This window comes from Nicotiana tomentosiformis, chromosome 7 (genome assembly GCF_000390325.3).
Source record: "Nicotiana tomentosiformis chromosome 7, ASM39032v3, whole genome shotgun sequence".
NCBI lineage: Eukaryota > Viridiplantae > Streptophyta > Magnoliopsida > Solanales > Solanaceae > Nicotiana > Nicotiana tomentosiformis.
The window spans coordinates 117,289,854-117,361,942 of record NC_090818.1 but is presented as its reverse complement, the minus strand read 5'-3'; the positions used below and the strand labels follow the sequence as shown (position 1 = coordinate 117,361,942).

Genomic DNA, 72,089 nt, shown 5'->3' with positions numbered 1-72,089 from the left:
GAACGTGATTTGATAAGTTCCGGCGTCATTTGTAGAAATTTTAAATTCATTAGGCTTGAATTGGGGTATGATTCGTGGTTTTAGCGTTGTTTGATATGATTTGAAGACTCGACTAAGTTCGTATGATGTTTTGGGACTTGATGGTATGTTTGGTTAAGGTCCCGGGGCCTCGGGTAAGTTTCGGGTGGTTAACGGATCATTTTCGGACTTAGCATGTTGGCTAAAGACAACTGGTGTTTTTCTTCTGTTTTCTCTTACGCGTTCGCGAGAGGGGTCTCGCATTCGCGAAGGATGTCTGTGGGCTGAAGAATTTTGTTCTTCGCATTCGCGAAAGAGAGGACGCGAACACGAAGGTTTGGACTGAGAAAGCATCGCGAACGCGAGTAGGCAGACGCGTTCGCGAAGAAGAGAGAAGGCAGTTGGGGACCCCGTGCATTTGGCCTTCGCTTTCGCGTAGGGGTTGTCGCGTTCGCGAAGTGAGGGGACAACAAAACTTCGCGTTCACGAGACTCGCTTCGCGTTCGCGAAGGGTTAATTTTAGGGGTAGTCAGATTGTTCTACACGAACGCGAGGGTGAGGTCGCGTTCGCGATAAAGGCATATCTGGGCGGAATTAAAAGTTCCAAAATGGGGGTTTCGAGTTCATAACACAAAATCGAATTGGGAGCTCGGTAGAAGGCAATTTTTAGAGAGATTCTTGCGTGAGTGTTTGGGGTAAGTGATTCTTATCCAGTTTTGGTTAATTTTCATGATTATGCCTTTGAATCCATCATTAAATAGGTGAATTAAGTTGAAAAATTTAGAAAACCTTCTTGGTTTAATTTGGAGATTTGAGGATCGAGTTGATGTCGGAATTAAGTAAAATTGGTATGGTTAGACTCGTGGTTGAATGGGCTTTCGGATTTTGTAACTTTTGTCGGGTTCCGAGACATGGCCCCACAGGCGATTTTTGAGCTAAATTTCGGATTTTGCTGAAAAATTAGCATTTTCTTATGGAATTAATTCCAATAAATTTTATTGACTAAATTGAATTATTTGTGGCTAGATTCGAGGCGTTTGGAGGCCAATTCACAAGGCAAAGGCATAGCAAAATAAAGAATTACATTGTTCGAGATAAGTAACAGTATAAAACCCCGGATTATATGTTATGTGATTGGTTTGATGTAACGCACATGCTAGGTGACGGGCGTGTGGGCGTGCACGCCGCAGCATGTTTCGTTGTTATATGCCATGATTGGCTTGATATAGCGCTTGGACTGAAGGAGCCCCTCCGGAGTCTGTACACACCCCCATTGAGCGCAAGTACCTACTGAGTGTGAGTGCCGAGTGCCGAGTAGTGAGTGATTGTGAGGAATGAGTGACTGTGAGGAATGAGTGACTGTGAGGAAAGAGTGATTGTGAGGTTGGAGTGTATGTGAGGACTGGGTGACTGTTACTCTGAGAGGATGCATTGATTCCATTATTGATGCATTTCAGCTGTCATTATCACTGTTTTGGAAAAACTCTGAAAGACATTATTTATGTTTTAGTCAAATTTGATATGAAATTACCGTGGAGTTTTAAATGTTGAACTTGAAAGCATGCCTACCTTTTCATGTTGGAAATTACTGTATTTGGACTTAGCTGTGAAACTCATCACTACTTTCAGTTCTTTATTTGTTATTGTTACTTACTGAGTTGGTTGTACTCATACTACACCCTGCATTTCGTGTGTAGATCCAGTGATCCCGGACACCGCGGATGTTGATTCTTTCGCACAGTTGATTTTTCGAAGATTCCGAGGTAGCTGCCGTGTTTCGCAGACCTTGTCTCTCCTTCCCTATCTCTTTGTTTACTGTATTTGGTCTCAAACTATTATAGACTGTGTTTTCCAGACTTGTGATGTATAGATGCTCATGTACTTAGTGACACCGAGTTTAGGGAGTTATTTATATCCAGTATTTGTGGGATTTTCTCTTAAACTTAATTATTATGTTTTTCGTATTTACAAGAAATTATGGGTTATCGGTGTTGTCGGCTTGCCTAGTATTGAGATAGGTGCCATTACGACAGGTTAGGATTTTGGGTCGTGACAAGTTGATATCAGAGCCTAGGTTACATAGGTCTCACGAGTCATGAGTAGGTTTAGTAGAGTCTTGCGGATCGGTACGGAGACGTCTGTACTTATCTTCGAGAGGCTGACTAACCCTTAGGAAAATTACACTTTCTTGTATTCTGTCGTGCGAATTGTTGATTCCGGAAACTAAAAATTATCTTATTCTATTCTCTCACTGATGGTGAGAACACGTACTACCGAATCGGATGGTCAGCCACCACTGCCACCAGTTGGGTCCGCGAGGGGTCGGGACCGTGGTAGAGGCCGGGGCCGAGGTAGAGGTCGAGGTATCGCTCGTACAACAATTGGAGCAACACCTGTAGCACCACCAGTTGCTCCAGCTCAGGAGCAGATTCCAAATGTAGTTGAGCCGGCGGGACCCGCTCAGGCACCAGCTGTGCCCATTGAGATTCCAGGCCTATAGGAGGCTTTGGCTCAGATATTGACAGTTTGCACTGGCCTTGCTCAGGTGGTTTCGACTCAGACCGCACCTGCCACTTCTCAGGCTGGGGGAGGTACTCATAACCATGTTGTCCGTACTCCAGATCAGGTAGTATAGGGACTTCAGATACTGGGGGCACAACCAGCCCAGCCAGTTGTAGCTGCTCAGGCCCCAGTAGTCCCTGTTATGGCAAATGATGAGCAGAGAAGACTTGAGAGATTTGGGAGGCTTCGACCTCCATCATTTAGCTGTGCTGAGTCAGAGGATGCTCGGGGATTTCTGGATAAGTGCCAACGGATGCTGCAGACAGCGGTTATTCTGGAGACCAGTGGGGTCTCGTTTACTACTTTTCAGTTTTCTAGGGCTGCCTTCAGATGGTGGGAGGCTTATGAGAGGCGCAGGCCGGTAGGTGCAGTACCACTTACATGGCAGGAATTCTCCGTTTTCTTTTTGGAGAAGTTTATGCCGTAGTCTCGCAGGGAGGAGCTGCGCAGACAGTTTGAGCAGTTACGTCATGATGGCATATTTGTGACCCAGTACTAGATGAGATTTTCTGAGTTGGCTCGTCACGCAGTTTGGTTGGTTCCCACTGATAGGGAAAGGATTAGGAGATTCATTGATGGCCTCACATATCAGCTGCGGTTACTTATGACTCGGGAGAGAGTATCTTGTGCTACTTTTGATGAGGTAGTTGACATTGCTCGGCAGATAGAGATGGTCCGTAGTCAAGAGCGTGGAGAGAGGGAGGCCAAGAGGCCTCGGGGACCAGGTGATTTCAGACAGTTTTACTGCAGTAGGGGTCGTCCTTACAGACACGCTCAGACGGGTCGTCCAGTTCACTGTGGTGCATCATCCGGCGAGGGTTCATACAGTTCTCATCAGGGCCAGTCATCTCTCTGTGCCCTGTCAGCCCAGAGTTCGTCCCGTGCCCCTTCAGTTCAGGGTTCATTTGTACCGGGTGCTTCTAGTAGTTATTCTTGTTCTCGGGGTCCGATTCAGTCCGCACCATCACCAGTGCCGGAGAGCTGCTTTGAGTTTGTGGAATTTGGGCATATGTGGAGATAGTGTCCTCATCGCTTGGGAGGTCCAGTGCAGAAGAGGAGTCAGACTACGACTTCAGCACCAGTTACTTTGCCACCCGCCCAGCCAGCTTGGGGTAGGGCTTAGTAAGCTAGGGGTCGCCCAAGAGGGGAAGGCCGATCAGGTGGCGGTCATGCCCGATTCTATGATTTTCCTGCTAGGCCAGATGTTGTTGCTTCAGATGCAGTGATCACAGGTATTGTCTCAGTGTGCCACAGGGAAGCTTCTACATTATTTGACCCTGGTTCTACTTATTCGTATATATCATCGTATTTTACTCATTATCTGGATGTGCCTAGTGAGTCCTTAGTTTCACATGTTCATGTATCTACGCCGGTGGGCGATACTATTATTATGGACCGTGTGTATCGGTCGTGTGTGGTAACTATTGGGGGACTGGAGACTATAGTTGATCTTTTATTGCTCAATATGATCGATTTCGATGTAATTCTGGGTATGGATTGATTGTCTCCATGTCATGATATTCTGGACTATCATACAAAAACCGTGATGCTGACGATGCCGGGGTTGCCAAAGGTTGAATAGAGAGGTTATCTAGATTATGTTCCTAGCAGGGTAATTTCTTATTTGAAGGCCCAACATATGGTTGGGAAGGGATGTTTGTCATATTTAGCCTTTGTGAGAGATGTTGATGTAGGTACTCCTCCTATTGATTCAGTACCGGTAGTGCGAGACTTTTCAGATGTATTTCCTGCAGACCTGCCGGGTATGCTATCCGACAAGGATATTGATTTCGGTATTGACTTGGTGTCGGGCACACAAACCATTTCTATTCCTCCTATCGTATGGCACCAGCTGAATTGAAATAATTGAAAGAGCAACTTCATGAACTCCTTGATAAAGGGTTTATTAGGCCTAGTATATCACCTTGGGGTGCACCAGTTTTGTTTGTGAAAAAGAAAGATGGTACTATGCGGATGTGCATTGCTTACAGACAACTGAACAAAGTTACAATCAAGAATAAATATCCTTTGCCGCGTATCAATGATTTGTTTGACCAGCTTCAGGGAGTGAGGGTGTTCTCCAAAATTAAATTGAGATCTATGTATCACCTGTTAAAAATTTGGGATTCGGATAGTCTAAAAACGACATTCAGGACTCGTTAAGGCTACTATGAATTTCTCGTGATGTCTTTTGGGATGACCAACGCCCCAGCAGCATTCATGCACTTGATCAATAGTGTATTCCGTCCATATCTTGACTCATTTATCGTTGTATTTATTGATGATATCCTGGTGTACTCACGTAGCCAGGAGGAGCATACATGACACTTGAGTATTGTACTACAGAGGCTGAGAGAGGAGAAACTTTATGCCAAATTCTCTAAGTGTGAGTTCTGGCTTAGATCGGTGGCATCCTTAGGACACATAGTGTCTAGTGAATGGATTAAGGTGGATCCGAAGAAAATAGAGGCGGTTCAGGGCTAGCCCAGGCCATTTTCAGTTACCAAGATTCGGAGTTTTTTCGACTTGGCAGGTTATTATCATCGCTTCGTAGAGGGTTTCTCGTCTACTGCGGCGCCTATGACTAAATTGACCCAGAAATGTGCTTCGTTCAGGTAGTCAGATGAGTATGAAGAGAGCTTTCAGAAGCTCAAGACAACTTTAACTACAACCCTAGTATTGGTGTTGCCTACAGGTTCAGGGTCTTATACTGTGTATTGTGACATGTCGCGTATTGGTCTCGGCACAGTGTTGATGCAAGACGGTAGGGTGATTGCCTATACGTCCAGACAGTTAAAGGTATATGAGAAGAATTATCCGGTCCACGACCTTGAGTTAGCAGTTATTATTCATGCCTTGAAGATTTGGCGGTATTATTTGTACGGTGTCCATTGTGAGGTTTATACCGATCACCGGAATCTACAACATCTGTTTAAACAGAAGGATCTTAATTTGTGGCAGCGAAGGTGGTTGGAGTTGCTTAAGGATTATGATATCACCATTCTCTATCATCCCGGAAAGGCCAATGTGGTGGCCAATACCTTGAGTCGTAAGGCGGAGATTTGGGGCAGCTTAGCATATTTACTGGTAGCAGAGAGGCCTTTAGCCTTGGATGTTCAGGCCTTGGCCAACCAGTTTGTCAAATTGGATATTTTCAAGCCGAGTCGAGTTTTGGCTTATGTGATTTCTCGGTCTTCTTTATATGATCTCATCAGAGAGCGCCAGTATGATGATCCCCATCTGCTTGTCCTTAAGGACACGTTTTAGCACGGTAATGCCAAGGAAGTCACTATTGGAGATTACGGATGCAGGGAAGGCTATGTGTGCCTAATGTAGATGGTTTGCGTGAGTTGATTCTCCAGGAAGCTCACAGTTCGCGGTACTCCATTCATCCAGGTGCCGCTAAGATGTATCAGGATTTGAGGCAGCACTATTAGTGAAGGCGAATGGAGAACGATATAGTTGGGTTTGTAGCTCGGTGTTTAAATTGTCAACAGGTAAAGTACGAGTATCAGAGACATGGAGAATTGCTTCAGAGACTTAAAATTCCGAAGTGGAAATGGGAGCGTATTACCATGGATTTTGTAGTTGGGCTTCCATGGACTTTGAGGAAGTTTGATATTGTTTGGGTGATTATGGATCGGTTGACCAAATCCGCGTATTTTATTCCAGTTGGTACTAATTATTCTTCGGAGTGGTTAGCTGAGATTTATATCCGCGAGATTGTTCGCCTACACGGTGTGCCAGTGTCCATCATTTCAGATCGGGGCACGCAGTTTACATCACAGTTTTAGAGAGCAGTACAGCGAAAATTAGGTACACAGGTTCAGCTAAGTATATCATTTCACCCTCAGACGGACGGGCAGTCCGAGCGCACTATTAAGATATTGGAAAATATGCTACGTGCTTGTGTTATAGATTTTGGAGGTTCTTGGAATCAGTTTCTGCCACTCGCGGAGTTTGCTTACAATAACAGCTACCAATCGAGCATTCAGATGGCTCCGTATGAGGCTTTAAATGGGAGATGGTGTTGGTCTCCAGTGGGTAGGTTTGAGCTGGGTGAGGCTAGGCTATTGGGCACTAACTTAGTTCAGGATGCTTTGGAGAAGGTTAAATTGATTCAGGAACGGCTTCACACGACGCAGTCTAGGAAAAAGAGTTATGCCGATAGGAAGGTCCGTGATATTGCTTACATGGTCGGGGAGAAGGTTCTGCTTAAGATTTCACCCATGAAAGGTGTACTGAGGTTCAGGAAGAAGGGCAAGTTGAGCCCTCGGTATATTGGGCCTTTTGAGATACTTAAGAAAATTAGAGAGGTGGCTTATGAACTTGCTTTGCCACCTAGTCTATCAGGTGTTCATCCAGTATTCTATGTATCCATGCTCTGAAAGTATGTCGGGGATCCGTCTCATATTCTGAATTTCAGTACAGTGCAGTTGGACAGTAATTTGACTTATGATGTGGAGCCGGTGGCTATTTTAGACCGGCAGATTCGAAAGATGAGGTCAAAGAATATAACATCAGTGAAGGTACAGTGGAGAGGCCAATGAGTCGAAGAAGCTACTTGGGAGATTGAGCAGGAGTTGCGGAGCAAATATCTACACCTATGTGAGACTCCGAGTATAATTCTAAACCCGTTCGAGGATGAACGTTTGTTTAAGAGGGGGAAAATGTAATGACCCGGACTTCGTTTTGAGTATTATAACCCCGTTCCCCCATTTACTACTCAAGTTATACTTTACAGTTATTTTATGACTTACCGGGTTAGTTGGTCTGGGTCCGGAAGGATTTCGAAGTATAATGAGACACTTAGTCTCATAATTGAAAACTTAAGTTGGAAAAGTTTATCCGATATTGACTTATGTGTAAATGGCCTCGGATTTGAATTCTGATAATTCCAATAGCTCCGTATGGTATTTTTCGACTTAGGAGCGTGTCCGAAAAATTATTTGGAGGTCCGTAGTGGAATTAGATTTGAAATGGCGAAAGTCAAATTTTTAGGAAGTTTAACTATGGGTTGACTTTTTGATATCGCGGTCGGAATTTGATTCTGGAAATTTGAATAGGTCCGTTATGTTATTTATAATTTGTGTGCAAAATTTGAGGTCAATCGGACGTGATTTAATAGGTTCCTGTGTCATTTGTAGAAATTGGAAATTTTAAAGTTCATTAGGCTTGAATTGGGGTACGATTCGTGGTTTTAGCATTGTTTGATGTGATTTGAACACTCGACTAAGTTCGTATGATGTTTTGGGACTTGATGGTATGTTTGGTTGAGGTCTCGGGGACCTCGGGTGAGTTTCGGATGGTTAACAGATCATTTTCGGACTTAGCGTATTGGTAGAAGACTACTGGTGTGTTTCTTCTGGTTTCCTCTTACGCATTTGCGAGAGGGGTCTCGCATTCGCGAAGGGTGTCTGTGGGCTGAAGAATTTTGTTCTTCGCGTTCGCGAAGGAGAGGACGCGAACACAAACACAAAGGTTTGGACTGAGAAAGCATCGCGAACGCGAGTAGGCAGACGCGTTCGCGAAGAAGAGAGAAGGCAGCTTGGGACCCCGTGCATTTGGCCTTCGCATTTGCGAGGCTCGTATCGCGTTAGCGAAGGGTTAATTTGAGGGACAGTCAGATTGTTCTACGCAACGCGAGGGTGAGGTCGCGTTCGCGATAAAGGCATATCTGGGCGGAATTAATGGGCTTTCGAATTTTGTAACTTTTGTCTGATTCCGAGATGTGGGCCCCACGGGCAATTTTTGATCTAAATTTCGGATTTTGCTGGAAAATTAGCATTTTCTTATAGAATTAATTCCAATAAATTTTATTGACTGGATTAAATTATTTGTGGCTAGATTCGTACCGTTTGGAGGCCAATTCACGAGAAAAAAGGCATAGCAGAATAAAGAATTATATTGTTCAAGGTAAGTAACAGTTCTAAATTTGGTTCTGAAGGTATGAAACCCCAGATTATGTGTTATGTGATTAGTTTGAGGTGATATACATGCTAGGTGACGGGCGTGTAGGCGTGCACCGTAGGAATTGTGACTTGATCAATTCCATGGAACTGTGTAGTTGAAAAATCTGTTGATATCCGTACATTTTTCTACGTATTTAGAGAAATTGATCTATTAATCATGTTTAAATCATCTGTTTACACTGTTATGACTCACAGAGGTCGTGTACTTGTGGAATTATCTGCTAAATTATTATTTTGCACTTAGTCACAGTTCTATTTGCACATTTTTACCTCAATCTCTCTTATTCATTATTGATGCATCATATCATTGTTGTTGGGCTGCTTATCATGATTTCTGAGAGCCCGAGAGACTGGAGAGGTTGATGACTGAGTGAGGCCGAGGGCCTAATTGTGAGGATATTTATGGGATCGGGCTGCACGCCGCAGCATGTTTCATTGTTATATGCCATGATTGGCTTGATATAGCACTTGGGCTGAATGAGCCCCTCTGGAGTCTGTACATACCCCCAATGAGCGCATGTATCTACTGAGTATGAGTGCGAGTGCCGAGTGCTGAGTGATTGTGAGGAATGAATGACTGTGAGGAATGAGTGACTGTGAGAAAAGAGTGACTGTGAGGTTGGAGTGTATGGGAGGACTGGGTGACTGTTATTATGAGAGGATGCATTGATTCCATTATTGCTGCATTTCAGTCATTATCACTATTTTGGAAATACTCTGAAAGACATTATTTATGTTTTAGTCAAATTTGATATGAAATTACTGTGGAGTTTTAAATGTTAAACTTGAAAGCATGCCTACCTTTTCATGTTGTAAATTACTGTATTTGGACTTAGCTGTGAAGCTCGTCACTACTTTCAGTTCCTTATTTATTATTGTTACTTACCGTGTTGGTTGTACTCATACTACACCCTGCACTTCGTGTGCAGATCCAGGTGATCCTGGACACTGCAGATATTGATTCTTTCGCACAGTTGATTTTTCGGAGATTCCAAGGTAGCTGCCGTGTTTCACAGACTTTGTCTCTCCTTCCTTATCTCTTTGTTTACTGTATTTGGTCTCAGACTATTATAGATTGTATTTTTCAGACTTGTGATGTATAGATGCTCATGTACTCAGTGACACCGGGTTTTGGGAGTGTATTTATATCCAGTATTTGTAGGATTTTCTTTTAAACTTAATTATTATGTTTTCCGTATTTACAAGAATTTGTGGGTTATCGGTGTTGTCGGCTTGCCTAATATTGAGATAGGCACCATCACGACAGGTTAGGATTTTGGGTCGTGACATGTATTTTCTTTTTGCAAATAAACTCTGTTGAGCAAACCGATTAAAAAAAAAAAAAAAAAAAAACCTCCATTGAACTAACGGGGTCAGAATTTGACTAGTGGCTAAAAAGGCTATATGTGCAAATGCCTTATCCCTTATCCCTTTCTTTTTCTTCTTTTTCCTTTTTTTAATTAAGAGAATACCATATGCATGTTAACTTGACCGGACAGGTCACAGGATCAGGCTGGTCAGGATCCAAATGTTAAAAGGTTGGCAAAATCTCTAAGTTTATTCGAAAAAAGGAAGGTATGTAATGAGATTTTAAGCCTACACCTAAATGCTAGAAGGTAGAGTACTTTGTAACAAATATGTTATATAGCCTTTACACTCATCTTTCTCTTGCTCCCCTTAACAAACGAATAACGATATTCACAATATTTGACAAACAACTTACTAGACCAAAAAGAGATGCTCTTACATGCTTTAATCAGTGACTTTGTTATCTCATAGCAATCCATGTCTAGTCTTCATTACTTGAGTAAACACTTTTTAACCCAAGAAAAGGGAAAAGAAAAGAGTAAAGTGTGAACTAGGTTGAGCTTTAGTCCACAAATTGATTGAAACAAAATACTGGTCCGTAAAAAGGACAGCTCGGTGCACGAAGTATTCGGGAAGAGCTGTATCCCAAGGGGTGCGATATAGACAGCCTACCCTGATAAGTGACTGATTTCACGGCTCGAACTCATGACCTATAAGTCCTATTAATATACTTACCCTTTTAGTATAATGAAAGGCTACACATTATAGAAGTTTATTTGGACGAAACTCTACTCTTGTATAAATCCCATCCATCTGCCTTAGACGCTAATTTCTTATGCATATATTATGTTTTTGTTGTTCTTTACCAGCGTGAAGGAACAAAGAATCTTAATATATATATATATATATATATATATATATATATATATATATATATATATATATATATATATTTCCTCCTCATTCAATCCAAAAGTTGCATCCTTAGTAAATTTGCATTTACTATATATGGCTGACATGGTGTTGTTTATGTATTCTTACATTATCCAAGAGGATATATAATAAAGTCAAATTCCAGCAAACTTTAATAATAATTGATATGATATGAAGAGTATAGCCAATATGATTATTGAAAAATTAAGCCATGTGCAATTTTTTATTCCATGTATAAAACAATTACTATTCTTTGATTTTTTCGCTATTGCGTTTCTTTCTTTGTTCTGTTCTGAATGGTTATGCATGCTTGCTTTTAACCGAGTCTATCGGAAACAACCTCTTATTGGGAATAAACCCCCACAGAAATAATATTCACGATTATAACAACAGAATAATAACGTAGTATCAAGATACGGTAATCAACAACAAAAAGAACACAAAGATTTTAACGTGAAAAATTCTTCTGAATAAGGGAAAAAATTACAGGCCCGAGAGGAGCAAAGTAATTCACTATAATAAAAAATTTTATATTCCGTAGTCCCAAGTAAAGTACTCCATGGACCACTACACACTCAAAGAATAACCCTCTTTTGAGATTCTCACCTTAATATACAATATCATTCACACTCTCTATCTTCTCTCATAGACTACACCGCCTGCGAATACGTCAAACTGCTCTCTAACTCTTGGATAGGTTTCTCTCTGAGATTGTGTGTTCAAATGAGAAGCTGAAAGTTTTTATTTATAGGAAGAAGTGCCGTAACTCTTAACCAATAAGAAGTTGGTTTCCTACAACTTGCAACTTGCAATTTGCAAATTGAGAACCAAAATCAATTTTGGCCAAAATTGTTTTGGCATATGTTTCCTCCTTTTTGTTTTCTTGATGGGGATGGACCCACAATCTCCCCCTCCAGACTCGTTCACCGGAAGGAGATAATATCGAGGTTGCTAGCTTGAACGTGTCTCTCGGTACTACCTTGGTCAGCATATCTGCAGGATTCTCACTTGTGGAAATTCTTAAGACTTTCAGAGATTCACTCTCTACCTTTTTTCGAATCGAGTGATATCTCACATCGATGTGTTTGGTCCTTGCATAGTACATGGAGTTCTTGGTCAAGTCTATTACACTTTGACTGTCACAATAGACAATATACTCCTTCTGATGCAAGCCAAGCTCTTGAAGGAACCATTTCAGCCATATCATCTCCTTGCCAGCTTCAGTAGCGGCAATGTACTCCGCTTCAGTTGTAGACAGTTGTAGAGAGTGCGACACACTTCTACAACCTCGACTGCCATGATATAGCTCCCCCTGAAAATGTAAATAAATATCCAGTAGTGAATTTTCTGTTATCAATGTCACCTGTCATATCTGCATCTCTATAGTCCTTCAAGACTGGATCAAATCCTCCAAGACAAAAACAATCTCCTGTGGTACCTCTCAGGTACCTGGGTATAGGATTGTTTAAAACCGAACTGAAACCGTTATCCGAATCAAAGCGATGGCTTATTGGCTTATTGGTATCGGATTATCGGGTTAATGAATAGTGAACGGATTGAGATTTTATAATTAACGGCTTAACGGTTTGGGGGCGAATTACTCAATTTTCTTATCGGGTAAACCGTTAACCCGTTAAGATTTTTTATATTTATACTTTTACCCCTATGTACATAAAGTATTATTGAAACCCTAAATGGCTAAATCCCTAATTTTTGATTTTTAATTTTCAATTGTCTGTAGCCACCAGAGGCAAAGAAGTCGACAGTCTCGTCTCTCTCTTGAACTGAGAACTGAGAAGTCGAAAAATCAAAATCTCAATGATTAATACGTGTATGTCTGTATGAGTAGTCTTGATGGTATTAAAAATTTGGTGAATACGTGTATGACAGTATGAATAGTCTTGAATACCCTTTAATTAAAAAATATTATTTGGTTAGACATAGATGGTATTAAAAATTTGATATTGATTTGAAACTGTTTGGTATTGATTAAATGATTGTTCAAAATTTTTTTATTTGGTTTAGCCGATAAGCTGCCCGATAATTATTAATCTGATACCAATTCGCCCATTGTCTTATTGGTGACTGCTTTAACCCATAAAGATTCTTATTTAATTTGCACATCAGCTATATTAAATCCTTCTGGCTGCTCCATATAAATCTCTTATTCTAAATCTCCATGAAAAAATGCAGTTTTCACGTCCAACTGCTCCACTTCATAGATGCTAAGCTCAAAATTGTTCGAATAGAAGTCATTTTGACAACAGGTGAGAAAATTTCGTCAAAATCAATATCTTTCTTATGTTCGAAGCCTTTTACCATCAATCGAGCTTTGCATCTTACTAGCTTGCCATTTCCATCTTTCTTGAGTTTAAAGACCCATTTATATTTGAGTGGTCTTTTACCCTTTGGAAGTTCAACCAGCTTGTACGTGCCATTTTTCTGTAGAGATTCCATCTCTTCTTACATGGCTTTCATCCATTGGTTCTTTTCTAGATGGGACAACACCTCCTTAAGACTTTTTGTCTCCCCCTCATCACTGATGAGGACATACTCTGTGGTAGGGTACCTGCATGACTCTACCCTTGGCCTCTCTGATCTCCTCAGAGGTTGAGGTTGTTCTTCTTTCTAAGTGGGGTACTCCACTTGCTCGGCATCATCATCAATTGCTTCCCCTACTCAATGACCTCACCATGTTGCTCATCCTACTCGGCAACCTTGTCGGTCCTACTTTCTGCACTTGTGGGATTATTAGAAGTAGAAGGAATGGTAACAAAGTTAGAGATTATACCATTCTTGGCCTTCTCTGATAGATCATCTACATCTCTAACTTTACTTTCTCGGAAGATTACATCTCTGCTTCTGATAATCTTCTTCTTTACAGGATCCCACAATCTATACCCGAACTCTTCATATCTATATCCGATGAATATGCAGGGAACGGATTTATCATCCAGCTTTGTTCTCTACTCCTCTGGTATATGTGAAAAGGCTCTGCAATCGAATACCTTCATATGTGAGTAGAAAACCTCCTTGTTGGTCCAAACTCTCTCTGGGATGTCAAACTCTAATGAAACTGATGGACTCCTATTGATCAGGTAACAGACTGTCTGAACTGCTTCACCCCAAAATAACTTAGGCAGCTTAGCCATTCTGAGCATACTTCTCACCTTCTCAACAATGGTACGATTCATCATCTCATCTACACTATTATGTTGTGGGGTTCCAGGAGCTGTCTTTTTATGTCTGATCCCATGGCTCGAACATTACTCTTCAAATTTCCTTGAAGTGTACTCACCTGCATTGTCACTTCGAAGACGCTTTAGCTTTTGGCATGTCTCCCTTACCACCAGAGCATGAAATGTCTCCCTTACTACCAGAGCATGTAACTTCTGGAAAACTTGAAACACCTGATCTTTGATTTTCAAAATATAAACCATAATTTTCGTGAAGTATCATCAATAAAAGTAACAAAAATTTGTTACCGTCCATCAATTCAATTTCCATTGGACCACAAATATCATAATATACCAAATCAAGTATATTCAATTTTCTTTCAGACAATGTCTGAAATGAGACTCTATGTTGCTTACTAAATAAATAGTCGTCACAAGGTTTTACCGTTGTACCTTTGGCATAAGAGATGAGTGATTTCCTGAAAAGAATCTGCAATCCCTTCTCGCTCATATGACCCATTCCTTTGTGGCACAAATTTGCAAAAATCTCATCTTGTGCCGCGTTCAATTCACCTCGACATATTTCTGCATTTGTCCTGTATAACGTGCCATAAGCAACTCCCTTTGCAATTACCAATGATCCCTTGGTGAGTCTCCACTTTTGATTTGTAAAATAGTTCTCGTATCCATCTCGGTCCAAAGTTATTCCTGAGATTAAGTTCATCTGCAAATCAAGTACATGACGTACATCCTTTAGAACTAATGTGCATTCGACATTTGTCTTAATACAAATGCCACCGATCCCCGCAATCTTTGAGTAACTCGTGTTACCTATTCGCACAGTGCCAAAATCACCTGCTATATATCTGCAAAAAACTTCTCTTACCGGTGTGGCATGGTAAGATGCAGCTGTGTCAACCACCCATTCCGACTCTGGACCTCTCAAGTGCATGCATTCCTCTTCCTCATTTAAAAATAGAACAACATTATCATTATTTTGTACCATGGCGGTTGTGTTGTCGTCATTCTTATGGCCACTGTTTTCACCTTTGTCCTTTCTTAGATTAGGAAAATCTCTTTTGAAGTGACCCGATTGATCGCAATTGTAGCAATTTCTGACTTTTAATTTGGATCGATTCTTGGACTTCCTACGACCTCCGGATCTACCATAGTTGCTTGAACTCCTTTGGTAACTCTTGTCTCTATCTTTTGTGATGTTATCATGTCGTTGATTTTCAGGCTTCTTTCTCATCTTTTCATTGGGTAGAAAAGCCGATGTGATGTCCTTCAACTCAATAGTGATTTTACCGTGCATGATAGTTGTTGCCAAATTATGGTACGAAGATGGCAATGAGTTTAAGACAAGATGGTTTTATCCTCTTCCTCGATCTTTACTCCGAGGTTGGCAAGCTGCGTGATTAATCCATTAAACACATTTAAACGTGACAAAAAAATTGTACCTTCACCCATATGTAGGGCATATAACTCTTTCTTCAGGTACAATTTATTTGTCAGCGTTTTGGACATGTATAGGTTTTCCAACCTTATCCAAATGCCACATGCAGTATCTTCATCAATGATGTTATTTACCACATCATATGATAAGTGCTATCTGATTGCACTAGCAGCCTTTTCATCCAAGTTAGCTCAATCCTCTGCTTTCATAGTATCAGACTTTTTGGCATCACTATCTAGTACCTTGTATAATCCTTGTTGGATGAGCAAATCCCTCATCCTTCTTTGCCATGTTGAGAAACCGCTATCTCCGTTGAATTTTACTACTTCGTACTTTACTCTGAATATTTTATTTTTCCACCGAGTATGGTACTACCGGTCGTGAAGAGTATTTCTGGGAACGAGCATAACCTGTGCTCTGATACCAGTTATTGGGAATAAACCCCCACAGACATAATATTTACGATAATAATAATGTAGTATCGAGATACAATAATCAACAAAAAGAACAATAAAAACACAAAAATTTTAACGTGGAAAACACTTCTGAATAAGAAAAAAAACCACGGGCCTGAGAGTAGTAAAGTAATTCACTATAATGAAGAATTTTATATTTTATAGTCCCGAGTAAAGTACTCCAGGGACCACTACACACTCAAAAGAATAACTCTCTTTTGAGATTCCCACCTCACTACAATATCGCTCACACTCTTTATTTTTTCTCACATACTACACCGCCTGCGAATACCTCACACTGCTCTCTAACTCTCAGATATGTTTGTCTCTGAGATTGTGTTCAAATGAGAAGTTGAAGGCTTCTATTTATAGGAAGAAGTGCCGTAACTCTTAACCAATAAAAAGTTGGTTTCCTGCAACTTGCAACTTGCAATTTGCAAATCGAGAAACAAAATCAAATTTGGCCAAAATTGGTTTTGGCATTTGTTTTCTCCTTTTTGTTTTTTTATGGGGATAAACCCCGTACATCTCTGTCTGCACAAGATAGGAGTAAGATTGTATACACACTATTCCCTCATATCCCATTTGTGAGATTATACCGAATATGTTATTGCTAATTACTATTACTTTTAAATTCCAAGCAAGTTGGGGCTGGACTACAAGAATTTTGATTTTTACGTCGTTCCATTAAACCCGTCTATTTTGTGTTTTATGTACTTGACAAAAGTATCTCACTTTGAAAAGAAGAAAAAGTAGAATGAGAAAAAGGTAGAAGTAGACATAATAATATGAAGTGGAAAAGCAAGGAATATTTCGGAAGCCTATATATGTGGTTACTTTAATATTTTGTGGTGGAGGTTTCAAAATAAACAATAATAGTAATAGATTCTACAAACATGATAAGAAATACGTGAGGATGACCCTCTCTATTTTTCACAAAAATGGAGTGGACAACTACAAGTGGAAGCTGAAATTATCTTTTCCTTAAATATCAATGGAGGTTGATTTTCTTTGTCTCATGATTGGTGTTTCACCTTATAGGAGCCAAATTCACAATCGCCTTTTCCTTTGTGGTTGTGTTTCAACATCCTAGTAAAGACTAATTAAATATCAAAGTTTTGGATTTATTTCTGCAATACTTGCATAAATATTAGCAGGAGTGGATCTAGAATTTTTAGAATATGGGTGCACCACTAAAGAAAGGAGAAAAAAAAAGTATTAAGTGAGAATTAATCCATATTCTTTTGAATAAATAATTCACTATTCAGCCAAGTGCACCATTCAACCTTCTTGAAGCATGAGTGCCATTAAATAATGTTAGACTAATTCTAGAAAATATTAATATTCAGTCTTTTTTTTTTTGGATTTTTTCATCCGGTGGTCCAAGTAATTCGAATTCATGTCGTGTAAGGCCCATTAAAAAAAGAAATATTCTTTACCTGAATTTTTTTTCATTCTACGGCTCGAAAACTCGAGATCTCTAATTAAGAATAAAAGGAACTTATCTATCTAACCACAACCTTCGCATAAATAGTATCGAAACTAAATAAAGTGGAATGAATATAGATGATTCAAAATAGTTAACTTCAACAAATTTGGATTTGAGGCATAGCTAATTGATTGATCAATAGAAGTTACATCCAATCCAATCCAATCACATAAACAAGAAAATTCCTAACTTTCAAAAATCAAATGGGGTTCACCCACTCGTAAGTTTATCATCTTAAGTAGAAATGTAGGCTGCAACTAATGAGTTGTTAATAACAACAACAACACCAATCATATAGTGGAATCCCGCAAATGAGATTTTGAGAGAGTACTGTGTACGTAGAACTTATTTCTACCCTAATAAGATAAAAATGTTATTTTCAATAGACTCTCGACTCAAGAAAATAAAAAAAATATTAGAAATAAACAATAAACCTAATGAGTTACTAGTAGGGGTGCTTATCAGACGGATAATTACGCTTAACGGTTCGACTTATCGGTTATCGGATTATAAATATAGTAATCCACTAACCATCCAATAAGACAACGGGCGGGTTGGTATCAGATTGACAATTATCAGGCGGTTATCGGGCGGTTTATCGGCTAAACCGAATAGAATTTTTTTAAACAATCAATACCAAACAACCAAATGCATAGTTCAAACTGTCTCTGTTAGTTATAGTAGCTTTTCCTGATTAGAAGCCAAAGACGACTGCCAATGCCATTAGCTAAAGGTAGACGACAGTTTTATTGAGAATTAGAAAGGATTTAGCCATTTAGGTTTTAATAATACTTTATATACATAAGGGTAAAAATATAAATATAAAAATTCTTAACGGGTTAACGGTTTATCCGATAAGAAAATTGAGTAATTCGCCCCCAAACCGTTAAGCCGTTAATTATAAAATCTCAATCCATTCACCATCCATTACCCCAATAATCTGATACCAATAAGCCAATAAACCATCGGTACGGTTCGGTTAACAGTTTCGATTCGGTTTTGAACGGCCCTAGTTACTAGTCAACGCCAAATGTTCTCAAATTTTATTGATGCTACTTTAGAATTTATTACAAATATACACCTTTATATTTAGTAATTTACTACTAAAACTTGTTCACTACACTAAGTGGGCGTTTGGACATAAGAATTGTAAAATTCCAAAAAAAAGTGAAAAAAATTTCATGTGAAAATGGTATTTGAAAATTAGAGTTGTGTTTGAACATGAATATTATTTTGGGTTGTTTTTAAAGTTTGTGAGTGATTTGAGTGGAAATTTTAAAAAACAGATTTTTGGAGTTTTTCAAAATTTCAAAAAATTTCAAAATTCATTTTCAAGTGAAAATTGGAAATTTTATGGCCAAACAATGATTTGGAAAAAAGTGACAATTTTTCGGAAAAAAGTGATTTTTTTTTTTTTATGTAACGGGCTCTAAATACTTCACTTCTCTTTGCCTCTTGATTCTTGAAACCAAATACATACCAACTAATAGTAACCAAGATCAATTCTTGAAAAAAATAACAAAACCACTTAACATTCAAAATTCAATTTCAATGAAATGTAGGTAAAGAATCACAAGCATACATGCACACATACACTAATATCACACTCATAATCTCATAGACTCCAAGAAAACACAGCAGAAAAGAAGAACAAAAGCCCGGTTTTGTAGATCATGTTCGGAACCAGAGAAGTACCAGAGGAAACAGCCGGTTCAGAAGAAGAATCCGCGGACCCGGCTTTCTTTTTCGGCTTAATAGGCGTAGGAGCAGGAGGTGGTGCTGGAGGTACAAAGAATTTCAATGGAAGAAGAACCTGATCCACTTGATAAATAGCTAATTGGTTATCAGTATATATAGTACTTGACACACTTGCATTAACAATCCCAGTTGTTATGTTAACTGAACTTCCGGTTGTTGTAATATTTATTGGAAATTCGCGGTTGCTGGTTCCACCAGCTTGTGTTCTTAAAGGATTGCTTGCAGTTTGGAATTGAGTTAAAGAATAATATGTAGGAAGAATATGGAATTGGATAAGTTCAGCTTTTTGTTGATCCGTAAAAGAATTTAAAGTTCCTGCTTTCATACTCAAGAATGCATTGTCTGTTGGCACAAACATTGTAATCCCATTGTTGGAATTGTTGAGTTGTGAAGTGATTTCGTTGAGTTGCTGTGTGTTCTGTAGTAGACGGATAAACGTTGAACATTGGCCTGCTTTGTCGAGGATCTTTGTCACGTTTAATGGAGGTGGTGGACCTGGAGCTGGAGCCGGAGCCTGAGCAAAAATGCCAATGCATTGAAAGAACAAAAAGAACAATAACAATAACATGGTTTTCATTTTTCTTTTTGTAGTAAATGGTGTTTATTTTGCTAGGTGTAGTGTGGAGGGAGAATTGTAGAATGTGGCACTTTATATATTTGAAAGGGTGGATTTCTTGATTTGAAAACAATGAAAGAAAGGATTTGTGGGGTATTGAGGTGGAAGGAAATTGAGTGTAAAGTTAGGTGAAAGAGTGCAATTTAAGGTGGGAAAGAACATCATAGGTATTTGATAAACTCAGAGCAGCTGTTAGTTTGCTTATGATGGGAGGAAAAACAGCTGGGAATAGTAGAGTTAAGTGTAAATTTTAATGTCTACAGTAAGTTTGTGTTTTATGTGGATACTATTCAGTTTTTTGTTTTGTGCCAGATGTTGAGGAAAATCTATATTGGAAACAGACTCTCTACCAGCACAAAAGCTAGGGATAAAACTGCGTACTCACTGCCCTTTCCAAATTTCACTTGTGGGATTACATTGAGTTTGTTGTTGTTTGTTGAGGAAATAAAATCTTTTATCTATGGAGGAGAACAATCATAAATCATTATTTATGGTTATAATGGGACAGGAGGGTTAATTAAGATGTAATTTCAACTGTCACAATCGACAAACTCTTGGTACAACTGATGAGATCAACGTAAGATAACAACTTGTAATCTAGCAAACAACTATATTGGTTATTAGGTATGTTTTTGCAATGTAAATGAGTGACAAACAGTATAACCAAAATCTAGCAGTTGTAATTTTGGAAAGATTTTCAGATGCCTTTGATGGTGTGATTAGCTACTACACTTCTTAAATGAGGATATTTTTTTTATGATCGAGATATCCATCTGGGGCCAATCCTTAGAATCAAGCGCAACCCTCGAAACTTGGGGATTATGGGCCCGCCCCTCTACCTTTCTCCAGTTAAATGAGGATAATTTTTCTTCCCTCATTCCTGTCCAGAGTCCTTATGTGGGATGATGTTTTTAGAGGCACAAACTAAGGGGGTGATCTCGCACCTAAATTAACAAGGAGCAGGTCCAATTGCTTGAAACTTTATTTCATTGAACATTTGAAATAATGGTCATAAGCTTCTTAATCAGAAACTTTATTTCATTTAACATATACATATTTATAGTCCGAGTTTGAGCCAATGGTCACATGTGCACGGACTGTTTATAATCAGGGATAACCAAGCAAGTTGGTTCACAATATTTTATACCTAACTGGAGCTGTTCCATTAACTCCACAAAACTTGGAGCACTGTTAAAGGCTTGAAATTGCCTTTAGGAAGAGAAGTTTTGGATGGATCAAATTAAAAAAGACTCCTAAGTTGCTGTTTAGTTCATCAAACAGGTAGACTCCTATTTCCTTGGAAAGCTCCTACTAAGAAATTCCCCAGATAAAGCTGCTAGTACCAGGTAAACTCATATTGGCCAAAGTGGAAGAGAAGAAAATGGTAAAGAGATTCGGCATGGTGCTCACTGAACCTCCGTAATATCTAACAAGTCAAGTCTTATGCAGTCATATAGAACACCAACACATAGAAAAGGGCAGAAGAAACCAGTCTATGACTTGACATTGGTAGAGTGCCACCTCCAATTCCCTATATGGTCGATAGAGATTTTACTTGTAATTAGCTTATAAGTGACATGATTGTGTAAACAATTTTTAAAACATCAGTGCATAGAACTTAACTCCTTTTCATAGCCTCAAGGAGGGAGACAGGTTTACCAACCAAAATTTGTCTGTAAAAAAAGCTGGATGCCGAGAAGGTAAATTGTTGTCCAAAATTTATCTGCAAAAAGAACTGGTCAGTGCTCATGGAGTAATGGTGACCTGAGTAATTGCTATATAGTGCAACAGAAAGTTGTAGGCTTATAGGATGATGACCTCCATAATAACGGGATATAAACTATTGAGGACTTTGTCGTCCATTTTATCACTTTATGCTGCAGGGTTCGCAGAAATCTAATTTCATGAATAGACAAGCTTGCACTAGGGTAGGATGTCTACATCACACTTTTAGGGATGCAGTTCTTCGACCCAGCGTGAACGCGAAATGTTTTGTGCACCGGGCCTTTTTTATTTTTTTTTATTTTTTTACATCTAAATTAAAATTAAAATTTTAAATAAATTTGAAAAACTAAGTCTTCTAATATACAAAGTCTTCAAATTCATCTCTACCTTCTTATACGAGACAAACCCCACTTCATATATATATATATATATATATATATATATATATATATATATATATATATATATATATATATATATATATATATAATACTAGTATTTATAAACGCGCGTTGCACGTTAATAATGATACATGATGATTTAAACATTTATTTATATGATGGAAGAAAAAATTTAATTAATGAGAGAAAATTTATATATAATAATACAACAAACATCAAAATGCCGAAAAATATTATTACATGAGCATAATACGCAAATTTAAAATGAAAGGGCATAATCACAACTTACACAAATGATCAATTTAGGCATGTTAATCAGATAATTATGTATTGTAGTTTAAAGGTATCTAATGCGATGGTATCTTACTGAATACTTTTTTGTAGACGATATGTTTTTGTATTTGTTTCCTTCTAATGCTTTGGTTCTTCTGCCATAACCAGAACTCTTATTGTCGATATTAATATCCCTCTTGAAAGTGTAACATATAATTATTCGTGCAAAAAAATATATTATTGTAAACATACTGAAAATTTTTTTAAAACAAATTTAAAAGGATATTCTTTAGTTTCGGAAGACGAAAGTTGATTTCGGGGATAAACACATACTTAGAAGCATATTGACCAGTATCATAATTTCTGCATGTATAACATTACTGTCAAAACTTCTATATACTATCTGTGTACTATTACATAAGCTATTCGATGGATCTAAGTTTTACAGTAGCATGACAGGCATATTTTTCTTCAATATCAACCTATATGCAATGGAAGATCAATTTAACTTAGTCTATTATATATATGGTGACACTAACATACATAAGAAATAATAAACTTGACAACAAACTTGGATGGTAGAATGCCCCGGATGGTAAAAGGCCATTTGATATTAAAGTATTTAGTTATTCTTCTTGGTAGTAATTGTCGGTATCATCTTCTGCTGAGTCAAAACTAAAAAATATTTTATTTTTATCATAAAACTTAGCAATTAACTTTTTATTTGGTTGATCAATATATTCATTTTTGCTAGCCAAGATAACTCTTTAATTTCTATCATGTAATTTGCACAATTTGCGTTTTAATCTAATGATGAAAATATTTTCCTTATTAAATGCACTAATATTATCCTTGAGGTTGATAGCTAAGTGTTCTGGAAGAACCAAATCATCTTTTATTGGATACTCTTCTTCGTTTCCGACTGGAAGCAAGAAGTCACTTAAATGTTGGATCTGCTCTTACTTTTATATTTCTTGTCATTTGAAACTTGTTCATTTGAGGCCATAAGTGCAATTTTGGCAAGCTAGCTTTTACAGTCTCTACTTTCGTTGATTGTGGAATTACTGATAGTACTTGACAGAAATCATCTCCTAAACTATTACTTTTCTACCAAACGGTTCATTGATATCCAATATATCTCTACAACTCTAGACAATTGTTTCAATCTTTTGACGCTTAGCAATAAGCACTTCATCCCATATTATCAATTTGGCTTTCCTTATAAATTTAGCACTATTGCTTTGCTTTGATATATTTGTGATGATTATTTCAATTGTTTGAAGAGGTATACAAATCTAAAGTGAGTTGTACGACCTCATAATAAAATCATTGATGGTACACCACTTTTTATTATTGCTAAGATTATCATGCCTCTAGATCTGACATTTGCAAGTAATGCGTGACATCGGAATATTATTTCGATTCCGGCGGAGGCATCTACAAAGGATAATCCCGCTATACCAGAGTCAACTCTTTATAATATAGTCTTGAAAGCTTGTTCTTGTTTAGGATTAACTTTGATTGTGCTTCCTCAAACACTTGTATCACCTTCTTAATACCAAATTAATCATTTTTACTTTCTGATCTATATTTTTTTAAATCTCAAACCTTTTTTATGGAATAAATTTTGTACCCTAAGATTTTTTTTTAACTTGAAAAGTAATTTTACTCATATGATGAATTTAAAAAATAATTAAATTGAATTCCCTTGCTAAAATATTAATTGAAAGATTTGATTATTTGGTCTTAACCTAAAAAATTATTTATATTCTGTTGATTCAGATTCTTAATATTAGTTCATCTCTTGTTTTGAATATTTAATCATAATTATAATTTTATCCACTATAAATATTATTTTTAATGAGTAGAAAGATCGATATAACATTCTACTTTTAGATCTTTATATTTACAAAATCATTAGTGGTATTGACTTTAACCAACCTTTTTCTTTCTCTTTCTCACACAGTTATATTCTTAAAAACATTCTTAGTTATTCTTTAATAATTTGGTATAATTTTCAATAATATACGAAAAATTAATAATAAAAAATATTATTTGAGTAGAAAAGCAGTTCAAATATAATATAAAAATATATTATCGTGAGGATTTTTTTCTCAATTTTAACGCTTTATGCAGTCCATTTAACATTACTTTTATTTTTTCTTAGTATTGAATATTATGGAGTGATAATGTATTACAAATACAAAGGATTCTTATGAAATTAATTTTATTAAACATTAGAATTCAATATACGATATTTTATTAATTTTAAAATATTAAATATTAAAAAAATTAACATAAAAGTTATTGTAGTCCAAAAAAATAGGTTAATACAGTTATGTCCTTTCCCTATGAGTTCTTCTGTTTAATATTTTAGGGCTATTTTGGTCTATCAATATTGTATTTATATTTTTTTAATAATATAGACTCTTCTTTTTCTAAATGGATTTGGGCAATATAATACATTCTCAAATTAAATTAGTAATAGGACAATTCAATATGCTTTCAAATTAAATTAGTAATAAGAATTTTTTAAGAAGTATATTCTAAAAGTAATAGAATTACATGGCTAAAAATATGTCTCTATCCTGAAAGTAATTATACTAATAAGAAACGTAACGTGTTCCTAAAGGTATTAGGTTTACATACTACCATGTAGTATTATATGTCTATGCCAAAAGTAATTATACTAATAAGATTCCTAAAGGTAATCATGTAGGATTCCTAACGTGTATTATGTTCTAAAACTAATAGGATTACAAGGCTAATGTCTAGAATTAAGTTTATATCATTTTATTGTGTTAGATGTTAATTTTATTGTGTTAGATGTTATTTTTGTAAAGCAACATTATATTCATGCTTTATATATATATATATATATATATATATATATATATATTTAACAGCAAGTATAGGTAACCAGGTAGTAAAACCAAATGAAATTTACACGGCATAAACCAAAATTACAATTAAATGAAATCACAACAATGCATGCATGCACAATAATATCAACTCCAACTTAATTATGAGCTCACATATACAAACGAAAACACAGCCAAGATGAAGAGAAATCCGCCGTTGGAGTTGATTGCCCAAAATATTACTGGAACCAGAGAGATTGCACCAGAAGATACAGCAGAAGTAGAGTCAGAATCCAACGAATCATCTTTCTTTTTCGGCTTAGGTGGTGCAGGAGCAGGTGCTGGAGGGACAAAGAATTGCAATGGAAGAAGAACTTTGTCCACTTGATAAATAGCTAACTGGCTATCAGTGTAAACTGTATTAGAGATACTTGCATTGACAATTCCAGTAGTTATGTTCACTGAAGTGCCATTTGTTGTTATGTTGATAGGGAATTCGCGGTTACTGGTTCCACCGGCTTGTGTCTGAACAGGATTGCTAGCAGTTTGGAACTGAGAAATGGAGAAGTATTGAGGCAGAATGTGGAATTTGATCAGTTCTGCTTTCTGCTGATCGTTAAATGAATTCAAAGTTCCTGCTTTCATGTTCAAAAATGCATTATCTGGTGGCACAAAGATGGTGATACTGTTGGAGTTGTTTAGTAATGATGTTATTTGGCTGATTTCTTGAGTGGTTTGTAACAATCGAATAAACGTCGAACATTGGCCTGCTTTTTCTAGGATCTTTGTTACATTAGTAGGTCCAGGTGGTCCCGGAGCAGGAGCTGAAGCTCGAGTAGGTGGTGGAATTGGAGCTGGAGTTGGACCTTGAGCCAAAATGCCAATGCATTGGAGCAACAAGAAGAGAAAGGTTGACACTAAGTTATGTTTCATTTTGCTTTTTTTGGTTAAGCTTAAGTTGAAGTTGCTCTGGTGGTGGCAAAAGAAGATTGTACCACTTAAATAATGAGGGTGTAGATTCCTTGCTCTAAAACAATTAAGAAAACTACAAAAGGGAAAAGGATAGAAAAAAGTTAGTGGGGTATTTGGGCAAAAAGGCAACCTGGTGCACGAAGCATCCCGTATTTATGCAGGGTCTAAGGAAAGTGAACACCCAAAGGGGTGTGATGTAAGCAGCATATCCTGATGCAAACATCAGTGACTGATTCCGCGGCTTGAACCCGTGACATATAGGTCACACGGGGACAATTTTACCGTTGCTCCAATGCTCCCTTCAATAGTGGGATTTGGTGAAAGGTTACATTTAAGGTGAAGAAGTGGATAATAATAAGTTTTTGATGATGTTATAGCAGCTGCTGGTTTGCTTATGATGGAAGGAAAATAGATGGGGAAAAGTGAGGTAAGTTTTTTGAAGTTGTCATCCCATTTAGTTTTTCAATTGTGATTTGTGCTGGGGTACAAATGTACAATCCCCAACTAGAATCTTTTTAGTTGGAATATGTACTCAATGTCTAAGAAGTTACAGGAGGATAATCATCAATCATAATTGATAGGAATGGTGGGACAAGAGGGCTAATTTAGTTTCAATTTGCAACTTCATTGGTCACAATCCAGAAAATATTGGTACAGCTGTTGATAATGTAATGCGACATAACATAGATTATATATCAATTTGTTGGTTATGAGGTATGATTTTGCAATATTAATGCATGACAAGATTGTTCAACCAAAATTTAGCTGCTAAGGGTAAATTTTCAGAAGATTGTCTTATGCTTCGTACCGGGTGTAAGACTTGTCTGATAGTGTTTTGTCCTAAATTGTTAGTGGTTAATAATATGTTCACACTATTCTTCATAGTATCGGTCCATATTTACTGGTTATTATTATTATTTTTCCATCTATTTTTTGGCTCTTACGATGCTGTTATTATTCTTCTGGTTTTTCTGGTTTCTGTTGTTGGTACTGATCTATTGTCTCTTTTTGTCTTCTTGAGTCGAGGGTTTATCGAAAACATCCTTCCTACTCTCTCGGGGTATAGGTAAGTCTGCGTACACACTACCCTCCCAGATCACACTTGTGAGAATTTTACTGGGTTATTGTTGTTGTTGTTGTATTGTCACTCCGACAGCGAGACTTACGACGAACATCTCAATTCCAAGCAAATTAAGGTTAATTATATGAATCCTTGCTGCCCATGTTTTTCCATTTAAATTCATCTCAGGCTCTGATGGTGAGGCATTCGTTAAAGATTCTGCATTTATCTTGCTAGACAAAGCAATCTTATTACTTTAATGAAGCATATCGATGATTATGCATTAGTTACAAAAGGATAATAGTCCAGTTATAGTTGAATCTTCAGTGAAGAAATTCAAGTTGTCACCATCAAATCTGGGTTACTTGGCCTGAAAAACTTCACCTTATCTCTGGAGGTAGACTCAGTGTACAATTGCTCGTGTGAACCATGTTACACACCATATTTTCGTACGTAAAAGTATATCGTAAGTCAATTGATGTAAGCTCAGAAATGAGATCATCTTTCAAAGTACATAAAGTAAGTTAATAATGTTACTTTGGAGGTTACAAATATTAAAAATCAGGGATAACAAGTACCAAGAAAGTTGGAAGGCTTAGAAGCTAAACGAATTGAAGAAAATAAGTTTCGTCGAAAGTCGACAAGTCAGAAGTGTTATAACGTGTACTTTTGGGGTGAGACTAGGGTACTTAACATGATAAGGAGGTTATGTTATGAGTTATTTTAGTCGTATGATAGTCTTGTGTTATGTTTTGAAGTCAAGCGAGTTGTGGAACAAAAGTTGGCAAAGGTCATCACAAGTTACATTCATAAATGTGTTGAACATTAGGTCACATGTAGCTGAGCTTTTCTCCCCATATACTTTGAATTATGGGGTGATCCACCTACCAAATTGAAGATCTACTAGTCTAGTTTCTAACGCATTAAACTGTTTGTAGAGAGATATTCGCATTTTCGCATTTTCACGAGACTACACAAGCAGCTCCCTTGGGATCCACAAAGTCGGTGTAAAACTCCAGCTTGTATATAAGTCAATTCTAAGTCGTTTTAACTCATTTTTCTTGATCAAAACAGTTCCTAAACCCTCATAGATGCTCTCCAAGGGTTCCCCCATGATCCTAGAGTGAATCCAAAGATAAACCATACAAGTTCAATGTAAAGAATATCGTGGTTACCATTAACTCTGTTTCCTTCTCGTTGTGACGATTTAGGAAGTTACTTAGTGTTGAATTGAGTTTAAAAAACATCGGGTTCTTGGTATATTTGAAGTAAGTTTCATCTTCCATAACCTAATCTTAAGTTTGTACAAGTGTTGGGTTGAATTTTATTGAAGGATTCTCGAAGAAACTAGTAACTATGAAACTTGAAGTTGAGCTATGTTGTGTGGACTGTTTTTACATTTTTTAAGATACCAAATGGAATTGTAAAGGTATGGATATCATGGTGAGGATGAGGGGAAGTGAAAATGAAGATCATTGTGCTGGAATATATTGAATTAGAGCTATAAAAGACCCTATAAAGTTATGTACATAAGTTGTTCGATAAAATGACTGAATGAACTTCCCTATAGAATATGAAGTCGATATTGATACCAATCCTTTGTATGATATAGATTACCACCTGTAAGAGGTGCGAGGACTTGTGCAACAGTTGTAACTTCATTGATAAGGTATGTTAAGGCTATCCCTTCTTTCCTTTTGGCACGATCCATATGATACAACAAAACGAGCAAACACATAACTTTCACAAATGACTATATTCTTAGAAGTACTAAGGTTGCCTATGTTCTTGATTCCCCATATGTACTGTTATTATATCGTCTGTTCATGGGTCTCAGAAAATACATAAGTTGATAAAGTTTATTTGTGATACTAACCAAAGGCATATTGATCTTATGACATTCCGAGAGATCTTATTGACTTACTTCATTATGCACTGCATTCATTTATACATGTATATTGTCCCATGACCAGATGACATTATATACGCATATATTATATGTGCATGGGATATGGGGAAATGTTATGGCATTATATACACATCACCACCTAATCAAATGGCATACGTTGATGATTTCGCCCACAAAGGCCAAGATAATATGATGGGATGCCCTCAGAGGCTTGATGATGTTATATATGCATATACTTATGCATGATATGATATTTATACGTATATGCATGACATTATAAATGTTTTATTATTCATAGAGCTATTCAGACTTACAGGTTGAGTCTTTTACTCCATGTTTCTTTCATGTCTTTATATATTGATTTTTATGCCTTACATACTCGGTACATTATTCATACTGACATCTCTTTTGTTGGGGATGCTGCATTTCATGCATGCAGGTCCTGATAGATAGTTGGATAGACCTTCCAAGTAGACAGAGTCAAATATCAGCTTGGCTGGTAAGCTCTAGTTCCTCAGATTTATCAAGTCTAGACCTCGAAGTCCATTTTATATATACAGTTTTGATGGGAAGGTCGAGGCCCTGTCCCGACCATGATACAGTTCAGTTATCTCTAGAGGCTTGTAGACGAGTCTTGTATATTTTGTATATTAGTATTGTGGCCTTGCCAGCCTTGTGTACATGTTAGTTTGGTATTGCTGGTTGTAGACATTCATGGTGGCCTCATCGGCCTTGATTGGTATTGTCAGCTCACAGGAAGTGCTCGTCGGCCTAAGTTGAGGGTTACCCCACCAGAGTTCACTGTTACAGAGTGGTACGCTCGGGCCAAATATGGCATCGGGTGCCAGCCACACCTCCCCAAGTTTGGGATATGACAAACTTGGTATCAGAGCAGTGTTATCCTAGGGAGTCTATAAGTCGTGTCTAGTAGAGCCTTATTTATAAATGTATTGTGCACCACACTATATAAACAGGAAGCTACAAGAGTCTGTTACCCTTCTTTCAAATCTAAATCGTGCTATAGAGCTGAGTCATAAAAGTTTAAGCCAGAACTTATGTTTGCTGATGATACAAAGACATTTGCAATTAGAAAGATTACAGCTAGCCAGAGGGCTAATACAACAGAAAGTAAGGGCACTAGTAGAGGGAGAGTTCTTGACGACATGGCCCAATTTGAGGCCTTATCAGATTGTGCATACCCGATGTGTAAATTTCCTGCTTAAGATCTTAGGATTGGAATATCTAACGCACCCCGCGAATAGCAGGCTATGGGAGTATCAGAATGTAAAAGTATAAGTTTCAACAGGTAACAGAAACAAGGTAAAGGAGGGTACGAGATACCCAGTTAGTGAAGATTATTAGTATTTATAATTATGACAGAGAAATATTAGCATTCTGAGTTACTTTCAACAATAATAAAGATATATACAATTGGCCACACCTTTCTCAGTTATGCCCTATGGGAGCTAACAGATATAGTTTAAGAGAATAATGGGATATCAAGATCCAGCTGGGATTAGAGTAACACAAAATGGTGGATTGATTGTTATCATTAGCTAAAATTTCCAAAAGATAGTGAAAACGTGATAATAGATTTCCTTCTGAGATACCCAGATGGTGCACTCTAGAATAGTACAGTTAGATATAATTACTAGTATATTCAGAAATTTCAGAAGATGGGCAGTGGAATCCTAGAAGGGATAAATATATACCTTAGTATGACTCCCGCCCCTAGTTAAAAAAAAGAGAATGTTAGGCGTCCCCAAGAGCCAGTGAGATAAAGCAAGGAGAGCTAAAAGTGAAAGAATATTTTGTTGAAGTTTTCAAAATAAAGTGATAGACAAAAATATTAGCCGGAGAATAAGAAGAGAGTAAATGAAGCATTATGAGTAAAATATGATATGTGGGTGATAACGATAAATCAAAATATGACAAAATCTATAGTCAAGTGAAGGAAAAGACAAGAGGTGGCAGGCCTTGAGAGAATTAAACTGTATAAGCCATAAAGTCATACCCTCATTTCGAAAAATGAGTTGGTGACTCGAACGTGATTACCAGAAGGCTAAGTTAGACCCCCGAAGTAATAGAAATCACTATGAGCTAGTGAACAAGATAAACTGAACATGAATTAGGGATCAGAAGATTTGATAATAGTCGGCATCGTGAGAATTTCAGAGATAGCATTCCGGCAATAATAGAATGGACAACAAAAGAATAACCTTTAAAGTTCATTCAGGAAGACGTTTCCCTAAAGCAAGCCCTGTGAGCAGAGTTAATCTTAAGGGACTAAATATGCCTGTTACACTAGGTGTCACCCTCATGCATAAGAAATTCAATTATCCCTAGTATAGAAGGGTTACTGCAAGGCGAGTAAGGGTCATTGAAAATATGGAAGGACACCGAAGATGAAAAGGTAAAACATCTGCATGTAAACTTCAGAGCATTAAATGCTAGTACTCCCCTAAAGGGGGAAAGATGGTGCGATATGGTATTAAGTTAGAATTAAGTGGTTCAAGTAACTATGAAATGGTAAAGGAAGAATGCAGTAAAAAGGTGAAAGGGATGAGAATAGGTAGTAAGGGTTCCTTGCCAGGAGTTTAATTGGTAAATAAGTGCGAATGGATACTTGATATATTAGGAGCTAGTACAAAAGGTAAATTAAGACAAAAGACATAACCCAAGAGAGGTTACACAGAATATAGATATGAGCATGGACTCACGAGTAGTTAGTAGTTAATTCAGGAAGAGCCTAGTTATGGCTAGACAAGAGGTCTTACATAAAGCAGTAGATCATGCAAGATAAACATAGTGAAACCCAGCATAGGAAATTCAATCTCGCAGATACGACATCCTAATCCTTGAGAAATATTCAGATAGGAGTTGGGGTAGTTAAAGGTACCGTATAAGTGTTACGGAAATAAAAGAGAGCCACTGGGGAGACAGTAAAAAATTTCAGTCCAGATTTAACCCTACGAGCACAAGGGCATGGAGGTAAGTAACTAAGGATAATTATAGGCGAGTAAGAACATCAAAAATTCCATTGGGTATACGAGGTAATAAGACCGCAGCTTTATAAGAGTTAGATGACCTTTCCTAAGTATTACAACGAAATACTAGTTAAGGAAATAAGGAAGAAGGCTTCAACCTAAGCATAGTAACTTGAAGAAGAAATGGTCTTGTAACAGCAGTCTCAGTACAACATCGTATGCACTCCATAAGAAAGTGGCACATATCGTGGCTAATGAGCGAGAAGTAAAATCAAAAGTAATATTCGAGATCATATGAGTTTCACAAAAATGATGGCATGTGTGTGAACTAAGATAAGCCAAGTATTCACACAATAAGTGTCAGAATGACCAGGAAAAGTAATTGCTTACATTTAAAGAAAGTTGAGAAGGAACGAAAGAAATTATTCGATCAATGACCCAGAGTTAGTTACGTTATGAACACACTTAAGATTTTGGAATATTATCCATGCAGCATATATGTTGATATTCATACAGCCGTAGAAGACTACGGTATAAGTTAAAAGAAAGAATTGAGTCCAGGTCACAGACAAAGGATTGAATTATTAAAAGATTATATTATGGATATTCCATAGCATCCATGAAAGGCTAAAGTAATAACTAATATTCCAAGCCGCAGATCGGAAGATAGCTTAAGCCTACATAAAAGCTGAGAGAGAAGAGGAAACTAAAGAGTTACATCAGCTAAGTAAAACAAGAGTCTGATTATTGGACCCAGATAATTATAGAAATCGTGATTGAGAACATTGCAGAATCACTCTTAATATTATAGGTACAAGAGAGATAGTACAACAACCATATTCTATAACAGCTCTATGATAAAGCCAGTTAGAAGAGTACCAGCCTCATAAGAAGTCAGTATGAAGCTCCCACCGGATTGTGTACGCACCAAATGTGCAAGTATTATAGTAGAACTTCAAGTTGTGGATGTGAATTATAACTATGTGGAAGGGAGGTTATGAAAGAGATAGAAGATACGATGCGATATTTTAAGGTAAGTAAGGTAAAGGTGAAGAAGGTACGAGATACTCAAGTGTAGAAGGTTGTGAATAGTCCATACTTCAGATAGAGGGTTAGAAGCGCTGAGATTCAGTATCCAGAAATAATAGCGGTGTCGTCAGTGGCATATCTTCTAGCCTATGGTTTCCAGGTACTGAGAGGTCTAGTTAAGAGAGTAAAGAAGAGTTAGAGACGATATGATGTCTCACTTGAGGTTCCAGAATAACATAAGGAAATCTATGGTGTAAGCAAGTTAAAGGAAGGTTGCGAGCAGTATAAATAGATATGTGTAGGTCGCAAGCTAAGGCATGGTAGAGCGACAAGGTTTTAGGAAGACAGGAGTAAGAATAAGAAAAGGCGAGTGAGAAAGTGACGAGAATAGGTAAATCCTCAGGATTAAGCCCATGAAAACAAGAGAGCTGATAGTTTTTGTAAGTTATAGAAAGCTCAGTATAGCCTAAATGAACTTAGAGGAGTCTAAGACTAGGAGCATTTAGAAGAGATGGAATTATGCCTTGGTAGTAAAATGAAAGTGTAATTGTGATAAATGATAAGAGAATGACATTTAGGCCTTCAATTAAGTAATGATTCATAGAGAAGGGATTTCATGAATTGTACGGGATTAGAATACCCCCCATAAGATGAACTTCGTTGGGATGCCATGAAATATAGTTATTGAAGTATAGTATCGCCCCTAGGTGGATTAAGCAAATCACTTCAAATATTCCCCGATGATACGTGAGCCCTAGTGATAATGTGTTACGTAAGAGGTTTCAAGTTATCACTGGTTGATTATAGATAAACATTGAGGTGAATCACCAATAGATGGATAAAAGTTCCAAAGTATGAGATAAGATTAGGTTGTCACTCTTAAGATGAACAGTAACGAGGGAGCATTAAAGGACTTAAATTTATACATATAGGATAAGCAGCGAGAGAGTAACCTGGAGTTGGGTAGTAGACCTCGGTAATAATAAACTGAAGTAAGAGTTATGGTATAGTATAACCTACCTAGTTATAGTAAAGTCATAAGCATAGATAACCGAGGCTATGAAACAAGATATATCAATAGTCGTAAGTTTGACAAAGTACAGAGCGAAGAACTTTAGTATACCTACAAATGCCCAGAGGGATAACTTGTCATAGTACTGTATATGTTCACAAAGTGAGGCCTAGAGATTGACTAAAAGCTAGAGTAAAAAGGAGAGAAGAGTCACATAGGCGCACATCAGGTCAGAGTCATACATGCTGCATGACAGAAGGTAGAAACAGTTACGAGATTGGAAGAATTCCAATCATAAGTCGTGGTGTGTGAAAAAGGCCTAAAAGGGGGAATGCCCTGGCCTTTGGATTTATTCACAGAACAATTGCCTAGATGGATGGGACAAAATTAAAGTATTCATAAGAGCTATAGGTTATGAGACTGATAAGTGCACCAGTCAACATTCGAGGACGAATGTTCCAAAGGGGGGAATGAGGTTATACCATATATTTTCATACGTAAAAGTATATCGTAAGTCAATTAATGTAAGCTCAGAAATGAGATCATCTTTGAAAGTACATAAAGTAATTTAATAATATTACTTTGGAGGTTACAAATATTAAAAATTATGGATAACAAGTACCAAGAGGGTTGGAAGGCTTAGAAGCTAAACGAATTGAAAAAAATAAGTTTCGTCGAAAGTCGATAAGTTGGGAGTGTTATAACATCTACTTTCGGGGTGAGACTAGGGTGCTTAACATGATAAGGAGATTATGTTATGTGTTATTTTAGTCGTATGATAGTTGTGTGTTATGTTTTGAAGTCAAGCGAGTTGTGGAACAAAGGTTGGCAAAGGTCATCACAAGTTACATTCATAAATGTGCTAATAATTAGGTCAAATGTAGCTGAGCTTTTATCCCCATGTACTTTGAATTATGGAGTTATCCATCTACCAAATTGAATATCTACGAGTCTAGTTTCTAACGCATTAAACCGTTCATCGATACGACATTAGAGTAGAGATATATTTACATTTTTGCGAGACTGCGCAAGTAGCTCCCTTGGGACCCACAAAGTCGGTGTAAAACTCCAGCTTGTATAAAAGTCAATTCTAAGTCGTTTTAACTCATTTTTCTCGACAAAAACAGTTCCTAAACCCTCCTAGATTCGCTCCAAGGGTTCCCCCCCATAATCCTAGAGAGAATCCAATGATAAACCACCCAAGTTCCACGTAAAGAATATTGTGGTTACCATTAACTCCCTTTCCTTCTCATTGTGACGACTTAGGAAGTTACTTGGTGTTGAAGTAGAGGGTTCTTGGTATATTTTATGTAAGTTTCATCTTCCATAACCTAATCTTAAGTTTGTACAAGTGTTAGTTGAATTGTTTTGGAGGATTCTTGAAGAAACTAGTAACTATGAAACTTGAAGCTATATTATGTGGGCTATTTTTACATGTTTTAAGATACCAAAGGGAATTGTAAAGGTATGGATATCATGGTGAGGATGAGGGGAAGTGAAGATGAAGATCACTGTGATATAACATATTGAATTATATCTATAAAAGACCCTATGAAGTTATGCACATAAGTTGTTCGATAAAATGACTAAATGTACTTCCCTATAGAATATGAAGTCGATATTGATACCAATCCTTTGTATGATATAAATTACCATTTGTAAGAGGTGCGAGGACTTGTGAAATAGTTGTAACTTCGTTGATAAGGTATGTTAAGTCTATCCATTCTTTCCTTTTGGCATGATCCATATGATACAACAAAACGAGCAAACACACAACTTTCACAAATGACTCTATTCTTAGAAGTACTAGGGTTGTCTATGTTCTTGATTCCCTATATGTCCTACTATTATATCGTCTGTTCATGGATCTCATAAAATACGTAAATTGATAAAGTTTATTTGTGATATTAACCGAAGGTATATTAATCTTATGATATTCCTAAAGATCTTATTGATTTACTTCATTATGCATTGCATTCATTTATACATATATATTGACCCGTGACCAGATGACGTTATATACATGTATATTATATGTATATGGGATATGGGAAAATGTTATAGAGTTATATATGCACCATCACCTGATCAGCTAGCATACGTTGATGATTTCGTCCACAGAGGCCGAGATAATATGATTGGATGCTTTTAGAGTCTTGATGATGTTATGTACGCATATACCTATGCATGATATGACATTTATATGCATATGCATGACATTATAACTGTTTCATGATTTACAGATTTATTCAGACTTACAGGTTGTGTCCTTTACTCCATGTTTCTTTCATCTCTTTTATATACTGATTTTTATGCCTTATATACTTGGTACATTATTCGTAATGATGTCCCTTTTGCCGGGGATGCTGCATTTCATGCTTGCAGGTCCTGATAGATAGTTGGATAGACCTTCCCACTAGACAGAGTCAAATATCATCTTGGCTGGTAAGCTCTACTTGCTCGGAGTTATCAGGTCTAGACCTTGGAGTCCATTTTATATATACAGGTTTGATGGGTAGGTTGAGGCCCTGTCCCGACCATGATATAGTTCAGTTATCTCTAGAGGCTTGTAGACGAGTCCTGTATATTTTGTATATTAGTATTGTGGCCTTGCCATCTTTGTGTACATGTTAGTTTGGTATTGCTGGTTGTAGACATTCATGGTGGAATTATCGGCCTTGATTGGTATTGTTAGCTCACAGGTAGTCCTCGTCGGCCTAAGTTTAGGGTTACCCCTCCAGAGTTCACATTTACAGAGTGGTACGCTCGGGCCAAATATCGCATCGAGTGCCGGCCACGCTTCCCCAGGTTTGGGGCGTGACAAACCAATATACATCACTCAATAAACTTTGCCTTTTAACGCAAATTAGCCACAGTATATAAATGACAAAGTAATTTGAATCTTTTGTCACTTGGTTTCAGAACTACTATTTGATAATGTATGTAACTATATCAGTTATCTGCTCCACAACATTCCATTCGAGTTAGGAAGTTACACATTGACTTGTTATCAATCCGAACTATTCTCCTTTAAGTCTTTTTTCTTTAGTCAAAAGATCCACCAGGTTGGTGGGAGTTAGGACTAGCCCTAACATGTATATAAATCAAATAACAAAAGTACATGGAGAAGGACATAAACCATAGCCTCTAGAGCATGATGAACAATGCTGCTAGACATTCCTATGCAAAAATGCAAAAGGGATGTAGCTAAGATATGGGAGGACTCCTCTATTACAATATTTGAAGAGTCAACTATAAAGCACAAAGCTAAATAGTGTAAGTGTATAACATAGTTAAGCTCCTTCATCTCAGCCATTACTAACAAAGAAGAGATTCTTCTTTGGCCTAAATCTGAAATTTGGGAAGCCATCCTGTTCTTGCTTCAAGTAAGCTCTAACTTGCCTAGGCAACGAAAGATCTTCAATGAAGACAATCTGGTTCCCGACTTTCTCACCCAAACTTTCCATTTGGCCTACAATCATATTTCCTTCCCTGAATACATGAACAAAAAGGAAGGTTCCCTTCTGTATCAACTCCCCTATTTGTGCCATGATGTTATCAATATTACATGGAGGTCTGACTTTCTTATTGATTATATTAACCAACATAAAAGAATCAGATTCAAAAGTCATTTTAAGAAAACCTGTATCAATACATATACGTAACCCTTGTAGAATTGCCATAGCTTCAGCCACATTGTTACTACAAAGACCAAAGTAATCAACAAATGCTAAAATCATATGCCCACGATGATCCCTTATTATGCCACCCCCTCTAGCACTCCTAGGATTACCCTTGCTACATCCATCTACATTCATTTTCATCCACCCCTCCTTAGGTTTGGACCATATCACTAATTGACTGTGGATAACTTGTTATAATTTCTCCACATAAGCACACTTGTCCTCCCATGTTACAGGTAAATTTAACTTAGAGAATTGACATTGTAGAATCAATGACATTAAGTGACACACCTAACAGATGATATACTTCTAGACATATATAAATTCTCAAACCTTGTTGCACATCCGTTCTTCCATATTTTCCAAAAAATTACAGATGGAAGACACTGCAATAGAATCATATGCACTTCGTTCTTTGGTATAGTCAGCCACCGCTGCATCGTCAAACTCCTAACTGATCTTGTTGTATGCCTTATGCCATATGTACCGGAGAAATAATTCCAAACCTGTCTAGCAATGTCACTATCACCAAATAGATGTGAGCTTGTCTCATGTTGATGTCTGGTACAACAACTGCATCTTGAGGGGATCATGATACCAACTCTTTGAATCCGTTCATCTGTTGAGACTTTGTTCTTTAGAAGTCTCATCATCAGAAAAGAAAAATTAAAAGGCATTCTTTTGTGCCATAAGGACTTTTCAATAAAGGTTTCACTTCTAGATGTCCTTAATTGTTGCCAAGTTGATTTTGTAGAGAAGCTACCTGAGTTTTCTAGAGTCCAGTAGGACCAATCTTTCCTGCTCTGAGCCACTTCAACCCTTTGTATCTTGTTAACAACACTCGCAGGTAATAAAAGACTTAGCAAATCCCACCTCCACCTACCATTTGATATGAAATCTTTTACTTTGATATTCATTGGAGTTGGCCTGCCATCTGTTAGCTTGGACAGTGGTCCCAAGCTAGTCCAGTTGTCCCACCAGAATGAAGAATCACCATCGCCTATTCTCCAGAGAATGAAAGGTTACACTACATCTTTGATCTCCATCATCCTTCTCCAGATATGCGACCGGCCATATCTCCACTTCTTTGACATAGAGTGACCCCTATTACAATATTTGGCAGTTAGGATTTTACTCAACAAGGAGTTATTAGTTCAGAAATTCCACCACATCTTGGCAGCAAAAGCATTACAAAATCTTGGATGGATCTAAATCCTACCCCTCATTCAGAAGTTGGGTAGCATAAATCAGACCACTTCATCCAATGAAATTTGTGTTTGTCCTCCAATTTTTCCGAGAAAAAATTAGCCACAATTTTCTCTATTTGTTTAATGATAGTTTTAGGTGGAGATAACACTGACAGCTGATGAAGAGGTAGTGCTTGCAACACAAATTTGATAAGAGTAGCTTTCCCACCATAAGAAATCATTTTTCCTTGCCAGCCTTGTAATCTTGCAGCTACCTTTGTTACCATATTGTTAAAGTACATAACATTTTTCCTTCCAACATAAATAGGACACCCAAGGTATTGCATAGGGAATTTTGAAGTTGTGACACCAGTGATTCTTCCCACCTCTGCAATTGTATCATCCAGAGAATTTGGATGCATCAAGAAACCTGACTTCTACTTATTTACCTATTGTCCTGAGCATTGTTCATAGATATTCAAATTATCCATCATCATCTTCAAAGATTCTGGATCATTAGTGGAGAACCAAACAGTGTCATCCGCATAGGATGAATGAGTAATAATAGGCCCTTTCCTATCAACAACATAAGGAATAAATCCATCATTTACTAAATTGTCCATCAATCTTGAAAGAAGTTCAGCTCCTGTGTCAAATAATGAGGGTGATAAAGGGTCCCCCTGCTTGATTCCTCTGATTGACTTAAAGAAACCATATCTACCCCCCATTTATGTTCACTGAGTACCATACATTTGAGAGGGTCCTCCATACACTGTCTATCCATAGTTCATTGAATCCAAGTTGTCTAAGTACTTGGCATAGATACTCTCATTCAACTCTGTCATAAGCCTTTGTCATGTCAAGCCTTCGGTACAATATTTCCATGCTGCTTAGTTTTTCTGATGCTATGTACCATCTCCTGAGTCATTATAATATTTTCTGTGATTGATCGCCCTTTAACAAAGCATGTTTGGTTAGGAAAGATCAGCTTCTGCATCAATGGGGCCATTCTTTGATTCAACAACTTTGAGATGATCTTGCAGGTGAAGTTACTCAGACTTATTGGTCTGAGTTCACTAAACTGTTGTGGGCACCCTACCTTAGGTACGAGTACAAGGCATGTATGTGTGAATGCCTTTGGTAATTCAGTACCTGTAAAAAATCAAGTATCATTAGTAAAAGATCATTCTTGATGATCTCCCAACAAGAATGATAGAACTTTCTAGACATTCCATCAGTCCCTGGTGCACTGTGGCTGCTCATCGACATCATCACCACCTCCCTTATTTCGTCTATCGTAGGGATAGAATTCAGTGCCAAATTCTCTTCACTCCCTATAATCTTTAGTAGTAGGTTCACTGGTAATAGGTCTCTATTCTGTATTTCCTGAGAAAATTATTTCTGAAAAAATTCCATAGCTTCATTGGCTATGTATTCCTCTCCTTCAATCTAGTTGACACCCCCCTTCCTTATTTTCTTAAGAGAAAGTTGTAACGACCCGACTTGTCATTTTGAGAATTTACGTTCCGTTCAGTGACTTAAGGTCCCGAGCAATTTCTTAATATGTATTATGACCCGTGTGTAGGGTCGAGTTTGGTTTTCGGAAGATTCAGAATTTAATTGAAAGAACAATTCTCATTTATAAAGCGTGAATTTCTAAAGTTTGACCGGAGATTTGACTTTTGAGCAAACGACTCCGGAATGGAATTTTAATGATTCCAATAGCTTCGTATGGTGATTTCGGACTTAGGAGCATGTCCGGATTTGGATTTGAAAGTCAGTACGATAATTCGGCATATTTTGGCAAAAGTTGAAAAATAGAAGATTTTTGGAAAGTTTGATCGGGAGTTAACATTATTGATATCAGGGTAGGAATTCAATTATGGAAATTGGAACATCTCAATTATGTCATTTATGACATGCATAAAAAATTTGAAATTATTCCGGATTGATTTGGTACGTTTCGGCACAAGATATAGAATTTAAAAATTTTCATAAACTCATAAGTTCGATTCGAGGTGCGATTCGTTATTTCGGTGTTGTTTAATGTGATTTGAGGCCTCGACTAAATCCGTAATATGTTTTGAGACTTGTTGGTTTGTTCGGACGGGTCCCGAGTGGCTCGGGTGAGTTTCAGAGTGGTTTCGGACCATTTCTAGGCCATTTTTAACTGCTGGTTTTTGGCTACAAAGTATGCATCGCAAAAATTTCTACTGCACATGGCTGACTTTGGGAGCTTATATCTCGCCATCTATAAGGAATTGGGAGATGAGCAAAACATGAAAGTTGTAACCCTTGGTGTCTAGTTTCCAGAAAGTTAAATCATTTATCATTCGGAGACAACTATTTTTCTGGGGCTGAGGAAAATCGCAGGTGTCAAATACGATTTATAAGTCTCAAATGTCAAATGCGACTTGCCTGGACAAATTCTAAAAACGGGGGTTTCAGCCATTTTAACATATTTAGAGCTATGGAGCTCGGATTGAAGCGATGTTTGAGGCGATTTTTACCATATAGATTGGGATAAATATTCTATATCCAAAAGTGATTATACTTCATGATTCCTTGGTTATTTTCATCAATTATTAGTGAATCAAATGGAAGAAATTGGAGAAATTTGTAAAACTCTTCAAGAACGAAAATTTAAGATTTGGAGGTCGAGTTGTTATCGGAATTTGATAAAATTGGTATGGTTGAACTCGTATCGGAATGGGCGTTAGGATTTCGTGAACATTTTGTCGAGTTCCGAGAGGCGGGCCCCGCGTTGACTTTTGATTGACTTTTTAATGTGAATTTTTAAGTCGACATTTTATTGTCCGAAATTATTTTCGATGAATTTTAATGAAGTTATACAATTAATTTGGATAGATTTAAAGTGTCCGGAGGTCAATTCAAGCAAGAAGGTTATTTTGGAATATCGGCCTAACTTCAAAAAAGTAAGTATTCTGCCTAACCTTGAGTGGGGGAATTACCCCTTAAGCATTGAGTCGTATGTGCCAGTTGGTGTAATGTGAAAGCCGTGTACGCAAGGTGACGAGTACGTACTCGGGCTTATATGTGCAAATTATATTATTTTAAATTTGTAGGAATTTTTAAGTATTAAATTGGAAATTTCTGGCACTTATTAAATCCTTATTTGTCATGCCTCGTTCTTTGTTGTCGAATTTATTTTATATGATAATTTGGTGTGATTGCTACTTTGATTTTTATGTGAATTCAGTGTGCTTGTTGAGTTGACATTTTCTGGAAATAATTACATTATGGTTTTTCCATCTGCAAATAGTTAATTAAATAAGTTTAAATGGAGATGTTAATATATTTATCAGAAATTTGGATTTAAGAAGAGGCTGTTGTTGTTGAGTTATTCTTCCGTCTTTACTGTTGCATATTTACTTTTGGGACTATGAGGCGGTACCTCGGGAGATCCCCCTGTTTGCATATTTACTTTTGGAACTACGAGGCGGTTCCTCGGGAGATCCCCTGTTTGCATATTTACTTTTTGGACTACGAGGCAGTTTCTCGGAAGATCCCCTATTGCGTATTTACTTTTGGGACTTCGAGGCTGTACCTCGGGAGCACCCCTATTGTTTACCTCTATTTGCCGTGTTGTTGTCTTTCTGTAAATTCTTATTTGTTCGCTTATCAGTCATTTCATTATATTATTTAGTCTTATGTTTTGTGAATTGTTCGTGCAGTTGTGATAGAGATATGGGCACGAGGTGCCGTGAAAATATATAAGTGGGCTGAGACCCGTAATTTTTATGAATATGAAATGAGGTATCACATTGTGACTTTTACTTGAAAAGAATTAAATTCGAAAGATTTTATTTGAAGAATTTTATTCGAAAGTTATTTATTTGAAAGAATTATATTCGAAAGATTTTATTTGAAGAATTTTATTCAAAAACTATTTAATTGAAAGGATTATATTCGAAAGATCTTATTTGAAGAATTATATTCGAAAATTATTTATTTGAAAAAATTATATTCGAAAGAATTTATTTGAAGAATTTTATTCAAAAGTTATTTAATTGCAAGAGTTATATTCTAAAGATTTTATTTGAAGAACCATATTCGAAAGTTATTTATTTGAAGGAATTGTATTCGTAAGATATTTATTTGAAAGGATCATATTCTAAAGATTTCTATTCAAAAAATTTGTAGATAAAAGATGTATATTTTGAAGGACTTGATTTATTGGTTGTGCTAGTGTTCATTATTTGTTTGGGCAATATTTGTGGTGTTCTTGTTGCCTTGCTGCTTATATCAGTAGTTGATTATTATTGCCATCATTGTTGTTTGTCTTTCGTTTAATTTTGTATGCTAAAATGCACAGGTTATTTGACTATACCTCGTCACTACTCCACCAAGGTTAGTCTTGATACTTACTGGGTACCGACTGTGGTGTACTCATACTACACTTATGCATATTTTTGTGCAGATCCAGGTATTGGAGATATCGGACTTGGACAGAGTTAGTGTGTTGATCGCAAGGATTCAAGGTAGAGCTGCTTGGCCACCGCAGTTCCTTGGATTCTTTTCATTTTTATTGTATTGTCAACTCTTATTCGACCAAGTATTGTATACTTGATCCTTGATATCATTGCATGTATTCAGTTAGAGTTCGTGACTCAGTATTATCAGTTTTGGAAGATTTTTATATTTTTTTCCGTTTTTGATTTCGACACTTGTATTAAATTATATATTTCAAAAAACAAAGGCTTGAAATGTAATTGTAATCGGCTTACCTAGTCTTAGAGACTAAGTGCCATCACGACGCCTATGGTGGTATATTGGATCGTGATAATTTGGTATCAGAGCTCTAGGTTCATAGGTTCTACGAGTCACAAACGAGTTTAGTAGAGTCTTGCGGATCGGTATAGAGACGTCTGTACTTTTCTTCGAGAGGCTACCGAACTGTTAGAAAATTTCCACTACTTTCATTCCTATCGTGCGGATTTATTGATTCTGTCACAGATGGTGAGGACACGTGTTTCTGGGTCAGCTGAGCAGACACCCGTGCATTCTGCTAGGGCCGTAAGAGGCCGGGGCCGAGGTAGAGGCCGAGGAAGGGCACGTGTCGTAACTAGAACACCTATTAGAGCAGCAGTCGAGGAGCCGCCAGTAGCTCCAGTTGGGTTACAAGCACCAAAGACACCTGTTGTTACCCCCGGACTTCAGGAGTTTTAAGCACAATTCCTGAACATGTTTGGTACATTAACTCGGGCGGGATTGATATCCGTTTCACCAAATATTTCACAGATTTGGGGGAGGAGTTCAGACTCTTACCGCCTGTACTCCAGAGCAGCAGGTTCACATTGGTCAGGTTTCGGGTATAGTACCGGTACAACATGTTATTTCGATTCAGCCTGAGGTCAGGCCAGAGGTGTCAGAAGAAGAACAAAAGAGGTATAATTCACCTACTTTTAGTGGCACAACTACCGAGGATGCACATGGATTTCTAGAGAATTGTCATCGTATTCTCCGTACCATGGGTATTGTGGAAGTGAGCGGGGTTGCCTTTACTATATTTTAGCTGTCAGGAGCAGCGTATCAATGGTGGCAAGTTTATGAAGAGGGTAGACTAGCCGATACAACACCACCAACTTGGGCTCAATTTTCAGAGATATTTTTGAAAGAGTTTGTTCCCCAGACTCTCCGGGATACGTGGCGCACAGAGTTTGAACGGTTGCATCATGGCGCCATGATGGTGTCAGAATATGCCATCAGATTTAGTTAGTTAGCCCGTCATGCAACTATTTTGGTTCATACAGTCAGAGAGGGAGTCCGCAGATTCATTGAGGGGCTCGATTATGATCTTAAAATATGCATGGCTCGAGAATTGCAGTCTGACATTTCGTTCCAGTAAGTAGTAGAGATTTCCAGGATGTTAGAACGTGTTCGAAGTGAGGAAAGAGAGTCTATAGGAGGCCAAGGGGTCTCGAAATTTTGGAGAATTCAGTGGATTTTACTCTGTAGCTATCACTCATCATGGCGGAGGTTTGGGCAGTCGGTCAGCCCAGTCTGTAATTCAGAATACTCGCGATGCTCCAGTTAGTACTTTTAGCGCACCACCGGCACGAGATTCTTACAGTGGTTATTCCAGTTATCCGGCACAGACTCAATACGAAAAACCGCGACCTTAGGGGGGTTGTTATGAGTGTGGTGATACTAGGCACATCATGAGAGATTATCCCAGACTTGGGAGAGGTGAATTTCATCAGAACACTCAGGATACAGGCTCTATTCCAGTTACTACCCCACATGCACAACCAGTTAGGGGTGGAGGACAGGCGGGTAGAGGGCGCCCTCGAGGGGGAGGCCCAGCCCGTTGATATAATTGCTATGGTATGGCCGAGGCTACTACACCAGATGGTTTCATTATAGGTACTATCCCGATTTGTTATAAAGGAATATTTTTCTTAGTTTGATTCAGTTCTAAGTATCGAGGCGAGTCTTCCTATTATGCTCTACTTATGGGTGAGCTTCGTAATTCTGTAACCTACTTATGTGGTTACCCCTGATGGGAGATTTTATTGCGATAGCCGTGTCTATCATTTTGTGTTATACACTATTGAGGACTATGAGTCCAAAAGTGACTTTCTATTACTCGCTACAATGGGTTTTGATATAATTTTGGGATAATTGATTACAATTTTATGAATTATATGCCCTATTGGTATGGAGGTTCATTATATGTTGTGAAATTGTTTATCAGAAATTTATTAAAAGAAGAAAAAGAAATGGAAGGATTTCATTGGCCCGATGTGCATATTACTTGTGACACAGAGCTGAGGACGGGATTGTCACGACCCAAACTGATGGGCCCCGTCGGGCACCCGGTACCTTATTCAACCGAGTACCAACGTAACGTATCTTTCGTATCATACTATTACAGGTAAATGAGTCAGAGAGGCTATCGTAAGATAAGTAGAATAAAACATGAGGAACTACTCAACATTGGACGACCCAACATGTAATACAAACTGATACATATGACATACGAGCCTATAAGACCAAAATGATCACTCGTACACTGAACATAGGCCGACAAGGCCATACAATATTTCACGTACATGACATATGTCTACAAGCCTCTAAGAGTAGATAAACACCATAAAGGTCGGGACAAGGCCCCTCCATACTAATCAATACATGACCAGATCATACTGACCAAATAAATAACTCCGGAGCAAATGGAGCGCACCAACACCTTCCGCTGAGCTGATAGCCTACTTAGAGGACTCTCAACCTGTCTATCGGGACCTACGGGCATGGAACGCAGCGTCCCCAAGCAAAAGGGATGTCAGTACAAATAATGTACCGAGTATGTAAGGAATGAAAATCAGTAAATAATAGACATAAGAGGAACATGGAGTAAAAGACTCGACATGTAAGTCTGAATAGCTCTGTGAATCATTTCATATTTATAATGTCATGCATATGCGTATAAATGTCATACCATGCATAGGTATATGCGTTCATAACATCATCAAGCCTCTGGGGGCATCCCATCATATCACCTCGGCCACTATGGGCAAAATCATCAACGTATACCAGCTGATCAGGTGGTGGTGCGTATATAACGCCATAACCTTTTTTCATATCCCATATACATATAATATACGCGTATATAACGCCATCTTGTCATGGGTCAATGTACATATATAAATGAATGAAATGCATAAGAAATACGTTAATAAGATTCCTCGGAATGTCATAAAATCAATATGCCTTTCGGATAAACTTTATCAACTACGTATTTTTCTGAGACCCATGAACAGAAGATATAATAATAATTCACATGGAGAATCAAGAACATAGGCACTCCTAGTATTTCTATGAATAAAGTCATTTATGAAAGCTGTATTTTTGCTCGTTTCGTTTGTATCGTATGGATCATGCCAAAAAGAAAGAAGGGATAGCCTTAACATACCTGAGCCGATTATCTTCACAATCCCTCTAACACACGTCTTTTGTGATAAAATACGTAACGGCGGATCGAAGTAGGGGAAAATCCGTATGATATTCTTGAGAAAAATTGCACCATACTCCTTTAGAATCGCAAAATCCCGTTGCTATTTTCTAAGAAGCCTTGTAATATAACTTCGGATAAATTCTGTTGAAGCAAAATCACGTTGCCAATCTATATCACTTTGTGAATTTGATCATAATCTCATTCCCGAACTTACGTCGATTAACTTACGACGAAACTTTAACATACGAAAATGCGGGATGTAATATCTCATTTCCGAGCTTCCATCAATTTACTTATGGCGTACTTTCACGTACGAAAACATGGGGTGTAACAGGGATCCTCGTATTTTAATATGATGTGAAATGTTTAAACCGGGCTACAAGCCGCGGTAGAAGTTATATAAGGACGAGATCCTTGTGATAAAAATTTATGTGTTTAAATTATCCTTTGTGAAATTAAATTGTACTATAGTACTAATAGGGAGTCATGCTTGTTAGACTTATTTGATAATTCTTGTATGTGTTTTTATGTGCATATTTAGCCATTTCGCGCGGCAATTATTGAGTTTTAGCCTACGAGATGAGTACCCAGGTGGCGTTAAATGTGACTCGTTAATTTGGGTAAATAATTATGAGGTCTTCATGCCTCGTGTCTCGTTGTTAGTAAGGTGAAGGTTTGAAACGAGATTTTAGTCAACATGAGGTTAATTGACGACGTTGTAATCGATTATGAACAACTATTATGACCAGAGATGTAGTTATGGGAATACGTATGACGTGTGCGTAGGCACCAGTTGCTACAACCGGTTGAGACTAATAATGTGTGTTGATGTGAAAAATCAGGCCTTTTAGAGATGTTTAGAGTGTAAGAAATTGGTTTTAAAGTTTATAAATGTGGATAAAAGAAATAATCTCAATTCAGATAGTGTTGTCGGACCATGTTAAAATTTCGGTGACGTGGACTCACCGCGAGTAGGTGTGTAATAGTACACTCAGTAATTTAATGTCCTCAGAATAATTATTGGCACGTTCGAGGACGAACGTATGTTTTAAGAGAGAGAGAATGTAACGACCTGACTTGTCGTTTTGAGAATTTACGTTCCGTTCAGTGACTTATGGTCCCGAGTAACTTCGTAATATGTATTATGACCCGCGTTTTGGGTCAAGTTTGATTTTCGGAAGATTTGAAATTTAAATGAAAGAACAATTCTCATTTATAAAGCTTGAATTTTTAAAGTTTGACCGGAGATTTGACTTTTGAGCAAACGACTCCGAAATGGAATTTTGATGATTCCAATAGCTTCATATGGTGATTTCGGACTTAGGAGAATGTCCGGATTTGGATTTGGAAATCCGTAGGACAATTCGGCGCATTTTGGCGAAAGTTGGAAAATAGAAGATTTTTGGAAAGTTTGACCGGGAGTTGACTTTATTGATATCGGGGTCGGAATTCAATTCTGAAAATAGGAACAGCTCCACTATGTCATTTATGACTTGTATGCAAAAATTTGAAATCATTCCGGATTGATTTGATACGTTTCGGCACAAGATATAGAATTTGAAAATTTTCATAAACTCATAAGTTCGATTCGAGGTGCGATTCATTATTTCGATGTTGTTTGATGTGATTTGAGGCCTCGACTAAGTCCTTAATATATTTTGAGACTTGTTGGTATGTTAGAACGGGGTCCCAAGGGGCTCGGGGGAGTTTCGGACCATTTCTAGGCCATATTTAACTGCTGATTTTTGGCTACAGCAGTGTGCATCGCAGAAATTTCTGCTGCACTAGGATGATTTTGGGAGCTTATGTCTCGCCATCTATAAGGAATTGGGAGATGAACAAAATATGAAAATTGTAGCCCTTGGTGTCTAGTTTCCAGAAAGTTAAACTATTCATCATTCGGACATCGTATGAGAGAGTTATGTCCATTTCTGTACCGGGAAAGACTGCTATTTTTTGGGGCTGATGCAAATCGTAGGTGTCAAATGCGATTTATAAGTCTCAAATGTCAAATGCGACTTGCCTGGACAGATTCTAAAAATGGGGGTTTCGGCCATTTTAACATATTTGGAGCTATGGAGCTAGGATTGAAACGATTTTTGAGGCGATTTTCATCATATGGATTGGGGTAAGTGTTCTATATCCAAAAGTGATTATACTTCATGATTCCATGGTTATTTTCATCAATTATTAGTGAATCAGATGGAAGAAATTGGAGGAATTTGTAAAACTCTTCAAGAACGAAAATTTAAGATTCGTAGGTCGAGTTGTTATCGGAATTTGATAAAATTAGTATGGTTGAACTCGTATCGGAATGGGCATTCGAATTTGTAAAAATTTTGTCGGGTTCCGAGAGGCGGCCCCCGCGTTGAATTTTGGTTGACTTTTTAATGTGAATTTTTAAGTCGACGTTTTATTAACCGGAATTATTTTCAATGAATTTTAATGAAGTTATACAATTAATTTGGATAGATTTGAGCTGTCCGGAGGTCAATTCAAGCAAGAAGGTTATTTTGGAATACCGACCTAACTTCAAAAAGGTAAGTATTCTGCCTAACCTTGAGTGGGGGAATTACCCCTTAAGCATTGAGTCGTATGTGCCAATTGGTGTAATGTGAAAGCCGTGTACGCAAGGTGACGAGTACGTACTTGGGCTTATATGTGCAAATTGTATTGGTTTAAAGTAGTAGGAATTTTTAAGTATTAAATTGAAAATTTCTGGCACTTATTAAATCCTTATTTGTCATGCCTCGTTCTTTGTTGTCGAATTTGTTTTATATGATAATTTGGTGTGATTGCTACTTTAATTTTTGTGTGAATTCCGTGTGCTTGTTGAGTTGACATTTTCTGAAAATAATTACATTATGCATTTTTTATCTGCAAATAGTTAATTAAATAAGTTTAAATGGAGACGTTAATATATTTATCAGAAATTTGAATTTAAGAAGAGGTTGTTCTTGCTGAGTTATTCTTTCGTCTTTGTTGTTGCATATTTACTTTTGTGACTACGAGGCGGTTCATCGGGAGATCCCTCTGTTTGCATATTTACTTTTGGGACTACGAGGCGATACCTCGAGAGATCCCCCTGTTTGCATATTTACTTTTGGGACTACGGGGCGGTACCTCGGGAGATCCCCCTGTTTGCATATTTACTTTTGGGACTACGAGGGGGTACCTCGGAGATCCCCCTGTTTGCATATTTACTTTGCGTATTTACTTTTGGGACTACAAGGTGGTTCTTCGAAAGATCTCATGTTGCGTGTTTACTTTTGGGACTACGAGGCGGTACTTTGGGAGCGCCCCTATTATTTACCTCTATTCGTTGTGTTGTTGTCTTTCTGTAATTTCTCATTTGTTCACTTATCAGTCATTTTATTATATTATTTTGTCTTCTGCTTTGTGAATTGTCCGTGCGGTTGTGATAGAGATATGGGCACGAGGTGTCGTGGAAATATGAAAGTGGGCTGAGACGAGTAATTTTTATGATTATGAAATGAGGTGTCACATGGTGACTTTTACTTGAAAAGAATTATATTCGAAAGATTTTATTCGAAAATTATTTATTTGAAAGGATTATATTCAAAAGATCTTCTTTGAAGAATTATATTCGAAATTTATTTATTTGCAATAATTATATTCGAAAGATTTTATTTGAAGAATTTTATTCAAAAGTTATTTAATTGCAAGAGTTATATTCGAAAGATTTTATTTGAAGAACCATATTCGAAAGTTATTTATTTGAAGGAATTATATTCGTAAGATATTTATGGGAAAAGATCATATTCTAAAGATTTCTATTCAAAAAACTTGTAGATAAAAGATGTATATTTTGAAGGACTTGATTTATTGGTTGTGCTAGTGTTCATTATTTATTTGGGTAATATTTGCGGTGTTCTTGTTGCCTTGTTGCTTATATCACTTATTGATTATTGTTGCTATCACTGTTGTTTGTCTTTCGTTTATTTTTGTATGCTAAAATGCACAGGTTATTTGACTAGTGAGTGTCTTGACTGTACCTCATCACTACTCTACCGATATTAGTCTTGATACTTACTGGGTACCGACTGTGGTGTACTCATACTACACTTCTGTACATTTTTGTGCAGAGCCATGTATTGGAGATATCGAACTCGGACAGAGTTAGTGTGTTGATCACAAGGATTCAAGGTAGAGCTGCTTGGTCGTCGCAGTCCCTTGGAGTTTTTCTATTTTTATTGTACTGTCAACTCTTATTCGAACAAGTATTGTATACTTGATCCTTGAGATCATTGCATGTATTCAGTTAGAGTTCGTGACTCAGTATTACCGGTCTTGAGATGTTTTTATATTTGTTTCCGCTTTTGGTTTCGACACTTGTATTAAATTATGTGTTTAAAAAAAAGCTCGAAATGTAATTGTAATCGGCTTACCTAGTCTTAGAGACTAAGTGTCATCATGACGTCTGTGATGGGATGTTGGGTCGTGACAAAAGTCTCTTCTTCCTTCCCTTAATAGCTGAATGAAAAAAATTGGAAATTGACTTCACCCTCTACAAACCATCTGATCCCAGCTTTCTGTTTCCAGTAATTCTCCTCTTTCTTTACTGCTCTAATTAGTTCTGCATTAACCTGGTTGAGAGCAGTTCAAAAGTATTCAGAGTTATCAACTATGGATATAGCCTCCAGCTCTGCAACCCTATCTTCCAGCTCCTTTACTTTATCAAAAATGTTACCAATAGAGTTTCTAGACCACTCAGATAACCTCTTTGCAGTGTTCTTTAGTTTCAAATGAAATCTCCACATTGGAGAGCCATTAATCTCCTCATCCCATGCTTGTTCCACCACCTCCATGAAGTCAGGTTCGTCAACCCAAAAGTCTAAGTTTATATAGTATTTAATAGGTTCCTTACTCTTGGAAATCACTATGAATAGAGGGGAATGATCAGAACCAGTTCTAACTAAGTGTGAGATATTTGTAGTAGCAAACTAATTCATCCATTCTTGATTCACCAGCACTCTATCCAATCTCTTCCAAACTCTCCTATTAGGACTCCGTCCATTACACCAAGTAAAATTGGAGCTAGTATACCCAACATCCATCAGGTCACAATCCATGATACACGGTAAAAAAGCCATACTTTTTGCCATTCTGTGTGGACTTCCTCCCCTTTTTTCCATAGGATCAAGAATGCAGTTAAAGTCTCCAGCCACAATCCAAGGTATCTTATAAGTATCAGATATAAGCCTAAGACTATCCCATAGGACTTCTCTCACACTTGCTTTACATTTAGCATAAACAAATGACATCAAAAGAGAACCTCCATCCACTGTCACTTCATATGTAACTTGTTGCTCATCAGACTGCACCACCTGACATACCACTAGTTCATCCCAGAATACCCTTATCTGACTATTAACATTGGAGAATGCATTTGCATAACCCAACATTCTTTTGTATTTGTCCGGTTTATCAACCTTGTAGAAAGGTTCTAATATTGCAATAATTGGAAGTTTCTTGCTTCTAATCATTTGTCTAAGTCTCTCAAGGGCACCCATAGATTTGATGCTCCTAACATTCCAAAAAAGAGACTGAATCATGATAAACTTATTCAGAGAGTTTTTGACCTCTCCTTTAAGTCTATTGCTAATAAATTACCCAAAAGAAAGAAAAAATGGTATCTGCAGAGCAAAACTTCTTGGAAATGAGTATAAGAGCCTACAGTACTTTGTGCTGTGCGTCCCTTGCAGCAACCAATATGAGGAGTTCTTGGCAAAGTCATTAAGAAAACATGAATAACAAACACCATCCAGGTCAAAAATGGAATCCGCCAAATCCCCCACCTGAAAACCCTCCTTCAAACTGGAATATAAGTTGCTGCCTTCCTCCACCGAATGGGTTGAATCCCCCACCGCCATTCCTGAACCCGTGTCACTGTCTTCTCCCCTGTCATATCATGTACGTTTTTCCTCATCGCCGAGAATCTGTTAAGAGAGGCATAACATTGAAACAAATAGCAAAAAGTTCAAAGAGGTCATCCTTTTTCAAAAGGGGATTATAGCAAAGTAATATTGGGCAAAATGCTAATACAGGAGAAGCTAAAGGGGGAAAAGTTGAAGAAAGACCATCTTACACAACGCAATCTGTTAACACAATGGCATACAAATTCAACCAGTAAATGTCACCATGCACCAACATAATATTTTCAAACTACTTTATCTGAAATTAGGGTGATGGGTTGATAGACAGTCTAGAGTTTCGCCTTGTCTTACCAATAGTAGTAGTACTAGTCGGGTACTTTCTGATTCCTAGTCCCTTGTTTCTATACGGTGTGTAGGATTGGCACTATTCTTGTAGTTTCATATCCCTGAATCTCTGTCATTACTCATTGTATTATTTGCTTCTACTGTCTTATTACCTTGTTGTTGCTATTGTTTCTCTATTGCTCCATTTTTTACGTTCTTGAGCCGAGGGTCTTTCGGAAACAGCCTCTCTATCTTCATAGGTAAGGGTAAGGTCAGCATACACACTACCCTTCCCAGACCCACTTGTGGGATTCCACTGGGTTGTTGTTGTTGTTGACTCACTTGTATCATCAATCTAACATTACAAGGTAGTAGCTAGTTACAACTATTTTCAGTATGTATGGAAGTGTACTTCGTATTTGATATCTAGATTAAGGCTAAAAAGATAAAACTGTATAGTATGGATTTTGATATCTAGATTAAGCCTACAGATATAGACAGATATTTGGATTCATATGCAGAAAAACAACAGACAAGCAACAGCAAATCGCTTGAGCAAAAACCATGCTCACTTGGTTTGAGTCAAAAGGAAGGACCTCACCTAGACGGGAGACAGTGAATCGTGATTTTCTTTTTTTTTCTATGCTGACTTTTGTATCATGGTTGTCACAAAGCATGCGCATGGGCATCAAGTCCATGTTGCTATTCTTGGATCCAGCGGGTGGTACCCTTGGTGAAAAAATTCTTACATGAATTACTGCATATGGATTTTGCCTTAAGATACTAAAAGGTTTCAATCCAGTCATGTTTTGAAATGTGTTGAAAACCTTGATTCTGACATTTGTTGCTTCACTCCGATTGCCACCTTTGTCAATGAACGGACTTCAGCTTGGAGAGATTCTAACTGGATCTTCCTCTTGTCATTTATCACCTCAAAACAGTCGCATTTGTAGCAAAAGACAATAAGGAGAATAGGGAGCTTGTAGTGGTCTGCTGCTGGTATTCACATGGACTCGACAACAAATTATCGAGGTGGAGTGAGCATGAATGTATCGATATTGAGTAAATGACAGATCTTTATAAGAATGAAAAACCTATATTTGAAAGAGCAGGAGGAAGCAGACTGAAAAAAGTTCATCACCTTTAGCTACTTCCACTGAAATTGTCAAAGAAAATATATCCTGATTTATTGGTGTTATTGACCAATGTTGTTTTGTTTTGCTCTCCAAATCAAAGGAAAATAATATGCTTCCTTCAATTATATACACTTTTTAAACACATACAATGACATTAGATGCTGACCTTATATTGTTTTTTCTTTTTCTTTTTCAATCATTGACAATTTTAAGCAATAATTTACAGAGTCACCAAGCTTGGATAAACACGCCACCTTGATACAAGAGAATGAAAAGCTATCTCTAAGATTCATTACTACTCTATTTTCCTATTAGTCTAGAAGAGTCCCTTCGGGGACATCCGATAAAACTGGAACGATACAGAGAAGATTAGTATGGCCCCTGCGACAAGGATGACACGCACAAATCGAGAAATGGTCTATTAGTCTAGAAGAATGAACACGAGAAATTAGATAGAGTACTAGTGTAAATAAACTAAAAGAAATAGGATGATATATTTTGAACAAACAATGTGTTTTCCGAGCAACATTACCTTATCTTGGGTGAGTAAATTATGTCTTTCAATTTAGCATGAAAATTGTGTCAATTCCCTATTAATCTTCGATTCTTCAATATGCCCCTCCCCAATTTACTATTTTTCTTAAGATCACATCTATTCGATGGGCCAGGTACCTGTAGCTGCAGTGTATCTGAATGGTTAGGACGCAACATTTTAGTCTTTCATTCCCAGAAAACAAGACATGTAAAGATCACGAAAGCATGAGCAAGAGCAAGAGAAACTAGTGATGGTCACATGAACTCCAAGTGTTCTGCTTGCAATTATCAGAAAGTTTTTCCTTTTATTTCTACTTACAACATTACAAACATTGTGTAAGGAACTGATACAACAGTGGCATTAGTGATGGCCAAATGAACTCGAAGCATTAGATTATCAGAAAGTTTTGCTTTTTATTTCTAGTTAGAACATTTCCAACTTCGTGAAGGAGCTGATACAACAAGCATAAAACTCAAATTTCCAGGAAGTCATAGTACAACTACAACTGAGTAGCAGATGCCACAAAGAACTCAGAGTGATTTACCAATATTTCTTGGCTTTTGCTTAATCTGACCCGTGGCAAACAATCCCTTTTCCAATACCCAATCTTCAATCATCACCTGAGAATTCACTGCTTGATCAGTAGGCACAAGATGCCCTGCGTTCATTACCACAACATGGCTCAAACTCTCCCACTTTTGCACATATCCAGCAAGCCCGTCATTCACTCTCCAAACCTTCCGCTCCGCCTCCAAAAACTTATCAATTTCGTCCCACTTCATCTTCTTCATCCATGCCTCAGTCGACACCACTCCATCTCTCAAATCACACTGTCCCTGGTATAACAACACCTTAGTATTCTTAACCAAGAACTCCACCATGTACTTCACGCTTTTCATCACGTCCTCGTGCAATGCTTTGCCTACTGAATCACTGCATACTTCAAAAGCTATCGAATCATTTGCTTTTAGAGCCCTCTTGATATCTACATTGCTTAAAAATTTAGCCACCAATTCATCTTCATAAGGCTTTAGCCTCCTAAAATCATATAAAGTGGCAAGCCCCGTCATATTCGTCAACATCCCTAACACCCTCGATCTAGCACTCGTTGCCGCGCTCCAATTGCCATTTTTGGTAAGTCGAATCGCTTCCTTTTGAAGCGATTCCAATTGTGTCTTTTGCTTCTCATTGATCAATCCGGAATAATAAGCACTCAAAGCATGAGTGCCCACTTGAGTATCGGGGTCAGTCAATCCATTCCCAATCGCGACACCAGCTAAATTCAACTGTCTTGATTTAGGCAAACCCGCATTCTTTTTCACTGTATAGTACCCAAATGCTGGCACATATTTACCAGCATAACTTTCACCGGTTAAGTAAATCGGACGCGTCTTAAACAAAGGATCTAATGCAACAAACTCTCTTGTAGCTTTAAAAAGGTGTTTAGCAACATCATGTTGGTTTCTTGGTATCTCATCAGGAGTCGAAGCAATACTAAATCCAGTTCCAATAGGATTATCAAGAAAAAGGAGCCCAAATATTCGATTCCAAGAACCAGGATTAGGTTCGAGCGAAAGATGTTCGACGTTTTGCCTGAAAGAAGACGATACACGGTAAGGACCAAGTTCATAGAAGTTTCCAAGCATAGAAGAGCAACCAGGACCACCTTGGAGCCAAATGAGAATTGGGGTTTCAGAAAGAGGGAGTTTTGTGCTGGGTTTTTGGGCTTCATAGAAAGTGTAAAAAATGGCTGAGCCAGTTGTTGAGTTAACTGTGAGGTAACCTGATTTTGTTGGCAGGGCTTCTTTGGGAAAGGAAGATAGCACAGTTATTATTGCTGATGATAATAAGCAATAGAAGAGCATAAGGAGGGGCAGTGGTTTTGGTCTGGACTCCATTATTGGTACAAGGGAATTGACCTGTGTAACTCACTGATAAAGTACATATATAGAAGTACTAAAGATTAGAAATTGATTATTGTCTCATTATTGTTGTTGTATAAATCAGTGCACTGTGTCCAGACAATAATTCTATAGGCAATATTCTCCAGACGGATATTCTGATTTCTCAGATGTGCTAAACAATGGATTTTTGCATTTAAAAAGAAAATAAATCATCTAGTACTATAATTCAGTTTAGTTCCTTTTATTATTTTTGTCTGTTTCTTTTGTACTTTTATTTTTGGCATAATACCTCAGGATCCCCTTGTACTTGACACCATTTATTCCATGCATATGTGAGTTTTTTTTTTAGTTTCTTATCCATGAAATTCAATCTAAGTTTTTGGATTGTTGTTACCCATTATTGCATAATTTATCGTTTTGTATGAATAATTGATAAGTTTGCTCAAAGTCTTTAATTGCTATAAATATTATAGATTTTTTTTTAAAATGGTAGCTCGGTGCACAAGGCATTCTGCGTTCACGCAGGATCCGGGAAAGGGCCGCACTCCAAAAGGTATATGATATAGACAGCATACCCTAATGGCATCAGTGACTGCTGTTATAGCTATTCAGATAAAATCTGCTTAAAGACGCTCTTCTTTAATTGTAAAACCAGCCTATCCTAACATGGTTACATGAGAGCATTTGGTAACAAGACTTCCTCAAACACTTAAATTGGTCAAGTGGCCTCCCCTTTTCTTTCTCAATTTCTTTTGGGTTGGAAAATGGTTAAATAAGTGGGTTGGGGTGGATGGGGCATTTTTAACATTTTAAAAACTTGTGGGTCACATATAAAGTTTGAAAAATATTACTCCTTCCTCATTTTTCCGCCCAATTTCTCTTTCATCTCTCTACTCTCTATGCTCTCTCTTCTCTCTGTCACTCAACCCCATCGACCAAGGCGGTTTCCGGCGGGAAAGGACAAGGATCAAGCTTGGATTTTGGGTGTAATCGTCTCTATAGACCCATCAAGCACTGTATTAAAGCTCAGAACGTGTCAATTTTGGTAAATCCTAAATTCTTGTTTTCCGTTTCTTACATTTTTGATTTCGGGTTTTGTAGTGATTCATTCATGTGCATGTTCAAGATCGATTGGGTTGTGTATAACCATATCTTATATGGCGTGGGTGGTTATATTTGCTTCTTGGACTACCCCTATGCTCTGTATCCGAGTTACTTGGCCTCAAAAACTTCACTTCACCTTATTTCTGGAGGTAAATGCAGTGTACAGTTGCTCATGTGAACCAGTATACATCACTCAATCAACTACGCCTTTTAACCCAAATCAGCCAGAGTATAGAAATGAGAAAGCAATTCGAATATTTTCACTTGGTTTCAGAAGAACTATTTGATAATGTAACTACATCAGTTATCTGATCCACAACATTCTATTCGAGTTAGGAAGTTACACATTGACCTGTTATCAATCCGAATAATTCTCCTCTAAGTCTACTGCTACTAAGGTACATAAAAGAAAGAAAAATGGTATCCACGGAGCTAAACTTCCTGGAAATGAGCATAAGAGTGCACCCCTTGCAGCAACCATGTGAGGAGTTTCTTGGTAAGAAAACGTGCAAAACAAACACCATCAAGGTCAAAAATGGAATCCACCAAATCCCCCACTTGGAAAACCATCAGCTGGAAATCCTCCTTCAAAGTGGAAGTAAACTGCTGCCCTCCTCCCGAATGGGTTTAATCCCTCACCGCCCATTCCTTAACCGATGTCACAATGTCTTCTCCCCTGTCATATCATGTACGTTTTTCCTCATCGCCCAGAATCTGTTGAGTCTACGAGACAAATAGCAAAAGGTTCAAAGAGGTAATCCTTTTTCAAATCGCAATTGTAGCAAAGTAACATGGGGCAAAATGCTAATAGAGGAGAAGCTAAGGGGAAAAAAGTTGTACAAAGACCATTTTACACAACGGGGTCTGTTAACGGATTGGCACACAAATTCAACCAGTAAATGTTACCATGCACTAACATAATATTTTCAAACTACTTTATCTGAAATGACTCACATGTGTCATCAATCTAACATTGCAAGGTAGCTACTTACAAATATTTTCAGTATGTATGGAAGTGTACTTCGTATTTGATATCCAAATTTAGGCTAAAAAGATAAACCTCTATAGTATGGCCCATAGATATTTGGATTCATATGCAGAAAAACAACAGACAAGCAACAGCAAACTGCTTGAGCAAAAACCATACTAACTTGGTTTGAGTCAAAAGGAAGGACCTCACTTAGACCGGAGACAGTGATCATGAATTCTTTTTCTTTTCTATGCTGAATTTTGGGTCACCGTTATCACAAAGCTTCCGCAGGGGCATCAAGTCCATGGTTCTATTCTTGGATCCAATGGCTGGCAGTAGCAAAGCCAGAAATTTCCTCAAGGGTGTTAAAACTTGAAATAAGTGAAAAAAGTTCCCTGACAAAGAGTGTTCAATATATGTCATATACCTCTAAAACCTAATATTTTACCTATATACGAAGTATAATTTTCCGACGAAGGGTGGTCAGTTGACCACCCTTTAAGACATATAGTTTTGCCCCTGGCGGGTGGTACCCTTGGTACTGCAAATGACTTTTGCCTTAGGATACTAGAATGTTTCTTATCCAGTCATGTTTCGAAATGTGTTGAAAAACTTAATTCTGACATTTGTTGCTTCACTCTGATTGCCACCCTTTGTCAATGAAATGGCTTTAGCTTGGAATTCTAACTGGATCTTCCTCTTGTCATTTATCACCTAACCGTACGCATTTGTAACATGAGACAATAAGGAGAAATGGGAGTTTGTAGTGGTCTACTGCTGGTATTCACATGGACTCGACAACAAATTATAGGGGTGGAGTGAGCATGAAAGTATCGACATCGAGTAAATGACAGATCTTTACAAGAATGAAATTCCGATGTTTGAAGGAGCGGGAGGAAGGAGATTGAAAAAAGTTCATTACCTTTAGCTACTTCTACTGAAATTGTCAAAGAAAATATACACTGGTCTAATGGTGTTATTGGCCAATGTTGTTTTGTTTTGCGCTCCAAACCATAGGAAAATAGTGTGCTTCCTTCGATTATGTACACTTTCTTTATCTAAACACATTCAATGACATTAGATGCTGGCCTTATATTTATTTTTCTTTTTCTTTTCAATCCTTCACAATTTCTAAGCAATAATTTAGAGAGTCACCTAGCTTGGTTAGACTACGCCACCTTGAGGCAAAAGAATGAAAAACCCACCTCTAGGATTCATTACTACTCTATTTTCCTATTAGCCTGGAAGAATGAATACGAGAAATTAGGAGTACTAGTGTAAATAAACTAACTGAAATAGGATGATATAATTTGAGCAAATGCTGTGTTTTCAGAGCAACATTGCCTTATCTTGGTGTCATTCCCTATTATGCCTTTCAATTTACAGTGAAAATTGTGTCATTCCCTACTAATCTTCAATATGCCCCTCCACAATTTACTATTTTTCTTAAGATCACATCTATTCGATGGGTCAGGTACCTGTAAGTCTGTAACTGCAGTGTACCTGAATTGTTAGGATGCAATGTTTTAGTCTTTCATTCCCGGAAAAAAGGAATGTTAAGATCAAGAAAGAATGAGCAAGGGGAGCAAGAGAAACTAGGGATGGTCAAAAAGAACGCCAAGCATTATCAGAAAGTTTTGCCTTTTATTTCTAGTTAGAAAATTTCAAACATCATGAAAGGAACTGATAAAACAAGCATATTACAACTACGACAACTGAGTAGCAGATGCCACAAAGAACTCAGAGTGATTTACCAAATATTTCTTGGCTTTTGCTTAATCTGACCCGTGGCAAACAATCCCTTTTCCAATACCCAATCTTCAATCATCACCTGAGAGTTCACTGCCTGATCAGTAGGCACAAGATGCCCTGCGTTCATTACCACAACATGGCTCAAACTCTCCAACTTTTGCACATATCCAGCAAGCCCGTCATTCACTCTCCAAACCTTCCGCTCCGCCTCCAAAAACTTTTCAATTCCGTCCCACTTCATCTTCTTCATCCATGCCTCAGTCGACACCACTCCATCTCTCAAATCACACTGTCCCTGGTATAACAACACCTTAGTATTCTTAACCAAGAACTCCACCATGTACTTCACGCTTTTCATCACGTCCTCGTGCAATGCTTTGCCTACTGAATCACTGCATACTTCAAAAGCTATCGAATCATTTGCTTTTAGAGCCCTCTTGATATCTACATTGCTTAAAAATTTAGCCACCAATTCATCTTCATAAGGCTTTAGCCTCCTAAAATCATATAAAGTGGCAAGCCCCGTCATATTCGTCAACATCCCTAACACCCTCGATCTAGCACTCGTTGCAGCGCTCCAATTGCCATTTTTGGTAAGTTGAATCGCTTCCTTTTGAAGCGATTCCAATTGTGTCTTTTGCTTCTCATTGATCAATCCGGAATAATAAGCACTCAAAGCATGAGTGCCCACTTGAGTATCGGGGTCAGTCAATCCATTCCCAATCGCGACACCAGCTAAATTCAACCGTCTTGATTTAGGCAAAACCGCATTCTTTTTCAGTGTATAGTACCCAAATGCTGGCACATATTTACCAGCATAACTTTCACCAGTTAAGTAAATCGGACGCGTCTTAAACAAAGGATCTAATGCAACAAACTCTCTTGTAGCTTTAAAAAGGTGTTTAGCAACATCATGTTGGTTTCTTGGTATCTCATCAGGAGTCGAAGCAATACTAAATCCAGTTCCAATAGGATTATCAAGAAAAAGGAGCCCAAATATTCGATTCCAAGAACCAGGATTAGGTTCGAGCGAAAGATGTTCGACGTTTTGCCTGAAAGAAGACGATACACAGTAAGGACCAAGTTCATAGAAGTTTCCAAGCATAGAAGAGCAACCAGGACCACCTTGGAGCCAAATGAGAATTGGGGTTTCAGAAAGAGGGAGTTTTGTGCTGGGTTTTTGGGCTTCATAGAAAGTGTAAAAAATGGCTGAGCCAGTTGTTGAGTTAACTGTGAGGTAACCTGATTTTGTTGGCAGGGCTTCTTTGGGAAAGGAAGATTGTACAGTTATTATTGCTGATGTTAAGCAATAGAAGAGCATAAGGATAAGGGGGGGAAATGGTTTTGGTCTGGACTCCATTATTGGTACAAGGGAATTGACCTGTGACTTGTATAGAGGTACTAAAGATTAGAAATTGATTATTGTCTCATTATTGTTGTGAAACTGAGTGCACGTGTCCAGAATTACGAGGCAATAGCAATAATTCTATAGGCAATATTCTCCAGGCGAATATTCTGATTTCTGAGAATTCCTTCCATTTAAAAAACAAATCATCTAGTACTATATCCTTTCTTTCAGTTTCAGTTCCTTTGTACTTTTATTTTTGGCATAGTAGCTCGGGATTCCCTGTACTTGACACCATTTATTGGATGCACATGTGATTTTTTTTTGTTTCTTATTTGTTTTGTACGAATACTTGTTAAGTTTGCTATTATGATATTTAGATTTATCTGCTTAAAGACACTCTTCCTTGATTGTAAAACCAGTCTATCCTAGGATAGTTACATCTAGGGGTGTCAAACGGGCATGGCGGGTCGGATATAGACATGTCGAAAACGGATAATGCAAAAAACGGATAAATTACATGACCCGACCCATATTTAATACATGTAAAAAATGGGTTAACTGACAGATAATGTGAATATCTATATTATCCATGATTTCTCGAGTATGATCACTTTAGGAAGAATTCTTAGTCTCCAAACTTGAGAAACCCTCAATTTGAATCTTTGCAAATATAAAAATTAAACTCATTGGTTATCCATTTTTTAAACGGATAATATAGATCTTATCCATATTTTGCTCATTTTTAAAAAATTTACTATCCAATCCATTTTTTAATTGATAATATAGATGAATAGCCGCTTTTATGCATTTTGCCATCACTAGTTACACCATTGCAGTTGAACTACTTATATATAAATAAAGAAAAGCTATTATTTGGCACAAAAACTATTTAAGAATCCAAATAGTAATTCAAACGAAAAGAGAGTATGAATCCCTTTTCATAGTTGAATGTCAAGTTTCTTTCATAAACTCGGTATAATCAGAAAAGCATTTAAAAGTTATCACTAAATGCAACCCAGAAAAAAAAAACATAACCAATTGCATCAACTACCTGTAATTCAACTTGTCAATCTCAAATATGAGTTACTTGGCTTGACAAACTTCGCGCTACTTGGCTTGGCTCCTGTGAACTCAGTACAGAAATGAGAAATTATTTCGAATCTTTGTCACCGGGTTTCAGAAGAACTATTTGATAATGTAACATCAGTTATCTCCTCCACATCCCATTTTGAGTTAGGAAGTTACACATGGACCTGTTATCGATCCGATCAATTCTCCTTAAATCTACTGCTTCAATTACATAAATGAAAGAAAAAAATGGTATCCGCAAAGCAAAAACTTCTTGGGAATGTGTATGAGAGCCTACTGTACTTTGAACTGTGCATTCCTTGCAGAAACAATGCGAGGAGTTTCTTGGCAAAGAACAGCGTCGAGGTCAAAAATGAAATCCGCCAAATCCCCCACCTGGAAATCCTCCTTCAAAGTGGAATGTATACTGCTGCCCTCCTCCGCCGAATGGGTTGAAACCCCCACCACCCATTCCTGAACCCATGTCGTCAATGTCTTCCCCTTGGTCATATCGTGTACGTTTTTCCTCGTCACCTAGAATCTGGTAAGAGAGGCATGAGATTCAGACAAATAGCAGAATGTCCATAGCCTGACATGCTAATAGAAGAAAATTTAAGGGGGAAAAAAATCAAAGAAAAGCCATTTTATAATATGAGATCTGTTAATAGATAGGCATAATTTCATACTTTATCTGAAATGACTCACTTGTGTCATCAATCTAACACTGCAATGTGGCTACTAAAATAAGAACTGAAAACTGATGGAAAAGAAACAAAAGCGAACCTCATATGCAGCTGCTATTTCACGAAATTTGTTTTCTGCTTCTTCTCTGTTTTCAACGTTTTTGTCTGGATGCCATTGCAGAGCAAGTTTTTTGTATGCCTTTTTGATCTCTGAAACAGATGCTGTCTTTGACACTCCCAAGATCTTGTACCAATCCTTCCGTTGGCTCAATTTCAAAGATCTCTCAGCCCTCATCAGCGTTTCACGAATATTCCTATCCTATAGAAGTATACTTCAGATTATTTGATATTCAGATTAAGGCTAAAAAGATGAACCTCTATAGAAAGGACCATAGATATAGGTGTAATATATGGATTCATATGCAGGAAAACATCGGACAAGCAAACTTGGTTTTGAGTAAAAAGGAAAGATGTTATTTTGACTTGGAGACAGTGAATCACAAAATTTTTTTTTATTTCAATATGCGGACTTTTGGTTCACGGTTATCACAAAGCTTGCAAAATCTAAGCCTTGTTGTAGTCAAAACTCAATTCCCTCCCAACCCCACCCCCCCCCCCCCCCCAAAAAAAAAAAAAGAGGAAAAACGCAAAATCATATCATATATCCACCATATGTGTTGGCAAGATTGAGTTATCATGCCAATGTCTTCTCTCATCTTAGATGCAGTATTACTATGTGAAGAAACAACACTGAGAAGAACAGTTTGAAAGTCAAAAAGAGCAAATGAACAAACAAAACCACAGCAAATAGTTGCCAACAAACCTGAGGAGATTTTTCAGCTGCTTCTTTCAAATCCGCAACAGCCCCCTCCCAATCTTCTGTTAGAAGCTTGGCTTCACCCCTCTGTAAAAATATGCCCAACTCAAAGATTCAGGATTTATGGTGTAAACTTGATATTTCTAAGCAAACAACTTCATCGAGTACAACTATGCCAAGTTGCTCGGACTCGGATGCGGTGGTCCGATACGGGTCCGAATCTAGAGGTCCGATCCTTCATGATCTAAATTTTAAGATTCGAGGACATGGATCCTGATATGGATAACAACGCGGGGATTCGGCTAAAAATAATTCAAATATTTTAAAAAATGAATTATGGGTCATTATGTGGAAAACTTACAAGGTATTCCGAGGAGGAGAAAATATTGATCAAGAGGAGAATCCAAGAAGGAGATAAAAGGAAAAGGACTGACATAGAAATTTCTATATACAAGGTATTCCATTTTCTTCAATTTTACCCTAGCTTTTGTTTTGATTTCAGAAATAACTGTATACGCTCCGAATTTCTTCGTCAATGTGCGGCATCGAAGGTGAAGAGTCCGAGCAACTACAAGTTGAAACAAAGCAGAAGCAGATGAAGATAGAACCTGCACTAGAGCATCAATAAGCTCTCCATCAAGCTCAAGAGCTTCTGAGCAACTCGATATGGCATCCTTCCCTCTTCCAAGCTTCACCAAGACTTTACACAAACCAAGATGAAGATTAACATTATGTGCAGAATGGTTGGGGTCCATTGTCAGTGCTGCTTTATACTCCTCCACAGCAAGGCGAAGCTTACCCTTACTTGCATTATCTTCTGCCTGCGCGAAAGGTCAAGGTTTAAGAAGCTCACATTGTAGCATATCTTGGAGATATAGCAGCAGGAAAAAGGTCTGCACTTAGGGGAAGATTGTCGGGGAAGATAGCGAGGCTTACACTTTTAGTCTTTTTCAGTAAGTTTTTCAAGCCAAAATATGCTTTCTTCAATTCCCCATGCTCTGGGTCTGAACGAAGACCCTTTTGATAGTGCCTGAAGAAGTGCGTAAAAAGCTTCTTTAAACAACCTCAATAACATGACATTTGGCTTTTTTAACATTTGCCTTTCATTTTCTTTTGGAATGATTTTATCTTGGATTGGTGTAGTGGGAGGTAGGGAAATAGTGACAAGATCGCTAGTTACCTTAAGGCGACATCATGATCAGCCAGATAGTAGTAGGCACGGCCTCGTAGCAGTAAAGCCTCCAGATTATCCTCATCTTCTTTAAGTATGTATCCCGTCTCAGATATGACACTGGAATAGTCTTTATCTGAGAGCAATAGCTTCGCCTTAAGGAGTTTGGCCTAGAAATTCACATTAAGAAAACATCATCCTCTGTGTAACACCAAGTGGCTTTTTCACAAGAAGTTAGGACAATAATACAATATGACTACATCTCTAACAATGACAAAAGCCTCAAATTGCTAGAAATGAATACCTTGGAGCACGCCGGAGAGAAAACGAGTACGACTTTTTCTATATACTCCAATGCTTTTTTAATGTCACCTGTCTCCAACAGGTTGGTCGCTGAATCAAAAGCACTCTTAGATTGGTGCAATTGAGAAAGCTCCTTTTCCGCAGCTGAGTCTCCTGGTTTCATCTCCAGAAACTTTTTGTAGCTTCTTTCTGATTCATCATATCTACATAAGCCAAAGATCGCCTAAATCATATGATTTTTTGATGCAAGGTAAATGCCTTAATAACATAATTTTCAAATCAGATGCTACCTATAGAGACAAGATCTTAAATGCTTGAACGCTAACTAATGGGGAACAAGGTTTGTGGGACCACAGATACATTTATTGCGCCATTCCAACGTAAATAGCCCACAATTTGAGACAATCGGCTACTTGAGCGAGATGCCAACAAAATTAAGAGGTACATGAATTGACCTAGAAAATAACAATTTTGATGATATGCTAGTGTAGTCAAGCTCCGGACATGATAAATGGTTGTTACCATATTCACACACCTAAATATCTTAAACCTAGGTCAGAATAACAAATTCAAGAAAAAGGGCAGCCCGGTGCAAAGCATCGCGCGTTCACGTAGAGTCCAGGGAAGAGCTGCACGCGTTAGGTAGATGCAAGGAGGTTCAATTGAATTAGCTTTATAGGAAAATTATAAGTACAAATAGGGCAAAAATGAAGTTTTTGCATATATATATATGCATATATATATGCATATATATATATATATATATATATATATATATATATATATATATATATATATATATATATATGAAATGTTTGAACTCCCCATGACATAAGAGAATATTCTAGTCCAGTGGCGAAGGTGGTTCAAAAATGTTTTAGGCAATAGGTTTAAATCCCAGGTGTAGCATTCTTGCAATTTTTTGAATACTCTTGCTATAATCCTTGGCTCCGCCACTGCCTAGGAGTCTAATCATTGAAGGCGTACCCCATTAGCCATTGTAATTATTTGCTATCTAGAAGCTGCATAGCACCATCAACAACAACATGCAGCACATGCCGTTAAATGGAAGATAATAGGAAGCGGCTAATGAAGATGTTCACATACATCAAACAAGCTTATATTAACACGACCAGCTTTTAATATGCAGTAAAAGAGTTGGATTTAACCTGCACAACTGACGAAGAAGAGATGCACGGTGCCAATACGCTTCTGATAGCGCTGGGTCTGCCTCTATGGCTGAATTTAGATCATTAAGTGCCTCACTGTATTTCTTAACTTTTACATTTTGTGAAACTCTCTCAAACAATGCAGCAGCGTCACCAGGTTTAGTGTCTACATATCAAGAATAGCAAAAATATTAGAGAACAATAAATGCCACTTCAATGACATGACAAAAGAACAGCATAAATCATGCTATTAGTAGGCACATAACCTCTTCGCTCCTTTCTTACAACAACAAAACTACCGGATTCACTCAAGATAACATCAAACAACAATTCAAATCCCCCCTCCCAATTTAAAGTATCAACTACCCACTTTACAACATTGCATTACTTTAAAGTTCAATCACTCACATTCCATCTTTTTACCAGATCTAGTTCTTTCTCATTACTGCATGACCTAAGATCTGCCACAGTTAACCTTTCTATCTAACTTTCTATCACTAACATCCTTATTTGAATTGGTGCCTCAGTTTCCCCCTCACTTCCTCAATATCGACGCTAAGTCTCTGATATTTCCTTTTCACAAAAGAACTTTGGTTCCGACAAGCCTGTGAATACACAGACTTCACCTTCCTAGGTTCTTTTTCTTTTTCGGGATAATGTTGGTGTTTGTGCCAACCTGTGCGCACAATCATATCTACCACATCCTACCAGCACACGTATCGAGTAACTATGTCCAGCTTAGGCAAATGGGATGAAATGCAGATTTTTCATTACTTCGAAGACAATTCATTAGCAGAAAGACTAAAAGAGAGGATTAAGAATGCAATATCTTAGAAGTTAATAACAACCAACCAAAAGATGAACAGCAAATTGTCTAATAACCAACCAAAAGAAGAACAGCAAATTGTCTTTTTTACTTCTAAACTTTTTTACTAAGAATTAAATTTGTAATCTTTATACTCTCTAAGTAAAAAATTAAATGAGTTGAGTCTGGTACAATAGCAATATGCATTCTAAGCCAAGAAAATCATAAACATTTTTGCTCAAAGCTCAAATCTTGAAAGTTAAATCCCCAAATCAACTGTCACTATTAATCACATATTTCAAATGCACAAATCTAAAGTATCCAAATTTACAGCTAAAATTTTAAAAACCCCAAATCAAAAAATCAAACAATATAATCATAAAAATCAAATCTTGAAAGTTTACCTAAGGCAGATACAAGGGGTTGAAGAAAAAGAAATTGGCAGGCAAATACAAAGTTGAGTATTAATGCTGAAAATAGAAAGCCCCTCCATGCTACGAAATAATCAAAGCTCCATAGCTTCGTAATCAATGGCTCCATTATTCAATTGACTGTAAATACATACAAAATACAATACATATGTGCGTGTAATTTTTGAACCAAACTATATAGATTTGTCTTTTTTTCACAATGTGAAATTCTTTTGTGTTACAAGTGACAAAGAGGGTTCAAAGGTTAAAGGATTCTCGTGTCATTCCACGTTAGATTAGCCTATCGGATTCTGCCACGTGTCTTTGACGTAGGTGGTTTTTGTGGGATCTTCCACTGGGATCTTGACACGTAGGATTTTGCTATGTGCATTTGTAGGGGAACTAAATTTAATTTGTATATTTTCTTTGATTAGTTGATTAGACATATTTGAAGAGATTACTAGTTTTGCTTAACTATCTATTTTCGGAATATATTGATTCGATTAATCTAAATTTATATTTGAAATCTATATCTATATCTATATCTATATCTACCTATCTATATACCTATATATCTATATACCTATATATTTATATCTATATCTATCTATATTTATATTATACTATATTATAAATTTTAAAACTTTTGGAAAAGTTATTTTACTAAAATATATTTCAAAAGCTAAACGATCATTTTACCCTTCAGTTTAACAATACTCCTTTAACATTGTTAAATAAAAATGTAATTATACGTTATAATGAATACCAAAGATAAAATTGAGCACATTTATTGTATATACAAGCTTTAGACATTTATTTTTAATGATAATAATCTTACGTTATCTCTCATTCTAATTTATTACTTGTGCAAATTTCTGAAGTTGTGTCACGACCCAAAATTTCACTTGTCGTGATGACGTCTATCTCAATACTAGGCAAGCCGACAATCTCAATAAACCACCATATCTTTTAAATTTGAAAACATAATAATTAAATTCAGCGGAAGAAATCTCACAAATACAAATATAAACACTCCCAAAACCCGGTGTCACTAAGTACATGAACATCTAATATGAATACAAAGTGTCACTGATAAAAACACTGTCTGAAAGTATAGAACAGTACAATAACTGAAGGAAAGAGAGACAAGGTCAGCGGATGCCAAGCAACTAACTTGATAGTCTCCAACTAGTAACATACTGAGGTCTAACAGTTGTCGTGTCCGGAAGCACCTGGATCTGCACACGAGGTGCAGAGTGTAGTATGAGTACAACCAACTCAATAAGTAACAAGACTAACCTTTGGGCTGAAAGTAGTAACGAGCTCCACAAGTACAGTCCAGTATAAATAATGGTAAATATGTAGGCATGCTTTCAAGTTCAACAGTTAAACTCAGTACAAATGAAATAGATCAATACTGCATGATATGAGGAATAGGACATCTCAGTAGAAAGACCTCATGTAAATACTGGTCACAAATTATTCGGTCACTCGGTACTATTTATGGCCAATCTAGCCCAGGGATATTCCAACTCGTATATAAATACACATTGACTGACAGTCAGTCACTCGGTATCGTATAAGGCCAACCCAGCCCTAGGGTAATTTTTTCCCAAATGTAAATGATTCGGACAAGATCCATGTCCAGATAAATTCATTACAATATAAATAAGTAAGGCAAGTCCATGCCCTGGAAAATCCATCTCGAATATATATAATCATCTACGCTCACTGGGGGTGTGTACAGACTCCGGAGGGGCTCCTTCAGCCCAACCGTGATATAAAGCCTTTATGGCCTACTGCAGGCAGGCAGTCCCGATCCGTATAATAATAAAGCCTATAAGGCCTGCTGCAGGCGGGCAGCCCCGATTCATAAAATAATAAAGCCTATAAGGCCTGCTGTAGGCGGGCATCCCTGATCCATATAATAATAATGTATAAAGCCATTATGGCATGCTGCAGGCGGTCATCCCCGATCCATTTAATGATAACATATATAAAGCCAATATGGCCTGCTGCGGCGCACAGCTCGATCCCATAAATATCCTCACAGTGGACGAATATGACTGAGTATGAAATGTATATTTTTTTTAAACAATTAATTCAACAGCAACACGACCCCATGGGTCCCAAAAATATTGGCATGTAGCCTAAACATGATCTTTAATAAGAGTATCAGCTCAATTTCTCTAACATGTTCAAATAATAACATTATTCTTTAATTTTTCAACTTCACATGATTTCGTCGAGTAACAATTTCAATGGTGCACGTCCACACGCTCGTCAACTATCATGTGTGTCACCTCCAAACAATTTATATAACACAAATTTGGGGATTAATACCCTTAGAACCAACTTTAGAAGTGTTACTTACCTCAAACCGTGTAATTCTTTACTCCGATAGGCCCTTGCCTCGTGAATTGGTTTCCAAATGCCTCGAATCTAGCTACAATTAATTCGATTCAGTCAATAAAATTTATTGGAATTAATCCCATAAGAAAATACTAATTTTCCAACAAAAATCCGAAATTTAGCTCAAAATTCGCTCGTGGGCCCTACGTCTCGGAACCCGACAAAAGTTACAAAATCCGAGAGCCCATTCAACCACGAGTCTAACCATGCCAATTTTTCCAAAATCCGGCCTCAACTCGACCCTCAAATTTTCAAATTAAACCAAGAGGGTTTTCTAAATTTTCCAACTTAATTCACCCACTAAATGTTAAAAATTATGGATTCGGGTAATTTAACCAATATTGAGTTAAGAACACTTACCCCATTATTTTCTCTAAAAATCTCCCAAAAATCACCTTTATCCGAGCTCCAAATCGGTAAAAATAAAAAATGGGACAAAGTCCCTTTTCAGAACTTAAACTCTCTGCCCAGTCATTTGCTCTACGCGATCGCGGACAACCATACGCGATCGCAAAACACAAACTTTCACTGCCCAGAAAAGACCCTACGCGATCGCGGTGTCCTTCACGCGATCGAGAAGCATAGGATCCTCAACCCTACGCGATCGCGGACAGCGACACGCGATGGCATAGAGCAAACGCGTGGCCCAGCCTTTTGCCTCATTCCTCTTCGCGAACACGGCATTTCACACTCGTTCGCGTAGCACAACCTGGCCAAACCTACGCGATCGCGGAATCCTTCACGCGATCACATAGCATAAAATCTCACTGCTCCAACTTAGCCTACGCGATCGGGGACATTCTCATGCGATCGCATAGAAGGAAACCAGTGACAGAAAACCAGCATTCTTCAACTGGAATGCCAAGTCCAAAATTGATCTGTTAGCCGTCCGAAACTCACCCTAGGCCCCCGGGACCTCAACCATACCAACAAGTCCTAAAATATCATACGAACTTAGTCGTGTCTTCAAATCACATCCAACAACACTAAAAATACGAATCACACATAGATTCAAGCCTAATGAACTTTGAAACTTTCAATTTCTACAAACGACGCCGGAACCTGCCAAATCACGTCCGATTGACCTCAAATTTTGCATACAATTCATAAATGACATAATGGAGCTATAAAAAATTTCAGAACTGGATTTCGACCCCGATAAGAAAAAGTCAACTCCCCGGTCAAACTTCTCGAAAATTCAATTTTCGCCATTTCAAGCCAAATTCCACTACGAACTTCTAAATAATTTTACAGACACGCTCCTAAGTCCAAAATTACTATACGGAGCTATTGGAATCATCAAAACTCCATTCCGAGGTCATTTACACATAAGTCGACATCCAGTCATTATTTTAACTTAAGCTTTAAACCTTGGAACTAAGTGTTCCAATTCCTTCCAAAACCTCATCGGATCCGAACTAATTAACCCGGTAAGTCATAAAATAATTTAAAATCATAAAT

At 37.6% G+C, this 72,089-nt stretch overlaps 5 protein-coding genes and 1 non-coding gene across 8 annotated transcripts; 1 reads left to right on the top strand and 5 right to left on the bottom strand.

Moving 5' to 3' along the window:
• Positions 1–18,872: 18,872 nt before the first annotated feature.
• Positions 18,873–19,898, bottom strand: LOC104120745 (fasciclin-like arabinogalactan protein 12). Its single transcript, XM_009632571.4, has one exon. It carries the CDS (start codon positions 19,702–19,704, stop codon positions 18,985–18,987), a length of 720 nt encoding a protein of 239 aa, XP_009630866.1. The 5' UTR covers positions 19,705–19,898; the 3' UTR covers positions 18,873–18,984.
• A 5,156-nt stretch (positions 19,899–25,054) lies between these two features.
• Positions 25,055–26,047, bottom strand: LOC104120744 (fasciclin-like arabinogalactan protein 12). Its single transcript, XM_009632570.4, has one exon. The coding sequence runs from the start codon at positions 25,934–25,936 to the stop codon at positions 25,166–25,168; it is 771 nt and encodes a 256-aa protein (XP_009630865.1). The 5' UTR covers positions 25,937–26,047; the 3' UTR covers positions 25,055–25,165.
• A 26,694-nt stretch (positions 26,048–52,741) lies between these two features.
• Positions 52,742–56,737, bottom strand: LOC104120742 (serine carboxypeptidase-like 50). Its single transcript, XM_070181879.1, has 2 exons — positions 55,257–56,737; positions 52,742–52,780 (listed from the first exon to the last, which is right to left on the bottom strand). Exons 1-2 carry the CDS (start codon positions 56,608–56,610, stop codon positions 52,767–52,769), a joined length of 1,368 nt encoding a protein of 455 aa, XP_070037980.1. The 5' UTR covers positions 56,611–56,737; the 3' UTR covers positions 52,742–52,766.
• Positions 54,502–54,605, top strand: LOC117273527 (U6 spliceosomal RNA). Its single transcript, XR_004503528.1, has one exon. It is a non-coding gene; the product is annotated as a U6 spliceosomal RNA (small nuclear RNA).
• Positions 56,738–57,952: 1,215 nt separating the features above from the next.
• LOC104120743 (serine carboxypeptidase-like 50) lies at positions 57,953–61,988 on the bottom strand. 3 transcript variants are annotated; one of them, XM_070181877.1, is made up of 3 exons: positions 60,445–61,988; positions 58,872–59,085; positions 57,953–58,443 (listed from the first exon to the last, which is right to left on the bottom strand). In XM_070181877.1, exons 1-2 carry the CDS (start codon positions 61,800–61,802, stop codon positions 59,001–59,003), a joined length of 1,443 nt encoding a protein of 480 aa, XP_070037978.1. In that variant the 5' UTR covers positions 61,803–61,988; the 3' UTR covers positions 57,953–58,443; positions 58,872–59,000. The 3 variants fall into 3 exon arrangements, with proteins under 3 accessions (XP_070037978.1, XP_009630863.2, XP_070037979.1); XM_009632568.4 differs by having other exon boundaries at positions 58,896–59,085; XM_070181878.1 differs by lacking the exon at positions 58,872–59,085 and having other exon boundaries at positions 60,445–61,986.
• A 976-nt stretch (positions 61,989–62,964) lies between these two features.
• LOC104120741 (dnaJ protein P58IPK homolog) lies at positions 62,965–68,466 on the bottom strand. Its single transcript, XM_009632567.4, has 9 exons — positions 68,211–68,466; positions 67,002–67,167; positions 65,834–66,035; positions 65,539–65,699; positions 65,295–65,388; positions 64,967–65,179; positions 64,365–64,445; positions 63,642–63,860; positions 62,965–63,399 (listed from the first exon to the last, which is right to left on the bottom strand). Exons 1-9 carry the CDS (start codon positions 68,344–68,346, stop codon positions 63,226–63,228), a joined length of 1,446 nt encoding a protein of 481 aa, XP_009630862.1. The 5' UTR covers positions 68,347–68,466; the 3' UTR covers positions 62,965–63,225.
• Positions 68,467–72,089: the final 3,623 nt, after the last annotated feature.

Excerpts from the sequence above, each read along its gene's own strand:
- LOC104120745 (XM_009632571.4), bottom strand. The coding sequence starts at position 19,704 with ATGAAAACCATGTTATTGTTATTGTTCTTTTTGTTCTTTCAATGCATT.
- LOC104120744 (XM_009632570.4), bottom strand. The coding sequence starts at position 25,936 with ATGAAACATAACTTAGTGTCAACCTTTCTCTTCTTGTTGCTCCAATGC.
- LOC104120742 (XM_070181879.1), bottom strand. The coding sequence starts at position 56,610 with ATGGAGTCCAGACCAAAACCACTGCCCCTCCTTATGCTCTTCTATTGC.
- LOC104120743 (XM_070181877.1), bottom strand. The coding sequence starts at position 61,802 with ATGGAGTCCAGACCAAAACCATTTCCCCCCCTTATCCTTATGCTCTTC. Across the intron at positions 59,086-60,444 it reads CAAAAGCCAAGAAATATTTG|GGAACTTTTTTCACTTATTT; the intron begins GTAAATCACTCT and ends ACTCTTTGTCAG.
- LOC104120741 (XM_009632567.4), bottom strand. The coding sequence starts at position 68,346 with ATGGAGCCATTGATTACGAAGCTATGGAGCTTTGATTATTTCGTAGCA. Across the intron at positions 65,700-65,833 it reads TCTCTCCGGCGTGCTCCAAG|GCCAAACTCCTTAAGGCGAA; the intron begins GTATTCATTTCT and ends GTGAATTTCTAG. Across the intron at positions 63,400-63,641 it reads AAATAGCAGCTGCATATGAG|ATTCTAGGTGACGAGGAAAA; the intron begins GTTCGCTTTTGT and ends CTCTCTTACCAG.